The sequence below is a fragment of the Pristiophorus japonicus genome, chromosome 26 (genome assembly GCF_044704955.1).
Source record: "Pristiophorus japonicus isolate sPriJap1 chromosome 26, sPriJap1.hap1, whole genome shotgun sequence".
Lineage (NCBI taxonomy): Eukaryota > Metazoa > Chordata > Chondrichthyes > Pristiophoridae > Pristiophorus > Pristiophorus japonicus.
Window position 1 is genome coordinate 21,276,102 of NC_092002.1, and position 72,089 is coordinate 21,348,190.

The 72,089-nt window shown below is 45.1% G+C and overlaps 1 protein-coding gene across 1 annotated transcript; it reads right to left on the minus strand.

The window, feature by feature from the left end:
• Positions 1-9,893: 9,893 nt before the first annotated feature.
• LOC139239238 (ras-related protein ORAB-1-like) lies at positions 9,894-49,679 on the minus strand. The gene is made up of 6 exons (XM_070867930.1): positions 49,412-49,679; positions 22,928-23,000; positions 19,988-20,083; positions 17,799-17,894; positions 16,209-16,340; positions 9,894-14,816 (listed from the first exon to the last, which is right to left on the minus strand). The coding sequence occupies exons 1-6, from the start codon at positions 49,432-49,434 to the stop codon at positions 14,616-14,618; spliced, it is 621 nt and encodes a 206-aa protein (XP_070724031.1). The 5' UTR covers positions 49,435-49,679; the 3' UTR covers positions 9,894-14,615.
• Positions 49,680-72,089: the final 22,410 nt, after the last annotated feature.

A 72,089-nucleotide genomic window follows, 5' to 3' on the forward strand; every position in this document is an offset into this window, starting at 1 on the left:
CAGCATACTGTTGAACTTTAATACTTCTAAACTGCTAAATAAATAGGTAATTAAACACACCAACTTGTATTTATATAGCAGCTTTAACGTAGTAAAACATCCCGAGGCACTTCATAGGCGTGTTAGCAAACTTTGACACCGAGTCACATAACGAGCTATTAGAACAGGTGCCCAAAGGCTTGGTCAAATAGATAGGTTTTAAGGAGTATTTTAAAGGAGAGGTAGCAAGGCAGGGAGAATTAGGAAGGAAATTCCAGAATTTAGGGCCATGGCCACCAATGGTAGAGCGAATAATATATATTTTTTTTGTTCATTCCTGCACATGGCAAGGCTAATATTTATTGCCCATTCCTATTTGTCCTTAAGGTGGTGAGTTGCCACTTCTTGAACCACTGCAGACTGTATCCTGAAGGTGCTCCTAGAGTGCTGTTATAGAACAAAGTAAGTGCCACGATTTTGACCCAATGACGACGAATAGCAACTTGTATTTATATAGCACCTTTAATATAGTAAAATGTCCCACGGTGTTGTTCACAGGAGCAAGACAAAACAAATCAACATCATAGGCAGTCCCTCAAGTTGAGGATGACTTGCTTCCACATTAAAAAGTTCACAGGTGTTTCAATGAAGGACCTAATATTCCAGATCCCAAACTACATCCTGAAGGGTGGAAGCTGCCAGTGCATGGATTGTTTTAATGTGGGGAAGCTGTTGCACACCAGCCACCACATGGGGAAAGGACGAGTGCCCAACAAAAATTTGACACCGAGCCACAAGAAATTATGGCAGATAACCAAAAGCTTAGTCAAAGAGCTAGGTTTTAAGGAGCGTCTTAAAAGGAGCAACGAGGCAGTGAGGTTAAGGGAAAGAGTTCGAGTTTGGGATCAGGCAGTTGAAGGCACGACCACCAACAGTTAAGCAGTTATAATCAGCGATGCTCACGAGGGCAGAATTAGGAGTGCAGACATCGTGGGGGGTTGTGAGGCTGAAGGAGATTACAGAGATAGGGAGGGGGTGAGATTTTGGAGGGATTTGTAAACAAGGATGTGAATTTTAAAAATCAAGGTGTTGCTTAAGCAGAAGCAAGCACAGGAGTAATGGGTGAGCGTGACTTCGTGCGAATGAGGACACGGACTGCCGAGTTTTGGATGACAAGTTTACGTAGGGAAGAATGTCGGAGGCCATCCAGGAGTGCGCTGTAATCGTCAAGTTTAGAGGTAACAAGGGCATGGATAAGGGCTTCAGCACCAGGTGGGCAACATTACGGAGGTGGAGAAAGGCGGTTTTAGTTATGCCATGGATATGTGGTCAGAAGCTCACTTCAGGGTCAAATATGACAGCAACGATGCAAACAGTCTGGTTCAGCCTCAGACAGACGGGGATCAATTACAATGGCTTTGGTCTTCCCAATATTTAATTGGAGACAGTTTGTGCTCATCTAGTACTGCATGTCAGACAAGCAGTCTGACAATTTAGAGATTGCGGAGGGGGTCGAGAGGTAGAGTCATCGTATAGGTGGAAACAGACACTGTTTTTGAATGATGTCACCAAAGGGCAACATATAGATAAGAAATAGGAGGGAGCCAACGATACAGCCTTGGGGGAACAGCCCAGAGGTAATGATGTGGGAGTGGAAAGAGAAACCAGTGCAGGTGATTTTCTGGTTACGATTATATAGATAAGAATGGAACCAGGCGACTGCAGTCCTAGCCAGCTCAACAACGGTGGAGGAGGATGAAATTGTCAACCGTGTCAAAGGCTGCAGAGAGGGCGAGGAGAGATTGTTTAGCTTGGTCAAAGGATGTCCTTTGTGGCAGGGGTGGAAACCAGATTGAAGGGATTCAAACATGGAGTTCTGGGAAAGATAGATAGGAATTTAGGAGGCGACATCATGTTAAAAAGACTTGAGGAAAAGGAGGTTGGAGGTGGGGAAGTAGCTTACAAGCAAAGTGGGGTCAAGGGTTTTTTTTTGAGGAAAGGGGTGATGACGGCAGATTTGAGGGAAAGGGGGACAGTAGCTGAGGAGATCCGTTAACAATGTCAGCTAACATGGGAGCCAGAAAAGGAAGTTGGGTGGTCAGCAGTTTAGTGGGAATAGGGTCAAGGGAGCAGGAAGTGGGTCTTGTGGACAAGATGAGCATGGAGGTGTCAAGAGGAGAAATGGGAGAAAAACTGGTGGGGGGGTAACCTCAAGTTTAGACTGGTGGGCTTGGGGAAGAAAAGTGGCACAGCTGCTCCAATGGTCTCAATCTTTGACACAAAGAAGTCCATGAGCTCCTCACACATGTTGGAGGGGAGTGGAGGGAAGAGGGGTTTAAGACGGTTAGCAGTAGAGAATAGATGCTGGGGGTAATCTATGCATTACAGATGATGATCCTGGAATAGTGAGCAGTTTTGGCAGATAAGAGTCAGGTGCAACGTGGCCCAGCCAGATCTGGCGGTGAATGGTTTAAGCAGTTGTCTGTCACATCCGTTCAAGTCTGCGGTCCTTAGACTGGAGGGAGCAACGCTGAGGGCCATACCAGGGGGAACAGCTCAGGTGAGAGAGTAATGGTTTTAATTAGGGACTAGGCCATCAAAGGTGATGGTGAGAGTGTGGTTAAGTAGATCGCTAGCTGCAGAAATGTCATGGTAACTAGACGGCCAAAAGCTGGACAGTTGAGTTGATATGCAGAGTTGTAAGCGAGTGGAGAAGTTTACCCCCCCTACCTCCACACAGAAGGAAGTAGGGTTGGGTGAAGGGTAGTGAACGCAAGAGAGCATGAAGAATTGAGATGGAGGTTGAAATCACCGATGAGAAGTCGCTCGGTGCAGAGGGAGGAAAGCGGAGAAGATATCTTGGTGATAAGTGTGTGTTATTGTACTTGGGTGGGTGGTAGAGAACGAGAATTTTAAATGAGGAGGGGGTTGGAATAAGGCGAGATGCTCAAAAGGAGAAGGTTCCCGAGGATTAGGGGGACAGACTAGGTATGATTTGGTGAGGAGAACCACACTGCCATTATGACAGTCTGAACGGGGCAAGTGGTGGAAGGTATAGCCAAGCCGGGAGACTTCATTTAAGGTAAAGTGTCATCACCCCCTCAGCCAAGTTTCCGTCAGGGCTATGATGTCGATGCAATCATCCACGATAAGCTCATGGATGGCAAGGGCCTTGTTTGCAAGCGAATGGGCATTCTGAAAGATGCGGAGAGGATCGGCGATGGTTGATCAGCATACACAGGGTCAGCGCTTAGAGGGATGAATTGGAGAGGGAGGAGATTGCTAAGGTTAGCCCCCCCCCTGTGGGTAAGCTGGACGGTAAGGTCAGTGAGTAGCATGGGATAGTTGGGATTGCTACACACGAGGACAGAGTGACGAGTGCCACGGTGAGCCCATCGGAGGATGCCAAGTGAGGCAGACGGGAAGCTGCAGACTTATCTAAGGGGGAGTCGAGGCTGGGACGGCAGGAGGAGAGTAATGAAGAGTTGGGGGAGGGATTTGGGAGAATAGAGTATGTAGAAGGCATTTGACAAGGTGCCACATCAAATCAAAGGTTACTGCACAAGAGGATTGGCTAACTAACATAAAATAGTCAGGATAAATGATTCATTTTCAGGTTTGCAATCAGTAACTAGTAGGGTGCCATATGAATCTGTCCTGGGACCCCAACTATTTACAATCTATATTAACTTGGACGAAGGGACTGAGTGTAACGTAGCCACATTTGCTGACAATACAAAGATGGGAGGAAAAGCAATGTATGAGGACGACAAAAATTCTGCAAAAGGACATAGGCTCAGTGAGTGGGCAAAAATGTGGCAGGGGGAGTATAATGTTGGAAAGTGTGAGGTTACACACTTTGGCAGAAAATAAATCAGAGCAAGTTATTATTTATAAATGGAGAAAGATTGCAAAGTGCTGCAGTACATCGACCTGGAGCATGAAACACAAAAGGTTAGTATGCAGGTACAGCAAGTGATCAGGAAGGCCAATGGAATCTTGGCCTTTATTGCAAAGGGGATGGAGTATAAAAGCAAGGAAGTCTTGCTACAGTTATACAGGGTATTGGTGAGGCCACATCTGGAATACTGCGTGCAGTTTTGGTTTTCATATTTAAGGATATCCTTGCTTTGGAGGCAGTTCAGAGAAAGTTCTAGGTTGATTCCAGAGATGAGGGAGTTGAGAAGATTGGGCCTCTACTCATTGGAATTCAGAAGAATGAGAGGTGATCTTATTGAAATGTTCAAGATGAGGCTTGACAAGGTGGATGCAGAGAGGATGTTTCCACTGAGGGGAGACTAGAACTAGAGGACATAACCTTGGAATAAGGGGCCACCTATTTAAAACATGAGGAATTTCTTGAGGGTTGTAAATCTGTGGAATTCTTTGCCTGAGCTGTAGAAGCTGGGACATTAAGAAACTATGAATAAATTTAAGACCAAAAAAAAGGGTTATGGTGAGTTGGCAGGGAAGTGGACCCAAGTCCATGATCAGATCAGCCATGTTATTGAATGGCAGAGCAGGCTCGAGGGGCCATAAGGCCAACTCCTATTTATGTTCTTAGAGAGGAGAGATGAAAGGCAACATGACAGTCTGGTCAGGGAGGGAAAAAGCAGCATGAGAAAGTGGAAATAGAAGTGAATTGCTCGAGTCCTCCGCACTCTTCCTGCATTGCCCATCTCTTGCTTTTAGGCTCGAAAGCCCAAACTTCACATCCTACAGTTCAACCACAATGCCTGTAGATGTTGAAGTGGATCACACCACCACTGAATTCTTGGTGATCAAAATCCAGTTGTGTGTGGACTAGGATGTTTGTTTATTGTGGGATAGAGGAAATGAACTTTATACAGGCAACTCTTGATTATCTGGGTCCCTCGAGGATTGGGTTAGGCCAGCTAAATGATTTCTGCGTTAGAGCAATTAACACTTAAAACCAGATACCTTCCCAGGCTGAAATTTTAAATTGTTACAACGGTTTCCCGTTGGATCCATGTGCGGATAATCCCGAGTTGCCTGTACCCTAATAGGCCCCTAAAATGATCTCTAGCTGCAATACGTGCAAGAATACAGATTGCCATGCAGGAAGGCACACCTTGGTCAGTTACAATAGCTGCAGCAGCCTTTTGTTTCTCATCTGTTCCTGTAAAGAATGTTTTAGGAAAGGAATTAAGATTTAATAACCCTGTCCCTATCAGAACTCCACTTTAGTCACCTTGCACAACTGCAGCTCTTCCCTCCAGCAGTCAGCTATATGATGGGTTATCTCTGCCTTCCCATTTATCTGAAATGAACCATCCTTTCACATTCCAAATTACTGCCCATTGGGGGTACAGTCAACTCAGGATTATCCACATGGATCCAACAGGAAACCATTGTAACAGGATTTAAAATTTCGGCCCGGGAAGGTATAGAGTTTTAACAATGTTAATCTTTCTAACGGAAAAATCATTTAGCTGGCCTAACCTAATCCTCGAGGGACCCAGATAATCAAGAGTTGCCTGTATAAAGTTAATTTCCTCTATCCCACAATTAAAACATCTAGTCCACACATGCAAACAAACATTTCCTACTGCTATGCCAGCAAAAAAGGAGCTTTGCATTTATATCAAGAGCATTGGCTATGGTAGAACAGCAAAGAACATTCTACTGGGGGAGAAGCCAGTTCAGGGGTTAATATTGCAAAGAAACTACATGGTATATCCACAATTCACATTAGTGTTAACCTTGCAGAGGAGAAACTTCACCGAGAAATATGTTGAGTCAAGAGCCATAGGCAAGTGGAGGATTACATAATGCTAAGAAATGTCTGAACAGAGCAGCAATAAGGTGGGGTAGCTCTGTTAATAAAGGATGATATCAGGGCAGTTGTGAGATATATTGGCTCTAATGAAAAAAATGTTGAATCAGTGGGAGGAGGTTAGAGATAGTAAGGGGGGGGAAAAAAGTGTCACTGGTGGGCGTAGTTTATAGGCCCCCAAATAATAACTTCACGGTGGGGTGGACAATAAGGGAATAATGGAGGCATGTAAAAATGAATGACAGTAATCATGGGGGATTTTTAACCTACATATCAATTGGTCAAATCAAATTGCATGGGGTAGCCTGGAGGAGGAATTCAAAGAATGCATACGGGATTGTTTCTTAGAACAGTATGTTACAGAACCTACAAGGGAGCAAGCTATCTTAGATCTGGTCCTGTGTAATGAGACAGGAATAATAAACAATCTCCTGGTAAAAGTTACTCTCGGAATGAGTGATCACAGTATGGTTGAATTTGTAATAGATTGAGGGTGAGGAAGTAGTGTCTCAAACGAGCGTACTATGCTTAAACAAAGGGTACTACAGTGGGATGAGGGCAGAGTTAACTAAAGTAGACTGGGAACACAGACTAAATGGTGGTACAATTGAGGAACAGTGGACGACTTTTAAGGAGCTCTTTCATAGTGCTCAACAAAAATATATTCCCGTGAAAAAGGGCAGCAAGAGAAGGGATAACCAGCCATGGATAACCAAGGAAATAAAGGAGTGTATCAAATTAAAAACCAGTGTATAAGGTGGCCAAGGTTAGTGGGGAAACGAGAAGATTGGGAAAATTTTAAATGACAGCAAAGAATGACTAAGAAAGCAATAAAGGAAAGAAAGATTACGAAAGTAAACTTGCACAAAACATTAGATAGTCTCCCCGACCAGTGGAAACAACCTCTCTGCCGATATATAAAATGGAAAAGTGTGACTAAAGTAAATGTTGGTCCCTTAGATGAGAAGGGGGATTTAATAATGGGAAATGTGAAAATGGCTGAGACCTTAAAAAAACAATTATTTTGCTTCGGTCTTCATAGTGGAAGACACAAAAACCATGCCAAAAATTGCTGGTCACAGGAATGTGGGAAGGGAGGACCTTGAGATGATCACTAGGGGCGGGGGGGGGGGGGGGGGGGTGTGCTGGACAGGCTAATGAGACTCAAGGTAGACAAGTCCCCTGGTCCGGATGAAATGCATCCCAGGGTATTAAAAGAGATGGCGGAAGTTATAGCAGATGCATTAGTTATAATCTACCAAAATGCTCTGGACTCTGGGGAGGTACCAGCAGATTGGAAAGCAGCTAATGTAACGCCCATTTATAAAAGGGGCAGACAAAAGGCAGGTAACTATAGGCCGGTTAGTTTAACATCTGTAGTGGGGAAAATGCTTGAAGCTATCATTAAGAAATAGCAGGACATCTAGATAGGAATAGTGCAATCAAGCAGACGCAACATGGATTCATGAAGGGGAAATAATGTTTAATTTACTAGAATTCTTTGATATAACAAGCATGGAGAGCTGTACCAATGGATGTGGTGTATTTAGATTTCCAAAAGGCATTCAATAAAGGTGCCACACAAGGTTACTGCAGAAGAAGGTACATGGAGTCAGAGGAAATGTATTAGCATGGATCGAGAATTGGCTGACTAACAAAGCAGAGAGTCGGGATAAATGGGTCCTTTTTGGGTTGGAAATCGGTGGTTAGTAGTGTGCCACAGGGATCGGTGCTGGGACCACAACTGTTTACAATATACATAGATGACCTGGAAGAGGGGGACAGAGTGTAGTGTAACAAAATTTGCAGATGACAAAGATTAGTGGGAAAGCAGGTTGTGTGGAGGACAGAGGCTGCAAAGGGATTTAGATAGGTTAAGCAAATGGGCTAAGGTTTGGCAGATGGAATACAATGTCAGAAAATGCAAGGTCATCCACCTTGAAAAAAAGTAAAAGGGAATATTATTTGAATGGGGAGAAATTACAACATGCTGTGGTGCAGAGGACCTGGGGGTCCTTGTGCATGAATCCCAAAGTTAGTTTGCAGGTATCAGGAAGGCGAATGGAATGTTAGCCTTCATTGCGAGAGGGATGGAGTACAAAAGCAGGGAGGTCCTGCTGCAACTGCACAGGGTATTGGTGAGGCCGCACCTGGAGTACTGCGTGTAGTTTTGGTCACCTTACTTGAAAGTGATACTAGCCTTGGAGGGGGTACAGAGACAATTCACTAGGCTGATTCCAGAGATGAGGGGGTTACCTTATGATGATTGAGTAAAGACCCAGTCTACTCAATCCGAGTTCAGAAGGATGAGGGGTGATCTTATAGAAACATTTAAAATAATGAAAGGGATAGACAGGGGATAGAGGCAGAGAGGCTGTTTCCACTGGTCGGGGAGACTATAACTAGGGGACACAGCCTCAAAATACGGGGGAGCCAATTTAAAACCAAGTTGAGAAGGAATTTCTTCTCCCAGAGGGTTGTGAATCTGTGGAATTCACTGCCCAAGGAAGCAGTTGAGGCTAGCTCATTGAATATATTCAAGTCACAGATAGATTTTTAACCAAGGGAATTAAGGGTTATGGGGAGCGGGCGGGTAAGTGGAGCAGAGTCCACGGCCAGATCAGCCATGATCTTGTTGAATGGCAGAGCAGGCTCGAGGGGCTAGATGGCCTACTCCTGTTCCTAATTCTTATGAGTCACCAGGCTGTTCAACTACATAGCCCAAATAAAAAAATAGATGGTGGTGAACAAACGGAAGTATTTTTGTCAGACAGCATCCAATTCATATTCTCAGGAGACTTTCAAGTAAAGAATGGGATGAGTCAGTCATTAAGGCACAGGAGGCAGCCAGCCAGCATATGCTGGCTCTCTAGAGCAATCCAGTCAGTCCCATTGCCCTGCAAGTTTATTTTCCTCTAGTGCCCATCCAGTTTCCTTTTGAAAATCACTGACCTTCTCTGCTTCCACCACCCTCATTGGCAGAGTGTTCCAGGTCATTACCACGAGTTGAGAAATATTGGAGAAACTTAGATTTGCAGGCTAGAAACAGGTGTCTGGTGTCCAACCCAACTACAGATCAAAGAGTAATTAGCTGCATCAGAACACTTTAACCTGCCTGTTGCAATCACAGGCATTAAATCTTTTGAAGTATTTTACTGCTGTTCAAAAGCCCAAATCCAAGGGGGCTGAATCCCCCCAGTAGGTAATGGCCATTTTTGGTTTCTGGCCAGAGATACACATGTGCTAGAAATATACAACATCTGGTAATAAAAGCAGCTTGCCAGAACTGAAACAGCAAATCCCATTTTAGAAGGGGGGAAGTTATTGATCCTGGTCAATAATTGCAACATCCCTGGGCTTGGAGGTGGTTTTTTTGGGGTTTTTTTGTTTGGGGGGGGGGGGGGAAAAGAAAGAGGAACAGGGCAGAGGGTTGGGAAGCATGCAGGTCTTCCATTTCCAAAGGACCACCCTGTTGGAAAGTAGGATGCCACTTAGCTGGAGTGCCCCCAAGCAATTCATTACACACCATCCAGGTGGTGTTCAAGTATTTTCCAAGAGCTCCCAGGACAACCATAACCAGTTTAAAAGTGAACATGGAGTTCTAAAATTTCAACTGGATTTCTAAATATGAACTCAACCAACTCCAGGTTTTAAGTCTTCCACCCAATGCAAATACTGCCTGCATCCACTTCCCTCCCCCAAATGTTATATCACGTGCCAGAGAGTCATGGGATTTAACAGCTGACTGGAATTGCATGTTATTTGTGGTGGGATCAAGCCAAAAAGACTGGAGGAATTATGTCACATGAATCTAAACACCATTTTACATCTGTCCCCAAATTAGATTTCCACAATCAACTAGAGATCACCATGCTGAACTTGATGCAATATTGTGATAATGCTCTAGTTCAGTAGCAGCTGCCTGAAGAACATGTAGCAAGACAAAGAAAACCCAGGAGTGGAAATAAGTAGATTTACATTACTTTCAAACAGTCCCAGGTCTGTGCTGCCATTTTATATTTACCATGTTTTTCTATCCACTGGTAACTTGGTGCACATTCAGATTAAAAAGAATCCAAGTGGGTTTCTTTGCACAAAACCAAGCCAGACAATGAGAGGAGGGAAGTCGACTTTATTTTTTGATCTCCACAGACAGCAGCATCAACAAGAAATCCAAGAAAGTTGGTCTCCATCTTCTCATTCAAATTTCAGGACAAGTCTATCATTTACAAATCACTCAATAGACAATAGCAACAGACTGGTACCACTTCAGATCAATTACATACCAACTTTTGTTGGTGGGAGACACAAGATGGGGGAAAAGGGCCACAGGTACATGTCCAATGCTAGCCCACTGTAGCTCTGGCATGTTCAATTGTAAGGCTTTGAAAAATCCAGAACTGCTAGAAGGCTTTGGTTAAGCTCAAGTTTGCCAGCAAAAAGTAGTCTGGACAGCTATTGTGAACCAACTAGAAAAACCCAATAGTCAACAACTGGAATTTTATTCTGCATGTTTAAGCTTTGGTAACCTTGGTCATACATTTTTTCCCCCCCAGGTTAGAGGTCAGAACATGCATAAACAATTATTTAGCCACCAGCATTGCAGCAAACATCAGTACAAGGATCCAGTACACAAGAGCTGGGATTGTACAGAAAGGTCCATTTATTCCAAAAAAATCTAAACCGCTATTGGAGCATGGTGGGGATTTTCAATTCAGTGCACATTTAGGAATATGTGTTATAATTACAAGATATTTGGTCCCCTAAATACCAATTTGAACAGATAATGACATCCATTCCTTTTCCAGCTGTTGTGTTCATCACTTAACCTCTGCTATAACTTCAGTTATCAAATTCATTAAGCTCCCACTAAACATCAACATTGCTGTAGTTGGGCTAGGGGATTAAGCAAAATATTGGAGTTCTGCTTTTGCAAAGTCCAGGACTTCAATTCTTGCAATCCTGAATATGAGTTTTAAGAGGGAATGTAATGGTCTATTGTTGGGGCTTTGGATTAGAAGGCTATGCGCTCTGGAAAAGGAGATTGGTGGAAAGTAAATGTAATACCAGGACAGCCAGCATCAGTCAACCCAGGACTGGAGTGTAATTTATGCAAATATTCCACCTCGGTATCATTCCTAATACTGGTTTCCATCAAATATGACTGCTCGGATTATACAGAATGGATATAAAGTGGTCGAATAGTGCAGGATGGCAGGAAACTAATTACAGTGTTAAGTGACCTCTTAACATGGTCTGCCCAATAAAAAGGCATTGCCTATTCAATGGAGTACAGTATATTTAATAGCTTTGTTAAATATTTTTAACGAGTGCATTTGGGATTAAATAGCTATTCATAACGAGACAACAGTAAGTGAAAGCAAGGGTCAAAACTAACAAGGGTTAGAAAGCCAACAGTCCCAAAATACAGGAGCCATTTGTTGCTGTTAATCACTGCAATAAGTAGCCAGAACCACAAATCTGGTCCCCAGTTAACAAGTACACTGGAGGAAGTGTTCCTTCACACTGCAGGAGCAGGCCATTCGAGCCTGTGGTGCAGGCTCAAAGGGCCTGCTCCTGCACCTATTTTCTATGTTTACAAACGAGCAAAAACCACAGGTATAACCTTGGGCTTCTTGAAACTCAAGGGTCTATGGCACCACAAAGTATCACAATGTGCAGTTAAAACCTTAAAACCAAATAAACTAATTCATAAATAGCCAACTGAGGCAGTGTACTCTAGAAATATTTGCATAAAGTCTAGTTTCTAAAATTGGTTCCAAGATAGCTACAGAACATGTGACCGAATAATGAAGTGGCAGATTGACCCTGGGCTGTGGTCATGCACATCTAGAATGGCTGGTTTGGATCTCGAACTATACAAAAAGTTAAATGCATGCACACGAGACCCAAATCTCATTCAAGATTTTGAAGACATCGCATGCACTTACAATTGGGAGTGTTTCAGGATAGACGCCACCACAACAAAACATCCCGGGTTTAAAAATTAGATTATTCAAAGTGTGTGCTCAGTTCTTGTACAAAACCAGTGATGCCACCAGGAGGACTACAGCTAATCTGCTAAAGAAACAAAAAGTGAGGGTTATAATTAGATAAAACTGGAAACTGCAAAGTGAGGGCATTCGATAAGTGAAGGTGAAATGTGTGAATGTGAAAAATACAAAAAGCAAAAGGAATTCCCTATAGCTCAGCATAGGGCACTTGTACAACCATGTCAATGGGCCATTGCTTGCAGCAATGAGAAATGTGACCTCAGGTCGATCAAATTCCCAGTTGCTTTAAAACATGATTTGGAATTGCTGTTTCAGTTTAAATTACCAAAGGCAGGTACATGGGGGAAAAAGCAAAAAAAAAAAGTACCACCAGATTAGTGACTGACCAACCAGACCACTCGTGTTTCCAGTTTACAAAAAAGTTAAGCTTCATTTTACAGTAGACCCTTGGGATTTACCAAGCAAAGCAGCACATTGCTGCGCAAGGGTTTGACTCATCTACCGAAGGAGTTCAGAACTAGAGATTAAGATGGGGAGAAAGAATTAAAACTTAAATGGCTCAACATACCAGACATTCAAGTCAACCAGTTAGTTAGATGTGACACCAATACATGCAGTCATCTTATGGTAGTGTTGGGTATACACAATTATAGCTTAATTTTATCTGGACTAATAGGAACAATGAAAGCTACTTTATACAACAAGCAATGCTCATAACTGAATACTAGATGTACAGGCAGCTGTTGTGCCCAAGGCCACATCTGTAATGTAGATGAACTTGCATGCATCAGGATTTTAAACCTTCAATTTGCATCAAAATGTCTCTGCACTGGCAAGCATAAAAAGTCCCCAGCATCCAGATCTTAAACTAACTAGTTTCTTGCACCATTGGCTCCTGCACAAAAAACAGGTTTTCCGAAGCACAGAGCACATCAGTTCAAAGGATAGTCTATTTTCACAAATACAAGGGGTGCTCATTGCAAGAATTCAAAAGTTGGGAATTTTGACTACAGCATACAGGATGGTGTATAAAAAGGATCACTTCAACCTGTGCAACTTAAGCTGACCTAATCAACTTGAAATTTGGGGCAGAGGAAAGAAATATAGCATTAGAAAAAAGCTCACTAGATCAGCAGCATTATACAGACATAATTGGAGACTATTCCAGTGCTCATCAATTGACTGGGGACATTGGGCTCATTAGACAACAGGTATTTCTTACCATCTTAATTTTACTGTGGTACACCAATTCCATCTCAGACTGTTAATGCTAAGATGGAGGATTACTAGCTCAAATAGAATAGAAGCCTTTGTTAAAAGATTGGCCATGCTAGTGCTACCAATCCGATTACTTTGGAAATCCAATGGCTGAAGCAAATTAAACTATGTAGATTTCCAAAACAAGTGGGGTGCTGCCCATCAATAGCCTTCTTGCAAGAAATTGGATCAACATGGCAGTTTACAGCTTAAGCTTCCCAGCATACAGTCCACCAGCACAGCAAACCCCCACATAGATATCCACTCACCCTCAATACTGCTCACCTTCACAAACTGAACCACAGGTTGTTAAATCAGATCACATTCACCCTGTGGTCACCAAGTGGAACTTATTTTATTCCCGATTCAGGTACACAACACCTGATCCATTTGCCAGTCCAGCCCACATTCCTTTCATCTCATCTGTACTGAAAGTACAGAGAAAAATTGTCAATTGTACTTGGGTCCATGCAACATCCTGCAGCCCAAATTATCTCCAAAATGCAACTTGGACATCCAATGAATAAAGTGAATTATTTCAGTGTATGTTTTAACAGATCTATCAGACTCCAACCCTACAAAGTGGTCAAATCAACAATAGATTAGTGACATCAGGGAATGGGAAGACTAAATGCTATACTTCAAAAGTACTAAGTGCAGTGGACATCTAAATTGTAGTGAGTGAATAGGAGTTACAAGAGAAGGAACATTGGATCAGTAAAGCAATCAACTCAACATAATAGGTCTGTTTGGTCTAGTATACACCTGCTGGCTATTCCATCAATAGATGATGCAAGCATGTTGACAATGCAACCCAGGGGAACTGGATAGCCAACTGACCATGTGGCATGTTAACATTTGATGGCATGCTGGAAAAGACCAAACTGCAGCATTAAAATAGAGTTTCAACAAGTAGAAGATTAGTAATTGAAGTTGGGCAACACTCCAGACTTGAAACTGCAATGCAAATATCTGGAACAGATGGCACAGAGTTTCAAACCAACAGTTTCCATTCTAGATCACAATTAAAACTAAGGTACAATAAAAAGTTACAAAAGATTGAGAATTTTCTAAGATTAAATCAATCTTAAGCCAGCTTTTACAAATTGTAATTTTTCACTTAATTCCACATCTCTGTACCACTCCCAATAAGGGGGGGGGATAGAGTGCTGATGCACCATTGCTAATGCAATATTCTTGGTATAGCTGAAGCTTAAACCTGGCTCTCAGATGCTCTAGTTAGTTTTGACCCCAATGCAACACAAAAACCTGTGGGTGGCAGGGGGGTATGATGGGAGAAATTGACCACTACAAAATGTCTTACAATCCAAGTGTTTCAAAACAGCAGTAGACAAGACCTTTCAAGACAAAAGCTAACCGCAAGAAGACTATTTTTCCTGGAGTTTCCAATTGGTCAAGTCCATTTGGACAGAAAAGATCTGCCAAAAAAATGGGCACAAATCAATGGGCCATTATGTTAAAACCATTACTGGTCAGGAGACAAATGCTGTAGAAGTTTGAATGTACTGTGCAACAGGAATGGATCTGTCTCTGCTGGACTCAGGCCCTTAGCAGCAGCCACCTCCACCACTGCCTTGCTTTAATGGAGTGCTCTGGATTCGCACGTTCGACTTCTCATCGTTGTGTGTCGGACCTGTGCCCATGCGGTTCTTGATCTCTGCAGCCATCGTCACAAATGCCTGTTCGACGTTGGTGGCATTTTTCGCGCTGGTTTCCAAAAATGGAATTTGGAGCGAGTCAGCGTACTCCTATAAATAAAAGCAGGACACATGGGCATTGTGTGGGGGTCATGTTTACAGATTCCAAACAGACTTCATTGAAGAAAAAAAAAATCACAAGTTCCATCTGAAATCTATAACCAGTCATCAATGTAGAGTCAATAAGGCATGGAGCTCTTGGGCATGCATAAGTCAGGGCCTGGATAAGCAGTCAGAACTCTAGATTCTTACCCAGAACCAAATCTAACCTGACTGGATTACACATTGCAAGCAGAAATGTAATCGGCAATCTCATTCTGGATTTTACTTACAAACCCATTGCAATTTATGCTAAACATTGGCAAAGCAGAGCACATGGATGCACTAGGGTCGACACCCTTCCTGGACACATGCCTGCGTGTATTTTATACACTGAGGAGCTACCACACAATTACATTTATAGACACTTCCAGGAAAGAATGAAGTCTCAACACACTGTAGGTCACTGCTTTGAACCTCAACTCTGCTTACCTTAATTGCAGAAGTAATTTAAAATATATCTGCCCATTAAGTTCAGCAGAGCTCCCCTAGAGGCTCATCGACTTTGTTCAGGGAGTGGCAAAGCTGACCTACATAGCAGGAAAGTTGAAGATTTGTCCCAGGTTTGCACAGACTTGGTTAATCTCAGCACCCTCAGGATAGGGACGATTTGCTGGGGGGGGGGGGGGGGGGGGGGGAGAAATGGAAACCAGGATAGAAAGTTGACAAATAGCAAGCATTCAGAAATCTCACTTAAATGGCTTCTTTATTCTGCAATACTGGTAAGAGTTCAGCAACTAATTGCTGCAAAATTTAGCTTTTAGCATATTCAGCTCCAATAAATCAAAGGGATATTAATGATTCTAATCTAGCTTTCTTTGCTGTTCAGCTTGAAACACTCACTATTGTTTCAGCATCTTGGGAGTAACTCATTAATACCTTCACTGTCCCATCTGCAATTTATAACTGGACCTAGAACAGAGCAGGTTATGCTGCACAAGTATCTAGTGTGCAGACACCCAGATATTCCAACTTGCCCTCCCCAATACTATTTACTACTTTTTGTATCCACTCATCTTCAACCTACATGCATCTTTTTTCAGAATTCCCTCTTTGGGAGGAGGGTACACTTGTAGGTTCAGAAAAAACAAGTACTGCTTTTGCTCAACAAGTAGAAAGTGACCTACTGCAGAGAGTGGCCTGAGTATCAGTCTCCACAATTGGATACCAGTATTGGATTGCATGCAAAAAACAGTCTAGTTTGCCATGATTTAAAGAATTTTTCAAATTCAAGTGATTGATCAGATTGGACTGAAAATAACCTTGAAAAAAATAAGTTAATATTCTACAAAGAACCTCTAACTTGCATTAAGCACCAGGCCACGAACAAGACCACAGACATACCTTCGCCGTAGTGTAATCCACCACCTTCTTAGTTGTCAAGTCACATTTATTTCCCACTAGTAATTTGTTGACATTTTCACTGGCATAGCGAGCTATTTCCTCCAGCCACTGCTTCACATTACTGAAGGAATCCTGCAGATGTGGAGAGGGGGAAAAGAGGTTGCAAAAAAATGCTGAAAGTCAAGCCTGGTGGGACCCATGCATCACCACAGCAATACAAGCACACTCAGCTGAAGTGCAAGTCATTGATAACCCTCAGAACACTAGCAAGTTTACCATACTCTTACTCAACCCCAGCACATCACTGCAGTTATTACCCAGTGTCTAGTGAATCTCAGTGGACACTGATCAAAGACAATGCACGGTACCACTGATAGGTGGACAAATGCCTTGGGCAAAGCAAGTGCTGCCAGGGAAACCAAGTCAACAACTTGAAAGCTGTGGTTCTAGCAGGTATGGGCAGTCATCCAAGTGTCTAAATTTTACATGGTCCTTAATAGTAGATAAGTTTTAGGATTGAGGGGTCTAGAGCAAGGGGAAATATAAAAAAGAGCAAAGGATTTAGGACAGAACAGGAGAAAGCTTTAATAAATTAAGGCCTGTGCAACACACGACCAGAGTTAATGATCAATATGATCTCCACTTCAATTTTTAAGAGTTTGCCTCACTGACTGAAGGGAAGGATGATAAAGGGATGTGGGAACATGGAATTAGGATACTGCTTATGTGGAGGACAGACTGGTTTAGCCACACAGCGTCCACACATACTGCCCAGCAATTAGGAATACTTGGCAAGTTGATCTCAGTCTAGAACACAGGCTAACTGGAGTGCCTGGACTCCCATCCTGGCCAAATCCAGCAGAGCAGGGACCTGGGTCATTACCACAGACAAGGCAACCTTTGAAAATCATGCAGATGACTGCAGCCTCCAGTTGCAACATATTTTTTCCACAAGCAGCAAATAATTCACTATGCCTCGTTCAGACTATTATGGAAGAGGTGCAAATCTGCACTGTCCAAAATAAAGTTGTGGACTAAATGCTGGCAGCAACCAAAAGGATCCTTGTCACTGGTTCATTCTTTACATCAATGTAGTATCTTGCAATATAAGGCTATTTCATGAGCCTTCAGGCTAGTGACTGCACATTACTTGTAATCCAAATCAAAAGTTCATATGATAAACTATTCAACTTTAGCTCTGAAAAGTTGGACTTCAGACTATTAACCACCTCGATACCTGTGAGCAAGACCATGCCTTGGAAGGCAGTTGTTACTTGGTCTAGATTTCCTAGTGAGGTCTCATTCATTGAATTGCAGGACTTTGTTACAATGCCTTCAGTGACTTGCTAAGTCTTCCTACTTTAAATGAAGACCAGCTTTCCATCCCTCCTACTTTCACAAAATAAAAATCTTCATATACATCCATCATAAACCAAAGGGTAGTGAGATATTTACCACATCAGAATAGCAGTATATGCTATTGCTCATAACAGGATGAGAGCAGTCAACTGTTCCATTCATATTAACAATGCCCTTCCATCCTCACCAATCTCCCTCAAAGGAGTGTTTCAGGCCACGTGCCCATCCTACCTGGTCTGTAACATCATACACAATGATAATCCCATGCGCTCCTCTGTAGTAACTGGAAGTGATGGTCCTGAATCGCTCCTGTCCTGCTGTATCCCACTGGAGAGAGATTATATTTCACAGGTTAACTCGTGCACCAAGCTCCCAAACTGAACTGCCCTAGTTCTTGACATTGCAGTCAGCATCTACCCAGTCAATCCCACTCAATATCTTATGTTTCAATGAGATCACACCTCATTCTTCTAAACTCCGAGAGTACAGGTTGCGTGCCCACAAAACATTACTACTAGTCCTCCAATTTGAAAAGCATCAATGCGATATGCAATTGAGGAATTTCTTGTAGTTAATGTATTCATGTAGCTGAACAACTGGCCCAAGCAACTATAGGGGCTGTTTCTCCAAACAGTCACTGGAGGACTGTATATTTTGCATTTTAGTGCCTGGTTCACCCCCCATACACCTTTATCTGGCCCAGGAATAGTCCTGGCCAGAGGCTCCTTTGTTACCTCCCCCATTCGAGAGAATCCCAATCATCCTGGGGAAATTCAACCTCCCAAGCACCAAGTGTAAAATGGAGATGTCAACTTTTTAGTTTGAATAATCAACATTAGCATTATTACTTCTTGCAACACAACTTCTGAATTGAAGTTACGAACAGAGTTGTCACAAGGACAGAACCGTTTTATTTACTGACCCAAATGCAATGACTTCTGTTGCTGTATACCAAAATGTTTGCTGCAGTGACACTGGCTTTTGGGCAGTGGATAGTCTCAACTTGGGAGTGATGATATTTGCTGAGAAATTGCTCCACTATAATGTGCATCAATAGATATGCTAACTTGTATTAGATACTCTAAATACATCTTGAACACTCCAACTGCGCCTGGTTTTAAATCTCCCAATTAACCCCAATACACGAGGAACCCCAGTGTAGTGTTGCCACCTCTGGTTGGACATATTCCTGGAGGTGTCATCCAACCACCTCCCAGACCAAAAAACAGCATTTCTCCCCCTTCCCATCTCCAATTATTTTTACAGATGAAAAAAGGAAGGAAAACAAATTCAAATGCTGCTTTGATTTGTCCCCTGGATGTGCTCACAGCAGTGTCAGAGAATAATCCTGAATTCCAAGACTCCAGGACAATGCTGGAGTTGGTGACCCTAAACTAGTGTGCAAGAAAATTAACTTCTCAGTTGATCAATGTTTCCCCCAAGGACAATTCATACAACAGATGCTGCTCAAATACTAAGTGATGCATTTCACTTTATTTAGGTGAAGTGGCCAGAAATATTTCCAGTAGCTACAGGAGGGCAGCAGATAGCACTGCTGCAGCACAGATCAGAACCAGAGGATTTCTTGGGAGATTGGGAGCAAAAAAGCATTTTAAATATACGCTTTCCCCACAAGGACAGAACCGTTTTATTTACTGACCCAAATGCAATGACTTCTGTTGCTGTATACCAAAATGTTTGCTGCAGTGACACTGGCTTTTGGGCAGTGGATAGTCTCAACTTGGGAGTGATGATATTTGCTGAGAAATTGCTCCACTATAATGTGCATCAATAGATATGCTAACTTGTATTAGATACTCTAAATACATCTTGAACACTCCAACTGCGCCTGGTTTTAAATCTCCCAATTATTCTCTGCAGCAGCCACGAGGCACGTGTATTGGCCCTCGAAGTTCATTTCCAATCAGGATAAAGAGTCCTCATTCTTCCTCTTGTGTACACACCATCGGCACTCCAAGCCACTGTGCAGGAGTTTGTGCAGCGAGTACTACCTAACCCACAAATGTAAACGCACCGAGTCAGCAACCAAGTCCCACACCTCACTAGACAGGTTCTCAAGTGCACAAATACTCTTGTGCCTCCAGCCAAGATAACCCCACCCACATTAAGTCTTTGAGCAGAAATTGGCCATTTAGGAATTTAAAAGCAGAACTTGCAAGACAATCCATGACCTAGTTCCTTCCAGCTGTATGAAGGGGTCACTTAGAGTACTTGAAGTCTTGCATTGCTTTGATCAATCTGATGAGCACAATTGTCAGCTGAAATCAAGTCAGAAAATTTAAATACAAATATAACTAAAGTTAGTAACTTTTTCTTTAAATTGTAATTACAATCAAATATTCACATCAGTTTGGATCCAGACAAACTTTAAAAGGGAATATATTGCAAGTCATACTTACAATCTGTAGCTTAATGGTTTTACCCTCTAGTTCGATGGTCCGGATTTTGAAGTCAACACCAATGGTACTGATATAGCTTTCTGTGTATGTGTCATCCTGGTTTAAAAAAGACAAAAACTGGTAAGGGAAAGAGGGACATGGACAGTGCTGACATCAGATTATCGACTGCCCAACAGGTGGTGAAAGACCAGGCAGGGTCAGACTGCTTGACTAGTATTTCAACTTTTGGTACATGGCACTGGCTCAAAGCTTTTCATAACCAGCGGGCACCATTCAATTATTGGGTTCCATAAATAGAACAGCACCTCTGCCCCGAGAGTATGCCTATTACAAAGAGAAAGCAGCACTAGAGAAACTTCTAAAACTTTGCACCATCAGAACAGGGAGGGTACAACTATCAGAAGGATAAAGTCTGGGTCTTAATTATGTAAGGGTTCTCAGGTAGATGTAGAGACAATGTTTCTACATAGGGTGGGGTCCAAAAGTAGGGACCAACTGCAAGGGTCATTAATAAATCCAAGGAGGAATTCAGGAGAATCTATCCAGTGGTGAGAATGTAGAATTCACTATCATGGAGTGATTGAGGTAAATAGCAGAGATACATTTAAGAGGAAGCCAGATATGCATGAGAAAGGAGTAAAAGCAGAGGGTCTATTATAGGAGGAATAGTTGCATCACAATAGCAAATGTTTTAGGTAATTAAATGGAAGGGAGAGAATCCTTAGAAAGTAACCTCGTTACTGTATGGCTCAAACCTTTGGCTGTAGCCAAAGTGTCTGGTGAGGAGCTAAAAACTGCAGGAGCACAAATGTATTGAGCTGCCACAGTTGCAGAATCAAAGCTGTGAAATCTACACAAGGAAGGAAAGTCCCCAGGCGGAGGTGGCCATTTTATAAAATCTGCAAAGTTCCTAGCAAGTCTCCAATTAGATAGGTTAGGGGTCATAAATTTACACAAGGCCAGATTTCAGGAGGTGGTTCATTTCCCAAAGAGTGGATCAGACTGCCGTTTTGTGCAGTGGCTGCTAATTTGCTGCATTCCTTCAATGGAGAGATGGACCCATCTCTGGCTGGAATGGAGATCACCTCTTAAAGTTAGGTACTGCAGGGAATTCAGGGTCAGAGTGATCTGGACTAGTTTCAATCACCTAGGTGGGTCGGAGGGGAATTTCCCAGATTCCTCCCTCGCCCCCCCCCCCCCCACCCCAAATACTTGGACAAGTGTAGATTAATTAAGAGGAAAGCCGACTCAGATTTGTTAAAGGCAAAGTGTTTATTTAACTTGATTGAGTTTTTTTGACAAGGTAACAGGGCAAAGTAGTTGATTTGGCATACATGGACTTGCAAAAAAGGAGTTTTATAACGTGCCACATAATAAGCTTGCCAGACTAGTTAAAGCTCTGGGAAACAGTGACAACATGGATACAAAATTGGTCAACAGGAAACTAGTGGCAAATGGTTGTTTTATGGACTGGAGGAGGAAGGGGTGTTCCTAGGACCACTTAATTACCAGGGCACAATGTCAAAATTTTCAGACAAAACCTGGACATAGTGAACAGTGAGGAGTAGTGTGATAAACTTCATGACAACATACAGACTGGTGAAATGGGTAGACATGTAGCAGATGAAATTTAACACATTAGTGCAGTGATTTTAAATTGTCCCTGGGATGTGGGAGTCACTGGTAAGGCCATCATTTATTGACTTAGAGAAGGGAGCGGTGATCCATTTTCTTGAACCACTGCAGTCCTTGTGGTGAGGAAGGAGGTATTCATGGAGCCCTCTCCTCCCATCAGTAGTCACGACTGGATGTGGCAGAAATGCAGAGCTTGGATTAATTGACTGGTATCACTTAGTTTGGTTTATAGCATGCTGCTTCCATTGTTTAGCATGCATGCAGTCCTGTGTTGCAGCTACTTCAGGTTGGCACCTCTTGAGTACACCTGGTACTGCTCCTGGCATGCTCTCCTGCACTCATTGAACCAGGGTTGGTCCCCTGGCCTGATGGTAATGGTAGAGAGGGATATGCCAGGCCAGGAAGTTACAGATTGTGGTGGAATACAATTCTGCTGCTGATGGCACACAGCACCTCATGGGTGCTCAGTTGAGCTGCTAGATCTGTTCACAACACATTAGCTAGTCATCACCACATGGCTGTTTGCAGGAGCTTGCTGTGTGAAAATTGGCTGCTGCATTTCCAACATTGCAAGTTACTATACTTCCAAAGGACTTTGTTGGCTGTAAAGTGCTTTGGGACATAGGAGGTTGTGAAAGGAGCTATAGAAATGCAAGTTCTTTCTAGGTATACCCATGTTTTGGAATTCCATCCTTAAACCTCTCCACCTTAAAATTCACCTCTGACCAAGCTGGTCACCTCTCCCATTTACTTAAACTCTGGTTTGGCATCCATTTTTGTATGTTTTTAAAGACCCTTGGGGTGTCCAACATTAACAGTGATATGAACGGTGATATACAATTGCTTGTTGCAGCAGACTGGGGCCTTCGTGGAGCACTTCTGGAGCCACTTGGTACTTTCATTCAGCTGACTTGTACTGCTGAGCACAGCTACTTCAAGCCAGTCATGCTAGCAAATAATAGGGCAGGCAGAAGAAAGAACTGCATAAAAGGGATGTTAAAGTTAACGTGACTATCTCAAGAGAGATGGTGTAGAGGAAGGTTTAGCTTTCATTTGATTTCCCAGTATTGGGAAATAAAGACCTGCACCGTTATTCACTAGCAATGTTCCCGCTAAGGTGTGCACGCAGTCGTGCACCAATCTGAAAAGGTCCCACAGACCGCTCACCAGCTTTTATTGCGAATACCACAAGTGTGCAGAAATTTTAAAAGGGACCATGCATGAAAAGAAACAGGCTACACAGCACAACTTCCTGGGAATATTACTCACGAGTGCATCCAAAAAATTGTACTAAGGGGAACTTACAGCAAACCGGAGCAGCAGACAAGACTTGCCGACACCAGAGTCACCAATGAGAAGCAGCTTGAACAAGTAGTCACTGTGGATTAAGAGAAGAAATTGTAGGAGAAATGGTTAGAGACAATAGCAAAAAAGTGGCCAAGAAAGTGTATATCCAATGCAAGGATCAACAATTGACAGTTAAACCTCCCGTACACTTGCCTGGTTTCTCCCCATCTCACTAGCTGAGAATTTCCCAAAACTTTCAGTTAGAGGCCATCGATGAAAGATCACTTTTGTATTTAGAGACTTCACAAATTTAGCAGATTGAGGCAAGTGATCAGCAAATCCTACCACCAACAGGTTAAGTGCTCAAGGTCTGTGGCTTCCAACAGTTGTTGGTGAACAGCAGAATATTTTCCTCTTCCCATCCATTCTTACCTCTGCAGATTTACATTGACCAATTGGGTGCCCCACCCCACATGACCATGCATGCAACAGTGAAGGTCAGCAGGTGATGAGTTAGTGGAGCATAGCAGCAGAGTCCAACACCACTCAGACCAGTGGTCACACCTAATTGCTGGCCCAGAGATGTGCTAGTTTGGCATAGGCTGCAGAAATTGGGGTCTGTATAGCTAAGTAACCATGCTATTACCCCAGATAGATCAGGCAATTGGAGAAAAGGGGCTGATTTGGACTATGCACCTGACAGCCAGAAATCTATTTCTCAACACCTAACTTAAGAGCCTTGTAAAAATCAGATCCTTTCAAAAGCAAAGAGTTACTCAGGATGTACAGACTTGAACATTAATCAATCTCCAGACAGCTTCATACAATCTTCTGTATGAATTTACTTGTGCTTGCATTCACTAGAGAATGTAAATATTGGTGTAGTGAACTAGCCAAGCTCCAATCTATCACTGCTATGGAGTGGTAAAGATTAGCTTTATCTCAGCTCTCCCATGTCGAAAGCTCCAGCATTAAAAAGGATACGAAACCAACACTAAGCACTTTCACGAGGAGACACAGATGGGATGAGTCACTACAGATTGCACTAGAGTTCTAATCAGTACATCGCCTGCCTGAATGCAAATTGGACAAGGACAAGGAACAATTTGTACATCTGAAAGCAGTAGAATTAGCAACGGTTGAATAGCGTACGTTATTTTGACTGGTGTGTTCAGTGCAACACATGAAAGCTGTGCACCTACACTTGTACCAATATCAATTAAGCTCCCACAAGGAGTCAATTCGGAGGACCCAAAAAACTGCAGACATCTTAAACAATGGCCCAGAATTTGCAGTCAGCAACAAAGCAAAGGCATTCACTGCTGCCCCAAGATTTCTGGCAAGGGATTCAGCTTTTCCCATTCAGTTGAAATCAGCGCAAGTTAATGGGGACTCCCAATGCCAGCGGCTGTGACAAGCTGTCTAAGCAGCCAATCAATGCAGAGTTCAGACCAGGAACTGGGAAGTGAATAAGCTCCTTTGATTTTAAAGTTACAATGTTAGAGCAAGGTAACGAGCATGGTGGATAGAGGTGTACCGATGGATGTGGTGGGTTTAGATTTTCAAAAGGCATTCGATAAGGTGCCACACAAAAGGTTACTGCAGAAGATAAAGGTTCACGGAGTCAGAGGAAATGTATTAGCATGAATAGAGAATTGGCTGGCGAACAGAAAGCAGAGAGTCGGGATAAATGGGTCCTTTTCCGGTTGGAAATCAGTGGTTAGTGGTGTGCCACAGGGATCAGTGCTGGGACCACAACTGTTTACAATATACATAGATGACCTAGAAGAGGGGACAGAGTGTAGTGCAACAAAATTTGCAGATGACACTAAGATTAGTGGGAAAGCGGGTTGTGTAGAGGACTCGGAGACTGCAAGGAGATTTGGATAGATTAAGCAAACGGGCTAAGGTTTGGCAGATGGAATACAATGTCAGAAAGAGAGAGGTCATCCACCTTGGGGGAAAAAAAAACAGTAAAAGGGAATGTTATTTGAATGGGGAGAAATTACAACATGCTGTGGTGCAAAGGGACCTGGGGGTCCTTGTGCATGAAACTGAGTTTATCTGTAAAACAAAACATTAAACCGTGCCACCCGAACTGGGTGACACACCAGACATTTACAAGGCCCTTTTTTTCCTTTTTTTGGGGTTTTTTTTGGGCACTAAAATCACAATTTTTCCCCAGTGCCCCCTATAAAGGGAAGGGGGACACTAAAAGCACCGGCAATTAAAACAAATTAAACTTTAAAACGTAAAATCAAATTAAAATTTGGTTGCCAGACGTGATGATGCACTCCAGTCCCTCCGGTGCCCACCTCGCGGAAGGCCGCGAGCGTACCGGTGGACACCGCGTGCTCCATCTCCAAGGACACCCTGGACCGGATGCAAGAGCGGAAAGAGGCAGGCAGTCAGGTTGAACGACCCCCTCGACCGCCCGCTGCCTGGACCGGCTGATGGCACCCTTGGCCGTGCCCAGGAGCAGTCCTACGAGGAGGCCTTCGGACCTACCCGCTCCCCTCCGCACAGGGTGCCCAAAGATCAGGAGAGTGGGACTGAAGTGCAGCCAGAATTTCAGGAGCAGCCCCTTCAAATAATAAAACAGGGGCTGCAACCTTGTGCATTCCATAAAAACATGGAACACGGACTCTTCCAGACCGCAGAAATTGCAGGCGGCCTGGGAGTCCGTGAACCGGCGTAAAAATTTGTTGCACGGCACTGCTCCGTGCACCACCCTCCAGGCCAAGTCCCCGATGAATAGTGGGAGGACCCCTGCGTAGTGCCCTCCATCGGGGACCCCCGCCTCCTCCGGACGGCAAGATGGTACGCCATGGCGTGTCCGGACGGCCGGCGAGAATGGCAAAGTTGAGAGTGTGCAGGAGCAGCCCGTACAGGAAACCCCTCCGCGCGGAACTGAAAGGCACGGAGGGGATTTCCCCGAGACGGCTCAAGTTGTGAGGCGCCGGCCCCCGAGGGAGGTTCCGGGGTTTGGCGCCGATGAGGAATTCCGTCCGGACGGGGGTCAGTTCGGACGGGATCTCCCCACATGCTTGAGCCTCCTCGATGCACCTAACGGAGTCAGGGCCCAGAGCTGTTTTTAGCGACTCAATGGCATCGGCCACGTGACGGACGTTGGCAGAATTTAGGCGCCGCGCCAGCGTGTCTGGCGCCATCCAGCCCGCCCCTGGTCATCTCACCAGCCACAGCCCTCTCTTCCGACCGCCACATAAAATCTCAGTCGTGAAGGTACGGATTCCCGAGCAGCGGCTCCTGCAGGACGGCCGCCACTCCAGCCGGCGGAGAGCTGCGTTTGGTGGAGACTTTGTTCCAGACCCTGATGAGTTCCTTGTAAAAGACAGGCAGCGCCCGGAGGGCGGTCCCGACACCCCCCAAGTTCACAAACAGGAGCTGCGTGTCGTAATTGAGGTCACGCTGCTGGCGGAAGAAATACGTCGCCAGAGCACACCTAGGAGGGGGCTCGACGTAAAAGTTTCTCTGCAGGGTCTGAAGACGGAATCCCAAAAGGTTAGTTTGCAGGTGCAGCAGGTAATCAGGAAGGCAAATGGAATATTGGCCTTCATTGCGAAAGGGATGGAGTACAAAAGCAGGGAGGTCTTGCTGCAACTGTATAAGGTATTGGTAAGGCTGCACCTGGAGTACTGCAGTTTTGCTCACCTTACTTAAGGATATACTAGCTTTGGAAGGGGTACAGAGACAATTCACTAGGCTGATTCCAGAAATGAGGGGGGTTACCTTATGATGATAGATTGAGTAGACTGGGTCTTTACTCCTTGGAGTTCAGAAGGATGAGGGGTGATCTTATAGAAACATTTAAAATCATGAAAGGGATAGACAAGATAGAGGCAGAGAGGTTGTTTCCATTGGTGGGAGACTAGAACTAGGGGGCACAGACTCAAAATACAGAGGAGCCAATTTAAAACAGAGTTGAGAAAAAAATTTCTTCTCCAAGAGTTGTGAATCTGTGGAATTCTCTGCCCAAGGAAGCAGTTGAGGCTAGCTCATTGAATGTTTTCAAGTCAAAGATAGATAGATTTTTAACCAATAAGGGAATTAAGGATTACAGGGAGAGGGCAGGTAAGTGGAGCTGAGTCCACGACTAGATCAGCCATGATCTTATTGAATGGCGGGGCAGGCTCGAGGGGCTAGATGGCCTACTCCTGTTCCTAATTCTTATGTTCTTATGTAAACCTGAAGTAAACAGACTTAAATTGTTCTTCCCATTTCCTAATTTATTAAAATGGATACATTTGACATAACAAGTTTAAATTGGTTTCAGGGGGAGACCATTCATTTAGCAGTCAATAAGCAGTTAAAAGCCCAGTTACACCTCATCCAAAAAGGGTCTAATTAAAAAAATAAATAAAACCATAATAAAGCCAGTTTATCAGGTTCACCAATTACTGGCTAATGGGAGGTGTGTGGGGGTGGGAGGAAGAGAGAAAGTCTCGGAGCACTGGATGACTGACCACAACTTCAGGATTTCCACGTTGGAAACTGACTGCACATCTTAAGGGCCAATTCCAGACCAGTAAGTTGGGTGTTTTGGGACCAACACGTATTTGAGGGAACCAGTTAGTGATGTGCTCTTTTGGCCATACCCAGGAAAAATGATTGGTGCGCTTATTTTCCCACAAGTATTACACCACTTGCTGCAGTTTCAACTTTTGTAGACTGGGTTTAAAAAAAAAACTAGCAAATCAGCAGTAGTTAGCCCACACTATTTTCATGGGTTGAATATTTTCTGCAACACACCAGGTGTTAACTCTTAAACCCAACTGTACACATCTAGCGAGTGGTGTGACCAAAGTAGCAATCCAGGCACATTCTAGTACTGTTTCTATGGAACAGGTTCATGACAAGTCTTTCTGGTTAAGGAACAATCTGTGGAAGTATGGCCAAGAAAAAAAAAGACAATGTCACATAATGGATGGGTCTTCAAATGACAGGAAACAGCAACTGTGGTCAGCAGGCATGACCAATAGCAACCAATTTACTTTGGACAAATGGCATGCAATGTAAATTTATTTTTATTTGTTCATGGGATTGAGTGGTCAGCATTTACTGACCATGCCCAATTGTATTCAAGGTGGTGGTGGTGGACTGCCTTCGTGGACTGCTGCAGTCCATGTGGTGAAGGTGCTCCCACAGTACTGTTAGCGAGGAGTTCCAGGATTTTGACCCAGCAACAAAGGAACATGACATGTTTCCAAGTCAGGATGGAGGGGAACGTGGAGCTGATGCTGCTCCCCTCCACCTGCTGCCCTTGTTCTTCTAGGTGGTAGAGGTCATCGGTTTGGGAGGTGCTGCCAAAGAAGCCTTGATGAGTTGCTGCAATGAATCTTGTAGATGGTGCACACTGCAGCCAGTGGTGGAGGGAGTGGATGTTTAAGATGGTGGATGAGCTAATGTTGGTAGAGATCACCAATGTCAATACCTTATTGACCCAAGTTTTGGGGCCAATCTAGTGCTATCAAACTTTAGTGGCAGATCCTCTTTAAACAAAGGAGAAAAAACAGGGAATTATAGACCAGTTAGCCTGACATCAGTAGTGGGGAAAATGTTGGAATAAATTATGTAATAGCAACACATTTGGAAAGCAGTGACAGGATCGGTCCAAGTCAGCATGGATTTATGAAAGGGAAATCATGCTTGACAAATCAAAAATTTGAGGATGTAACTAGCAGAGTGGACAAGGGAGAACCAGTGGGTGTGGTGTATTTGGACTTTCAAAAGGCTTTTGACAAGGCTCCACATGAGATTGGTGTGCAAAATTAAAGCATTGATAGAGAACTGGCTGACAGAAAGCAAAGAGTAGGAATAAACAGGTCTTTTTCAGAATGACAGGCAGTGACTAATGGGGTACTGCAAAGTTCAGTGCTGGGACCCCAGCTATTTACAAAATACATGAATGATTTAGATGAAGGAATTGAATGCAATATCTCCAAGTTTGCAGATGACACTAAGCTGGGTGGCAGTGTGAGCTGTGAGGAGGATGCTAAGAGGCTGCAGGGTGACTTGGACAGGTTAGGAGAGTGGGCAAATGCATGGCAGATGCAGTATAATAGATAAATGTGAGGTTATCCACTGGTGTCAAAAACAGGAAGGCAGATTATCTGAATGGTGACAGATTAGGAAAAGGAGGGGTGCAACAAGACCTGGGTGTCATGGTACATCAGTCATTGAAAGTTGGCATGCAGGTACAGCAGGTGGTGAAGGTAAATTGGCCTTCATAGCAAGAGGATTTGAGTATAGGAGCAGGGAGGTCTTACTGCAGTTGTACAGGGCCTTGGTGAGGCCACACTTTGAATATTGTGTACAGTTTTGGTCTCCTAATCTGAGGAAGGACATTCTTGCTATTGAGGAGTACAGCAAAGGTTCACCAGATTGATTCCTGGGATGGCAGGACTGGAATGACTAGGCTTATATTCACTGGAATTTAGCTGAATGAGGGGGGATCTCAAACATAAAATTGACAGGATTGGACAGGTTAGATGCAGGAAGAATGTTCCAGAACCAGGGGGTCACAGTCTAAGGATAAGGGGTAAGCCATTTAGGACAGAGATGAGAAGAAACTTCAAGAATTGTGAACCTGTGGAATTCTTTACCAAAGTAGTTGAGGCCAGTTCGTTAGATATATTCAAAAAGGGAGTTAGATGTGGCCCTTACAGCTAAAGGGATCAAGGGGTATGGAGAGAAATCAGGAATGGGGTGCTGAAGTTACATAATCAGCCATGATCATTTTGGCCCCAAGTTTCCACATGATTTCCTCCTGATTTTTTTTTTTTTGGAGCAACTGGTGTAGAATGGAGTATCTTAGAAATCGGAATTCTCGTCATTTAGTTTGCTCCAGTTCTAGTCAGTTAGAACAGAATTTTTTCTTCAAAAGGGGGCGTGTTCGGCCACTTGCGCCTGTTTTCAAAGTTTCGTCAGTGAAAACTTACTCCAAACTAACTTAGAATGGAGTAAGTGAAGATTTTTGTACGCTCGAAAAAACCTTGTCTACACTTTAGAAAATCAAACGTAGGTTACAAATCAGGCGTAGGGAATTGGGGGGGGTGTTTAAAGGGAAGCTTACAAACATTAAACACTTCAGTTTTACAAATAAAGAGCCATAAATAATAAATGATAAATACATCAATAAATCAATCAAAAAAAAAATATATTTTTTTAAATCAATAAAACATTTTCTACTTAGCGACTGCAGCACCGGGAGCCCTCCAACAGCGTGCTGGGATTTCCCCCCCCCCCCCCCCCCCCCCCGGTGTCTCTCTCATTGTCTGTCAGTGTTTGACAGCGAGGTGGGGGGGGGGGGGGGGGAGGAGAAGGAGAAGGAGGAGGAGGAGGTGATGGGGGGGGGGGGGAGGAGAAGGAGGAGATTTGGGGGGGGAAGGGAGGGGAGAAGAAGGAGATTGTAGCGCACATATGCAGAGGTCCCGGCACTGTTTTCAGCGCAGGGACCTGGCTCCGCCCCCTACAGCTCCTGCTGCGCTGCGCCGAGGGCCAGAGGACCTGCAGGGAGCTGGAGAATCTGGAGGGTTTTTTTTAGGCGCACTTTGTGGCACGAAAAACAGGCGTCCAGGTCAGGACTGCGCCGTTCTAGGCGCGGCTCGAAACTTGGGCCCATTGAATGGTGGTGCAGGCTGAATGGCCTACTCCTGCACCTATTTTTCTCTTTCTATATCTGGCAACAGTACAACTGCAATGTGTTCTATGGTCAGAGCCATTAATCTTTGTAGCTCCTCAATCACAAGTTAGACTTCAATGACTGGACAATGCAAGTATTCCATTTCACAACAAAAAAAAACTTAATCTCCTGTAGCATCACAGCCAAAGATAGCTATTATATTACACAAGGGTTATGCCATATAATACAATGCATTATTCTGCTCCTAAATGATGTTTTAAGATGCATTAGCCCTTCAAGTACAGTGAATAGCTGGAGGTTAAAGTAGAATTGCTGTTCAATGAGGGAAGTTAGATTAGTTTGCAAATTTCTAGTCAGAAAATGAATAATCTTCCATTTATACAGATTTGCCCAGACTGAACAGATGAGAACAAACCATTCCCAATAATATTTTATGTTTAAATCACTTCAAAACAGTCACTACCACCCCACAAAAAAAAAGTGAACAATTTGAATAGCAACTTCACAACCTGAAGGCATCCCAAAGTGCTTTATATTCCTACATTACAAGTGTGACTGCACTTCAAAAAGTACTTCAGCTGTAAAGCACTTTGGGCTGTCTTGGTTGTGAAAAGTGCTATTTAAATGTCTTTAGCCAATGAAGTACTGTCATATGTTGTAATGTAGGAATTGCCAAACAACAATTAGATTACCAGTTCTAGTAGCATTAGAGGAATAAATATTGGCCAGGATACCAGGAAAGCTCCCCATTCTACAAACCGTGCCATAGGAGCTCAGTCACTGGAGGGTAGATGGAGTCCCTGTTTAATCTCTCATCGGAAAGACATCACTAGACAGACATCAGCTACTACAGCACAGCACTCCCTCAGTACATCACTGGAGTGTCATTCTAGCTTGTGCTCATGGGGCTTGAACCCATGACCTTGACTTGAGTGTGCTACCTACTGAGCAAAGGCCAACATTTAAACCCAATTGCAACAATCTCGTGATGAACCCTGATGTAGAGCTTCAAACCCCCAACTTTTGGTATATTGCTGAGACGGCTGACTTCAGCAATACTGCCCCACTTTATTCACGCGGCCATTAAAAAACATCCATACCATTGTTAATGCCAAGCTAGACTTCAACACCAGCCTGCCAAACTCCATCTTGCATAGAATTTCACCCAAACTCCATCAAGTCTTGCTCGCAAGCAGATTTCAAAATTCTTGTTCTAACCTGCAAGTCTATCAATGGGCTTGCCTCTCCCTTGGCAATGTAGATATATATCCCAGCTTGCACCTGCTCACTCTGGCCTTCTGTCCTTGCACCTTGCCCTCCATCAATAGCAAGTGCCTCCATGCTCAAGCATTTGGAGCTCCCTTCCCAAAGCCCTCAGCCTCACCATCTCCACTTTCAAAAAGCTTCCTCAAAACCTCAACAATTCAGCCATGCTTTCAGTAATCTCCCTTAACCCATCCCTCAACGTTGAATAAGTGTGGCTACTTGTGAAGTAGCTGGTGACCCATCTCACCGTGTAAAGACACCAAATACTTGCAAGTTATGGAAAACAAAAATGGAGCAATTCAATTTCAATTATTGACCTCCAATATCTAATCAATGCTGCATGTCCTGGGGGATTCAAAGAGAAAGACTTACATTTGGTAAAGAATCCAAACAGTCCATCAGCTGCCATCTTAGCTCAATGGGTGGCACTTATCTCCAAGCAAGATGGTGTTCAAGCTACACTAGGATTTTCATATAATCCAGGTTTTATTCACAATCAAGATTAACATGTGCTGCACTCAGATGTGATGTTGACCAAGGCTGTCAGCCAGCCCATTCTTGGATGAGGGGCTTAGAAAAGGTCCTATGGCACTATTAAAAGCAGGGAGAGTCCCCTCTTGCCCCAGCCAGCATGCCTCTTTCATGGAGAGCTTATTCATTCATCTCACTGCTGCTTGCAAAATTTTGCAAGTCTTCTGCACTGGTTTATACAATTGAAAGTAATTCAGTGTGAAAAAGGAGACACGAGAGAAAAAGCACTATATAAAATGTAATTATGGCACCTGGTTTAAAGTTACATTCTTAATCAGGACACAACTTGATTTGTTCTAGCCACACTGTATACATATTTCACAAAAAAGGCAGCATGGAAATCGAGCGAATGGAATTAGAAGTCACTACTTGAAGCAGGTTATCCACTCAAGTCTCAAATGATGGCAATGAGTGGTTCAGGTCAGCCTGCAAATTTCAAACCTTAGTACTGAGACCCCATTTTTAATTCATGAATGACACAAGTAACCCAAGTACCAATGAAACATCAGGGTCAGGGCAGTGTTGCTGTGCATTAAAAGCAGATTCCTAGTTCACCATGCATGCTTTCATAGAAGAGAGCAGCTTAGAGAAAGCAATATCTTCCTTCATATTGGAGAGGTGGTGAAGCAGCAATATTCAACCCCCACAGCTCATTACAGACAGACACAAGTGGCCAAAGAGAAGGACATGCACATTTAAAACTGGCCCAGTACAATTAATTTATACAAATTGAACTTTGGTTGGGGGGGGGGGGGGGAAGGAGGAGGAGGAGGAGGAGAAGAGAAACTCATCTTTAGAAAGTTCAGAAGGAACATCTGTAGGCAGGAGTAGTGATTGATGTCCCAGCACACTATTTCCAAATAAAGACTATGAGTGCCAAACATCTCCCATCAGGTCATGGCCTCTTGACCCCACCCAGTCACAACTGCCAACCCACATGGGCTTCCCTACACCTGAAGGTCTGAAGCCTACGACAGACCCCTGACCACTAGCCCACACACAACCCTGGTATCCAGAAGTATACAATGGCCCCACTTCCAAGAAATGAAGATCCCAAGGTGCAGCTGGTCACATTTCTAATGCCAATGGTCCACAGATGCAGTTTTATTCACCTCAACATGCATTGACAAATGGAAGCATCAATTTTGGAACTAGTTTAATGAACATCTGTTTGAAGAAATCTTCATTAAGGGCATGATTGTAGATAGCACATGTTTGAGTGTAATCAGATCAGCTGATAAAGCACAGAGACTAGGTTTGAAGAGCTATTTCTATTGTGTATGCAGAAAGTTTATTTGGATGATTTGATTGTATAAGGATTGCAGGGTTTGATTTAAGGGTTAGGACATCAATCTATTGGTTTCTTTCAAATCCCTTCATGGCCAGCAGTACAATTCCCACCATTCACTTCTACCCTGAAATCTCCATTCCTCAAACATTGGCCTTTATGCATGCTCTTTCTCTACTACTACCCCCCGGCCTCTATTTTTCTATCACTTTAAGACCCTCCTTAAGACACTTTTGAGCCTAGACATCCATCTTTCGGATTGTGTCTGAAGTGCCCTGGGATGTTCTCATGTTAAACAAGGGCAAGATGTTGCCTGTGATGAGTTCCAGCTTGAAACAGCTGATTTCCAGTAGCCTGGGGGGGGGGGGGGGGGGGGTGCACACAGTGGAGAGAAAATATTCCTGCAAGTCCTGATATTACATAGCACTTCTTGGGGATCCAAGAACAAAGTCATGGAGAGACCATCCAGTTTGCAGCTTTCAGCTCTCAAAGGATGTGCAAATTTATGCAATAGGGATGTTACCATCCAAAAACACAATGTACTCCATTTTAAAGTTCTCATCTCCATGGCATTCCCATTTCTGTAACCTCCTCCAACCTTACAACCCTCAGATCGCTGCGCTCCTCCAATTCTGGTCTTGCACATCTGATTTTTATTGGCTGGAGTGCCATCAGCTGCCTTAACCCTAAACTTTAATTTCCTCCCCATCTCCTTGAAGACTTTTGGCCAAGCCTTTGGTTACCTGTTCTAATATCCTCGTGTAGCTCAGAGCCAAATGTTGTCAGAACACTTGAGGGGCATCTTGGGAAAGTGCAATTGTTAGCTCCATGCACAAATCCCAACCAAAACCTTACATAAATGTGTATATTTAAAATGCGGTATGTGATATGCATATGGAGTTAAACATCCCTATTGCAGGACAGTTTGCAATTTAATCATTTCTAAACTCAGCACAAGAATTCAGCTGGAGCGGCAGGGAATAGTCAAGCAAACATCACCGTTACTCAGTACACAGCTCAAATCATTTCTTGAAGCATTAGCTTTAGCAACTCGCAAGATGGATGATCATACGGACGGATGCTCATTCCCCTTTCCTTCTGTTGCTCCGCAGCTGGTTTCTCCCAGTCAGCCTCAGGACAGCACCAAGCTCATCGCCACCTACACATACAAAACTTGCATTTCTGGTTCCGGATTGACACTGGTACTAAAGGGCAAACAGCTCTGAAAACTAATCAAGGTAGGAATGCATCTCCAGGTAATCAGCTTTAGCTCTACTTCATTTCAATGACAAGCACTATACTGGCAATAAGTCTGGGGAGCCGATTCAAAAGCAGGCCAATTAATTACCTCCCATTGAACCAAAAATTCACTAATACTCTGCAAGATTAAAATTCCCATTTCCCCCTGCCCCCACACACTCAAATAGATGGACATTTGCCACTCTAATATAAAGTGTACAGTACAGAAACAGGCCATTTGGTCCAACTGGTCTTTGCTGGCATTTATGCTCCACGTGAGCCCCCAGCCACCTAATCCATTCTTTCTCCCTCATGTGGTTATCTAGCTTTAGAAATGCTTAATGCTATTCACGGCTATTGAATGAGCAAACAAGCAGGGGCCCCCAATAAATAAAATTTTAGCCTTTGAACAGACACTTAGAAGTGTGAAGCTAAACTTGGAAGTCAGCTCTAATCAGGAGTCATGACCCAACTTAACTCAGGAAGCTGTCAGTACTTCCAAGGAGACTTGTGCCACTTTGCTCTGGGTGTCTTGGGTCAAGCTCAGTTTCAAGTCAGGCTGCATTTATACTACAAAGTGCAAAGTAGAATCACTACACAGACACCATGGTTAAACTCCCTTTTGTTGGATGACCTCAACAGAAAAACTCTGGCATAAAATTCAATTCAGCAGTGATAAGAACCCAGGTTTAGGAGTATTCAGATCTTGCCCTGAAGCCAAGAGAATTTAAAAAAGTAATTTTTCCCCTTAAACCATCACCTATTGTCAGCACTCGAGCTCAGCCCTTCCTCCAAGCTGTAAATAAGTCATGTGCACTTCCGCTTCCTTGCATCCGGAGTTGAAGTTAAGACTCACCACACTAATCACTCACTTCAGCGCATTCCATGCCTTCTCCCCAGGAAGACGACAAATTTAAATTTATTTGCTCTTCAGGACGAACAACTTGCATTTGTAGTGCCTCAAATGTGGATAATCATCCCAAAGCGTTTCAGGAGGCGCAAAGAATAAACTGAACACAGCTATTAGATGGGGTGTCCAAAAGCTTGGCCAGAGGGGGTCCTTCAAAAAAAAGTGTTGGCAGTGGAGGCATAATTGACCTCTTCTACTTTAACCTTTGCTGCATCCTGCTCTAAAGGCCTCAACACTTCATGTAGGTTTCCAGCCCAGCCTCCATACCCCAAAATAACAGGCCACTGTGCAGTCACCCTCCCCCACTGCCCTAGCACAGCCACCTCACCCCTCCCCCCAGCCACTGCACTAGTGCAGCCTGCAGTCATCCCACACATCACAAATCACAGGCCACCCTGCAGTCACCCTCCCCTGGCCGCTGCACCATCACAGCCTGCAGTCACCCCATTTTGTGATCTCCTTTATGTGAGCCAGGAGGAAATAGTGGCCACTTCTTGGCATAACTCCTCTTAGAGCAGTTTATAGGCATCCTCCGAGCCCAATTTTTGGCATTAGTACATTGTGCTAGTCAAATCACAAGTCAGAACTGAAGACTTAATCCTTCTGCCAATCAGCTTTTAAAATAAGAGGAAATAAAAGATCTGAGGAAAAACCCCTGCAGTACAGCAGGACCTGGTGCATGAAACAAAAGGTTAGTATGCAGGTGCAGCAAGTGATCAGGAAAGCCAATGGAATCTTGGCCTTTATTGCAAAGGGGATGGTGTATAAAAGCAGGGCAGTCTCGCTACAGCTATTCAGGGTATTGGTGAGGCCACACCTGGAATACTGCGTGCAGTTTTGGTTTCCATTTTTAAAAAGGATACACTTGCTTTGGAGGCAGTGCAGAGAAGGTTCACCAGGTTGATTTTGGAGATGAGGGGTTTGACTTGAGGAAAGGTTGAGCCTCTGCTCATTGGAATTCAGATGAATGAGAGGTGATCTTATTAAAACATACAAGTTTGAGGGGGCTTGACAAGGTGGATGCAGAGGATATTTCCACTGATGAGAGACTAGAACTAGAGGGCATAATCTTAGAATATGGGGCCGCCCATTTAGAACCAAGATGAGGAGGAATTTCTTCAGTGGGTTGTAAAGCTGTGGAAGCTGGGTCATTGATAGTTTCTTAACCGATAAGGGAATAAGGGGTTATGAGGAGCAGGCAGGGAAGTGGAGCTGAGTCCATGATCGGATCAGCCATGATCGTATTAAATGGCTGTGCAGGCTTGAGGGGCCGTATGGTCTACTCCATGTTCTTATTACTCCCATTGGTGCTATCCTGTCTGATGAAAGCTCACTAAAAGACATCAAGAGCCAATTTGCTGAGATGTATTAATAAACCAAACTGGGGTCATTACTTGAGGGAGGATTATTTATATAGCGCTTGAGCTCAGGACACTGCAAGTACGAGTGCTTTGAAGTGTAGACACAAGTTAGGCAAATAAAACAGCTCATTTGCTCACAGCAAGCTCTCACAAAACTACAAGGTGATAAATTACTGGTTAATATGCTCTGGAATAGATAGTCGATGGATAAAATGTAGTGAGGTCACAACAGCACTCCCATCTCCTTGAATGACATGGGATCTTTCACATCCACCTAAACAGACGGGGGCCTGGGGGGGGGGGGGGGGGGGGGGAAGAAAGAGAAAGAGTCCCTTTGTTTAACATCTCATCTAAAGTCAACATTCAGACAGTGCAGCATGCACGCAGTAGCATCAGCAAAGATTGTGAAGTCCCTGGACTGGAGACTGAACACATTTGACTCAAAAGGCAAAGCTAAACTTTCAAATTTCCCATGATAGCCCACATTTAGGACAGAATTTAAATTACCCCAAGGCCATTCATGGAGTGAAACATTAGAGTCATTCCTCCAGTATCTAAGCAGGTACGCAGATCCTAGCCAATATTTATCCCTCAACTAGCAGCACTGAAAGTAGAGATTATCTGGTCATTATCACATTGCTGTTTGTGAGCTTGCTGTGCATAAATTAGGTGCTGCATTTCCTACATTACAAGTGACTACTTCATTGGCTGTAAAGCACTGTGGGATGTCCAGAGGTCATGAAAGGTGCAATGTTAATGCAAGTCTTTCCTTTCCCTCCCCCATCCACCCCCACAGATAGAGAGCCAAGTGGAGGAAGGAAAACCTTTACAGCTTCAGTGCTTTCCATTCCATTTGCAGGTCAATAAAAGCCATTTCAGTGCTAAAAGTACACCCAAATGGTGGTCCAGCTAAGATACTAGCAACCATCAGTGAGATATGGGCATTCAAAACTTGCCAATTTTCTGATAGCTGCAATGAAGGAGTCCAGGGGGGCGGAGGAGAAAAGATAAAATTAACTTAATGCAAAGCAGAAACTTGGCAGTTAGTCCAAACAGTTGAGAGTGCTGGAAAAGCCCCTTAATAAAAAAAGTGTGTGCTGGAAATACCCCCTTTCCAATGAGCATTATTGCTGCTGCAAGATAATCTAAAATTAGTTTCTCAACAACTTGTATTTATATAGCACCTTTAACGCAGTGAAACATCAAGGCACTTCACAGGAGTATTATGCAATAAACATTTGACACCAAGCCACACAAGTAGAATTTAGGGCAGGAAAGAGGTAAGTTTTAAGGAGCATTTTAAAAAGAGAGAGAGAGAGAGAGAGAGAGAGAGAGAGGTTTAGGCAAGGAGTTCCAGAGCTTGGGGGTCTAGGCAACAGAAGGCACAGCCACCAATGGTGGAGCAATCAGGAATGCACAAGAGGACAGAATTAGAGGAGTGCAGACATCTCTGGAGGGGGTGGGATGGGATGTGGGGCTGGAGACGAGAAGAGGGGAGGGGCAAGGCCATGGAGGGATTTGAAAACAAGGATGAGAATTCTGAAGAAAAAAAATCAATGCTTTGCTCAACTGGAAGCCAATGTAGGTCAGAGAGCACAGGGATGATGGGTGAGCAGGACTTGGAGTGTTAGGACACAGGCAGCTGGATTTTGGATCACCTAGTTTACATAGGGTAGAATACGAGGGGCCAGCCAGGAGTGCATTGGTGTAGTCAAGTCTAGAGGTAACAAAGGCATGGATGAGGGCTTCAGCAGAAGATGAGCTGAGACAAGGACAGAGACATGCAATGTTAGAGATGGAAATAGGCAGTCTTTATGTTGCAAATGTGGTCGACAGCTCATTTCAGGGTCAAATATGACACCAAGGTTGCGAACAGTCTGGTTCAGCCTCAACAGGAGTTGGAGGGATGGAGTCAGTGGCTAGGGAATGGAGTTTGTGGCGGGGACCAAAAACAATGGATTTGGTCTTCCAAATATTCAACTGGAGAAAATCACAAGAAATTGTCCCAACAGACCACAAAAGGTTCAGAAGCAGCAGTAAAGGACGCCACTTCAAGCAGGAGTGGCTTTCCCCTTCTACAGTCGAGACTGCCAACCCGCCACAAGTCAGCCTTTCTCCCACCACATTGAAAATTAACCCCTGTATGCCAAGAAAATGAATACAAACAGCAGAGCTGCCATAGGGAATATCCATGGATAGCATGTCCCTTCATCGCCTCATCATTTACCTTCACTAACCTCTTCCAGGTCTACATTACCAAAGCCCCTGGTCCTCCCACACCAGTCTTGTGCATTTTTCCCCCCTTTCATCACCCATTCATTGCAGCCCTTAAGCAGGCTCATAGGGTAGATATGAGAGGCCAGTCAGGAGTGCTTTGGAGTAGTCAAGTCTAGAGGTAACAAAGGCATGGTAAAGGGCTTCAGCAGATGAGTTGAGGTAGGGGCGGAGACAAGCGATGTTAGAGGTGGAAATAGGCTTTGCCTCCTCCCGAAGGCCACTGATTTACGTGGGGTAAGGGCTCCCACAAGTCAAGGGTCTGTGTCTGGCCCTATGAAATCAAAAATTAAAATGCTATTGTATCGACAATTCATGGGTTGCACCAGACACTGCCCTTGCCTAAACCCCACTGCTTTCCTTTAAGGCCCTTTTAACCTACCTCTGGAACATAGGGACAGGAAGCCATTCAGCCTCTTGAGCCAGTTCCGTCATTCAACTAAATCTTTATCCTAACTCCATCTACCCATCTTTGCTCCATAAATCGCTTAAACAAAAATCTATTGATCTCAAGTTTTGAAATCAATTTACACCCCCCCCCCCAAACCACCCTCATCCCAGCTTTTAGAGAGAGTGGGGGGAAAAGAGAGAAAGTGCACCAGATTTCCACTACCCTTTGATGTATAAACTACATAGCATTTAATCCAAACTGTGGGAGTGTCGGAAAAGTTGAAGTGTCGTGGGTGTTAAATAGGTACTACTTCCCACTGGACCAAGATCTAGCTCAGTCAAGCCCGTGTGGTGGCGGGTGTACAACAATCACACGTTAAAAAAAATCCACAAAGACATCTTCCACCCTTCAGGATGTAGTTCGGGACTTGGAATAGAAACGTAGAATATAGGTGCAGAGTAGGCCATTCAGCCCTTTGAGCCTGCACCACCATTTAATAGGATCATGGCTGATCATTCACCTCAGTGCCCCTTTCCAGCTTTCTCTCCATACCTCTTGATCCCTTTAGCCACAAGGGCCATATCCAACACCCTCTTGAATATATCTAACGAACTGGCAGCAACAACTCTGCAGTAGAGAATTCCACAGGTTCACAATTCTGAGTGAAGCAGTTTCTCCTCATCTCGGTCCTAAATGACTTACCCCTTAGACTGTGACCCCTGGTTCTGGACTTTCAACATCAGAACATTCTTCCTCCATCTAACCTGTCCAGTCCTAAGAGATTTTTATATGTTTCTATGAGATTCTCCCCTCATTCTTCTAAACTCCAGTGAATACAGGCCCAGTCGATCCAGTCTCATGTCAGTCCTGCCATCCCGGGAATCAGTCTGGTGAACCTTCGCCGCACTACCTCAATAGCAAGAACATCCTTCCTCAGATTAGGAGACCAAAACTGAACACAATAATCCAGGTGAGGCTTCACCAAGAACCTGTACAATGACAGTAAGATCTCCCTGCTCCAACTCTAACCCCTAGCTATGAAGGCCAACAAGCCTTCACTGCCTGCTGTACCTGCATGCCAAATTTAAATGACAGATGTACCATGACACCAGGTCTCATTGTACCTCCCCTTTTCCTAATCTGCCACCATTCAGATTATATTCTGCCTTCATGTTTTTGCCACCAAAGTGGATAACCTCACATTTATCCACATTATACAGCATGCGCCATGCATTTGCCCATTCACCCATCCTGTCCAAGTCACCCTGCAGCCTCTTGGCATTCTCACCGCTCACCACCCAGCTTAGTGTCATCTGCAAACTTGGATATATTACATTCAATTCCTCCATCTAAATTATTAATGTCTATTGTAAATAGCTGGGGTCCCAACACTGAGCCCTGCAGTACCCCACTAGTCACTGCCTGCCATTCTGAAAAGAACCCATTTATCCCAACTCTGCTTCCTGTCTGCCAACCAGTTCTCTAATCACTGGAATAAATTACCCCCAATGTGCTTTAATTTTGCACACCAATCTCTTGTGGGACCTTGTCAAAAGCTTTTTGAAAGTCCAAATACACCACATCCACTGGTTCTCCCCACATGTCCACTCTAGTTACATCCTCAAAATTCTAGAAGATTTGTCAAGCATGATTTCCCTTTCATAAATCCATGCTGACTTGAACTGATTCTGTCACTGCTTTCCAAATGAGCTGCTATTTCATCTTTAATAATTGATTCCAACATTTTCCCCACCACCACCAATGACAGGCTAACTGTTCTTTAATGCCCGTTTTCTCTCCCTCTTAAAAATAAAGTGTTACATTAGCTACCCTCTAGTACATAAAAACTGATTGAGTCAATAACACTGTTGGAAAATGATCACCAATACATCCACTATTTCTAGGGCCACTTCCTCAAGTACTCTGGGATGCTGACCATCATGCCCTGGGGATTTATCAGCCTTCAATCCTATAAATTTCCCAACTAATAAGAATTTCCTTCAGTTCCTCCTTCTTGCTAGATCCTTGATCCTAGTACTTCCAGAAGGTTATTCATGTCTTCCTTCGTGAAGACAGAACCAAAGTATTGGTTCAATTGGTCTGCCATTTCTCTGTTCCCCATTATAAATTCACCTGATCCTGACTGCAAGGGACCCATGTTCGTCTTCACTAATCTTTTTACATATCTATAGAAGCTTTTGCAGTCAGTTTTTATGTTCCCAGCAAGCTTCCTCACTCTCTATTTTCCCCCTCCTAATTAAACACTTTGTCGTCCTCTGCTGGATTCTCAATTTCTCCATCCTCAAGTTTGCTGCTTTTTCTGGCCAATTTATATGCCTCTTCCTTGGATTTAACACTATTCCCTAATTTCCTGTTACCCACAGTTGAGCCACCTTCCTGGTTTTATTTTTACTCCAGACAGGGATGTACAATTGAAGTTTATCCACGTGATATTTAAATATCTGCCATTGCCTATCCATCAACCCTTTAAGCATCATTCGCCAGTCTATTCTAGCCAATTCACATCTCATACCATCAAAGTTACCTTTAAGTTCAAGACCCTAGTCTCTATCAAGATGGAGTGACAATTAAGAATTCTACCATATTATGGTCACTCTTCCCCAAGGGGCCTCACACAACAAGATTGCTAATTAGTCCTTTCTCATTACTCGTGACCCAATATTTCAGTCCTTCATTGAACTCATCCCTTTTTGGCATGGAAGCAAGTCATCCTCGATACAAGGGACCACCTTAAGAGATCGTGGAGTGTGCACACCCACTGTAGACTACAGTCTAGTCAGCAAAATGGGTACTTGGAAATGTAACCTTTTTCAAAAGGTTGTGACAACCAACTCACAACTGAAGAAGTTTAAACAATTAATAAATCAGCATCTGAATCTTCAGATTAAATTACTTAATGTTCAAATCATTCCTTAACAATATTCAATTTGCCAACACTATTAGTACAAGAGTGAAATACTGCAGATGCTATTAGTACTGTCCATGGCAGCAGTGCAAGGGCACTCCCTACAAGACTGATAATTGGAGTCACTGCAGCAAGTTTTAGAATTACTGGGATATTAAGTCAGAGCTCAATACTGCAAAAATGGTGTCAATGGGTAGCTATTCTGTGCAGTGTACTTTGCCCCAAGCATAAATATTTAAACCAGTCACCAGAGAATTGCATCGCTACAACAAGAGATTAGCTAGATAAGTATGGGAATTTGCTCCAGCAACATGATCTTGGGCAATGACATTTAAAATGTGGGGCAAGAGAACCATTTTAAAACCACACTCGTGTCAGCATTATTGCATAAAAACCAGATAGCTTTAATCTAGGTTTGATCAGTTGACATCCACTAGTTTATTAACAGATATGAAGAGGAGGAAAGAAGGGTCACTACCTGGATTTTTTTCTTCCATCCCACATTAACCATTTTTGTCTCCTAGGCAGCAGAGTTTTAAAAACTTAAAATGAATATGATGTTGCCACATCATTTTGTTCACATCCATTTTAAACTGTTGGATCAAGTCTGGCAAGAAGCCAACAATGGAATGCAAACACTTGCTATTACAGCACTGCAAGAATGCCATGCCAAGTTGTTATTGATGTGTTGGCCATTTGCTTCATTGATAGTGCTGCTCAATAAATGGTTCTTGGTGACGTTTCGTTACTCAGAGTTTCAGCCAGTCTGTTGCCAAAGGTTGTGCGCGCCACTTAGAAACAGCCATTTATAAACAGCACAATGCACCCAAATGTCACTAATTGCCATCAACCAATGAGGTGAAAGACTCAAATCTCTGACAAAGGTTAACTGCATCTCTCTCCACAGATGCTGCCCGATCTGCTGACTGTTTCCAGCATTTTTCTGTTTTTATTTCAAACCTCACTGAATTGATTACTAGGTGGATGTGGAAAGAACTCACTGACATAAAAAAGGATTTAACACATCAGCTTTAGGTAGGCAGTGAACACCTAAATTAATAAATCCAGACATTTGTTATTCATTTTACCATTATTTGTTTAACAGGGAAAGCCATTATTGGAAAGATTAGAAAGGGGATTTATACAGATTTTAAACATTTTATTCTTTTTGTCAGCTATCTATTTAAAATGAACTCTACTGTATATACACACTTCATTATAAATCCTAATCTACCTTTAGCAAGCAGTTTCCACCAACAGCACATTAGGAAAAAACCTAGGAAACAGATTTGAAACCAACAATGAAAGTGAACACAACCACTGCTTTTGGTCAGGTCAGAGAGTTATCCCTCCCTCCCCCAATCACACTAAACCCAGCTATCTGCTTATGTTTGAGCCACATTGTCTGTTTATAAATTCTGTTTGGTAGCTCTGGGAGATGGCCGTTCTTGGCAATATCAAAGAGGATCTCTGGATTATTTGTGGAACAGCCTGTTAATTTGAAGACAATTTGTCTTATTGAACAAGGTCTTGATTCTTGCATTCATTCAGTGCACCTCAATAAAGTGCAGACTATAAGCACAGTACATGGGGCCCAAATTTCCCCAACCTGTTTTTCTGGCACCCTCACTCAAGATGCGCTGCTTTTGTCTGCCTAAGCATGCCGGAAAAAAAGACCTCTATTCTGGCCGCTCCCCAGCCTCTCCTCCGTTGTGGCGCCGCGTGGCCCTATGGATTGGGGGCAGACCCAGGTCCCGCGCTGAAAACAGTGCCAGGACCTCTGCACATGCAAGCTAGAATCTGCACGCATATGCAGTAGCTCCTAGCAGGCTATTTCTGCAAATGCGTGCTGCAGGCTGTGTGGGAGGGAGCCGAAGCACACCGTCCCTAGCCCTGGCCAAATGGGTTACCTCATCGGCGGCCCACTGCATTCCCCAAGATAGGACTTTTTTTTTTTTATTTACTGACTAATTTTGGTGCTTTAGGGGCAGGTTCCTTCTATTTTGTTTTATTTATTGATTGCTCATTACTTTGCACTTTGTTTGGTGCTTTAAATGTAGCTACTTGCACCAATTCCTTAATTGTAAGTAAGGTCTTTGTGCAGACAAAATTGGACACATACGATACCCCAAGTTAGTTTAGTACAACTTTTTTCTGGCCAAATTGGCATAAATGGTGTAAGTGGCTGGGAACACCTCCTTTTGATAAAAAAAACTGACCTAACCCAATAAAAAACTTACGCTGCGCAAATTAAATGGCCATATTTGCAACGAAGATACACCAGAAAAATCAAGTTATATCAAAAACACTGCAACTCACAGGGAAATTTGGGCCCAGGGTTTCTACCCAAGATAAGCACGGTACTTAAAACACCAGGAGTTGCAACTTTGAAAGTGACATTAATACAAATGGAAAAGCAACTGCCAGTTTTAAATGTGGATGTTTCACATGTTGGGGACTGGACTTGGAAAGTCTCCTCTCTCCTGGCCATCATCCTTGATAGGGCCCTGCATCATTCCCAATTAGTGAATCTTGTGGAAATTGAGAATCTTGCAGGAATTAATCCAGGGGGGGGCAGCAGCTATTCTCAGCAAGTGGGAACAAGCACAACCACCACTCCCTCAGGTGTCCCAGTCCTCCATGTAGGTGTAAAACCCCCAAGGTGCCACTTAGAGACAACCCTAGATTATAGTACATCAAATGCTTTTATTCAAAAAGTGAAAAATCTAAATTTTCCTGGGGAAGATATGTTTTTAAATCTAGTCCCATTACAAGGATATCAAACAATGGTGGGCATGAAATGGTGGCACTCAGCCCACATGGACTGAAACGGCCCTGCCAAATCCTGGTTGTCCCCAAGCTATACATCACTTTTGGAAAGTACCACCGCATGTTTGGTAATTACACCAATTTAAGCGATGCAAGAAGATTGTGCAAGAAACATACTGGTACTACTGTGAGCCCAGTCTGGTGACCACATTCAACACAGGCAAGGTAATACTTGGGCACAATTCAATAAAGCCCTAGATTTTAGCACATTTGGTATTGGAAGAGAAACACTACACAACTGCAAACTTCACCAGTAATGGAATCAGAATGGTTACAGCACAGGAGGCCGCCATTCTAGCCCTTCCCCCATAGCCCTGCAATTTCTCACTTATTCAACTCCCTTTTGAAAGCCACAATGGAGGCAGATTCCACCACCGTCTCTGGCAGCACATTACAGATCCCAACCACTTGGTGTAAAAAAGTTTTCCCTCATATCACCTTAGGTTCTGCCAATCACCTTAAATCCATGTCCCCTGGTTCTCAACTCTTCCGCCAATGGGAACAGTTTCTCAATCTACTGCCCAGACCCCTCATGATTTTAAACTCCCATCAAATCTCATCAACATTCTCTGCTCCAAGGAGAACAACCCCAGCTTCTCCAGTCTATCCACATAACTAAAGTCCCTCATCCCTAGAACCAACCATTCTTGAAAATGTTTTCTGAATCCTCTCTAAAGCCTTCACATCCTTCCCAAGTGCATTGCCCAGAATTGGACACAATACTCCAGTTGTGGCCAAGTGTGTTTTATAAAGATTCATCATAACTTCCTTGCTTTTGTACTAAAACTCAGGATCCCAAATGCTTTCTCAACCTGCCCTGCCAGCTTCAACAATTTGTGCACATATAATCCCAGTCTCTTCATGCAACCCTTTGTTTATATTGCCTCTTCTGCTACCAAAATATATCACTTCACACTTTTCTGCATTAAACTTCATCAGCCACATATTTGACCATTCCACCAGCCTATGTCTTGAAGTCAATCACTATCCTGCCAAATTTTGTATTATCTGCAAATTCTGAAATAGTGCCCTATACACCAAAGTCATTAATGTGTATCAAGAAAATCAATGGCCCCAATACCAACCAACCCCTGGGGAACACCAGTGTACCTTCCTCCATCCAAAAAACCACTAACTATTACTATGTTTCCTGTCACTTAGCCAATGTCATAATCCATGCTGCCACTGTCCTTTATTCCATGGGCTTCAATTTCTCTGGCAAGCCTATTATGTGGCACTTTATCAAACACCTTTTGGAAGTCCTTGTACACCACATCAATTGCACTGAATCAATCAAGTTAGTTAAACAAGACTTGCCTTTAACAAATCCGTGCTGGCTTTCCTTAATTAATCCGTACCTGTCAAAGTTCTGGATTATAGTTTCTAAAAGCTCCACCACTACCGAGGTTAACTGACTGGCCTGTAGTTACTGGGTTTATCCTTGCATTTTTTTGAACAAGGATTTAACATTTTCAGTTCTCCAGTCCTGACACCACCTCTGTATCTAGGGAGGATTGGAAGATTATGGCAAGTATCTCCACAATTTCTACCTCAGCATTCAAGGATTCATCCCTGGGTGACATCTATTTTAAGTAGAGCCAGCATCCTCCTGGAATTTTTTTTTTAATCCCATTCAATATCTCAACTAGCTCCTCTTTCACTATGACTGAGCAAAATCTGTTCATCCATAGCACCAGCAACCCATGCTCCCCCCACTGACAACATTTAGCCACCTCCCCCGAAGGGGGGGGGGGGGGGGGGGGAAGGGGAAGGGAGGAAGAGCAGATTGTCACCACTGCAACAAACAAACCCCTCCCAGGACCATGGCAGAGAAAACTTGGACCACCTTAATTGGAAGTTTAGCATCAGCAATGAGTTCACCTGGAAGAGGTGCCACTGATGCTGCACAATGATAGTTAGAAATAACTCAAATTGACCTGTTTCAAATTCTTCAGCCCTTTTCTAAGCTTCATTTCACCAACAGTCACTTTTTGCTGTAATTGGGACATAACACTTTGTATTTTGCACTGTTCTCAGGGACCAAGGCAATCCTTTCCTGCAACTATCCTGTTACACAAGAACACAATAAGAGTAGGCCATGTGTCCCCTCAAGCCTGATCTGCCATTAACAACATGGTTGATCTTCAACCTCAACTCCACTTTCCCCACAATCCTTCAATTGCCTGGAGTCCCAAAATCTATGCACCTCCATCTTGAATAATCTCAACAGCTCAGCATCCATAACCCATTTGGGTAGAGAATTGTAAAGATTCACAACCTTCCAAGTGAAGAAATTTCAGTCCTAAATGGCCAACCATTTACCTTGAGAAATTTCCTCTCATTCTAGACTCTCCAAATCAGGGGAAAGCAGCCTCTCAGCACCCCATCAATCCCCACAGAACCTTCTGTTTCAATTAGATCACATTCTTCTAACCAGAGAATATCAGCTCAAACACACTTGTAATGGGACAACCCTTCACTCCAGGAATCAAATGAACCTTCCTTACACCCCCTCCAACACATGTATATCCTTCCTCAGGTAAGGAGACCAAAACTGTACACAGTATTCCAGGAAGACACCCTTACTCCCTAACCCTCTTTTGACACCCATTTCTAAAATATTGTTGACAAAATTGTATTGTAAACTACTACATTCAAACAGTTGCTATTTCCCCATATCCAGTGTAAAAACATGTTGAACTGATCTAGGATAAGCAATTTATAGGCAGCATTTACAAAATTGAAACCACAGGCCAAGGGCTTGTGCCAAAGTTTTTTTCACACCTAAAACAAATCTAGAATATACTCAGCAAGTCACAAGATTACACAGGAATGCAAAGTGGATAACATCTCAATACTATATAGCCACATCAATGTTTCCTATGAAAGCATTATTTTATTCTAATTTTAAAAAGTACCCAACTATTTGTATAGACAATTATTGTAGCTCCTAAATAAATTGGTCTATAGAAAACAGACACTCAAAAATCACACTGAACCCAATGCACATGTGATTAATTGTCAGATCACATCCATCAAGATTAGCTGGTATGCACCTTGGATCACCAGGCCATTGCCACAAGTCAATCTATACACCCATTCTTTCCCTGTGAATCCCAAAGCAACATTAAAAAAAACACAAAACTAAAAGGTTTTCCTTTTAAATAAACACAGGAGTAAATTCTGTGCATCAAAATGATTTAAAGTGGGGGCAATCTTGTACTAAATATCATGGAATACTTTATATGCAGATACCAAAATTCCTCAATACACAAACCACACCAACCTTAGACACTTATTGATGTGTGTATTCACACAATCAAATCTCATCCCCCAACCATCTCCTTCACAGAAGCTAGACATTATCTCAGTCCAGATCATTTCAGAAACAAGATATTAAAACCAGGTGTAGTTTCAAGTGAACAAATGTTAATCTGTGCAAACGTTTTAAAACTTTTTTAATGTTATCACATTTCCCTGCAATATAAAGTGGAATTGAAGCATTTTAAATGCAGATTTTAATTTCATTGACATCCCCTGCTATATAAAATTGGAATTGAAGCATTTTAATGGAGATTTGACATTAGCTGCAATATAAATGGGGCACTTTAGTTTAATAGAGATGTTATTTTTTCCTGCAATATAAATAAAAGGAAGCACTTTAGTGCAGGGGTTTTAAATCAGTTTTGCTGCAATATAAATTGGAATTTATAAGAGGGAACACTTTAGTGGCGGGATTAGAAGTCCTATTCCTGCAATAAATTGCCTTTATGGAGGGAGTCTGCAGCCACCCAGCAGCACCTGTTCTTGCCCCCAATACTCACTATTCCGGATTCATGGCTGACATTTCACAGGCGGCTCACAGGGAGGAAGCTTCCTTTGTCCCCGGGGGTTGAGCTGAGGCTGAGGCGGGGGTGCGGTGCCTGGGGCCTCGGTGGGCTGGGAAGGGGCTGACACTGAGGCGCTGAGGCTCCGAGCTGCGACGGTTTTCCCCCTGCCCCAAGATGGCGGCTGCGGCACTCCAGCTGATTCTCGCTCACTGACGGACTGCTGGCCCACCCCGCCTGCGCGCTCAGCTTTGTCCGCCTCGCGCGCCTGACAGACAGGTGCCGCCGCCCAATCGCCTGCTCGGTCGCCGCACGGCCCGCCCACCCGCGCGTCTGACAGACAGGCGCCGCCGCCCAATCGCCTGCTCGGCCGCCGCCAGGCGCGCCCACCCTCCCTGCGGCTGACAGGCAACGCCGCCGCCCAATCGTCACGCCAGGCCCGCCCCTGACAGGCAGCGCCGCCGCCCAATCGGCACGTCAGGCCCGCCCACCCGCGCACTTGACAGACAGCGCCGTCGTCCAATCGCCACGCCAGGCCCGCCCCCATCTCCCCGCGCACTTGACAGGCAGCGCTGTCGCCCAATCAGCGGGCTCGCCGCTGCCCGCCGCTGCCCGCCCCCCCCGCGCGCCTAACAGACAGCGCCGTCGTCCAATCGCCTGTCTTCTTCGCTGCCCGCCCAGCCCGGTCCTGGCCAATCCCATGGCGCCGAAGGGGGCGGCGCCGCTGCAGCAGCACGTTCCTCTGAGGCGCGGCCGGACCCCTGACGTCATGTTCGAACGTGGCAGAGCGATCACGAGGGCAGCGGGGAGTCACGTGGGCCCCGGCTTTTAAAGCTGAACGCTCTTAAAGCAAAATGCCTCCTTAAAGCTGCCTCCTTAAAGCAGCTGCTTGAAATTTAGAAGAAGGAAAGACTTGCATTTCTGTAGCGCCTTTCACCACTTCAAGACGATCCAAAGTACTTTACAGTCAATGAAGTCTCTTCTTCTTAGGCAGTCCCCGGAGTCGAACATAAGAACATAAGAAATCGGAGCAGGAGTCGGCCATTCGGCCCCTCGAGCCTGCTCCGCCATTCAATACGATCATGGCTGATCTGATCATGGACTCAGCTCCACTTCCCCACCCACTCCCCATAACCCCTTACTCCCTTATTGCTCTAAAATCCATCTATCTCCGCCTTAAATATATTCAATGACCCAGCCTCCACAGCTCTCTGGGGCAGAGAATTCCACAGATTTACAACCGTCTGAGAGAAGAAATTTCTCATTTCAGTTTTAAATGGGCGGCCCCTTATTCTGAGATTACGTCTCCTGGCTCTAGTCTCCCCTATGAGTGGAAATATCCTCCCTGCATCCAACTTGTTGAGCCCCCTCATTATCTTATAAGTTTTGATAAGATCACCTCTCATTCTTCTGAACTCCAATGAGTAGAGGCCCAATCTGCTCAACCTCTCTTCATATGTCAACCACTTCATCTGCAGAATCAACCTAGTGAACCTTCCCTGAACTGCCTCCAATGCAAGTATATCCTTCCTTAAATACGGAGACCAAAACTGTATGCAGTACTCCAGGTGTGGCCTCACCAATACCCTGTACAGTTGTAGAAGGACTTCTCTGCTTTTATACTCTATCCCACTTGCAATAAAGAAGCCTTCCTGATTATTTGCTGTACCTGCATACTAACTTTTTGTGTTTCTTGCACAAGGACCCCCAGGTCTCTCTGTACTGCAGCACTTTGCAATGTTTCTCCTTTTAATTATAATTTGCTTTTCTATTATTTCTGCCAAAGTGGATAACCTCATATTTTCCCACATTATACTCCATCTGCAGATTTTTTGTGTCCTCCTCACAATTTGCTTTCCCACCCATCTTTGTATCATCAGAAAACTTGGCTACATTACACTCGGTCTCTTCATCCAAGTCATTAATATAGATTGTTTATAGTTGAGGACCCAGCACCGATCCCTGCAGCACCCCACTAGTCAATGTCAACTGGAAAATGACCCATTTATCCCGACTCTCTGTTTTCTGTTAGTTAGCCAGTCCTCTATCCATGCTAATATATTATCCCCAACCCCTTGAACTTTTATCTTGCGCAGTAACCTCTTACGTGGCACTTTATCGAATGCATTCTGGAAATCCAAATACACCACATCCACTGGTTCTCGCTTATCCACCCTGCTCAAGAACAACTTGCTTCCACACTAAAATGAGTTCTCAGGTGGCTGATGAGTCCATTGCGGGACCTACAGACCCTGTCACAGGTGGGGCAGACGATGGTTGGAGGGACGGGTGGGTGGGGTGCTTGATTTGTCGTGCGCTCCTTCCACTGTTTGTACTTGGCTTCCGCGTGCTCCCGACGAAGAGACTCGAGGTTTTCGGAGCCTTCCCGGATGCTTCTCCTCCACTTTGAGCGGTCTTGGGCCGGGGATTCCCAAGAGTCGGTGAGGGTGCTACATTTTTTCAAGGAGGCTCTGAGAGTGTCCTTGAAGCATTTTTTCACTTTTGCAGTGTTGTCATTGCTGTAATGTAGGAAACGCAGCAACCAGTTTGCACAGAGCAAGTTCCTACAAATAGCAATGTGATAATGACTGGATAATCTGCTTTTGTTATGTTGATTGAGGGATAAATATTAGCCAGGACACGGGGAAGAACGCCCCTAATCTTCTTCGAAATAGTGCCATGGGATCATTTACGTCCACATTGAATTTTTGCATTGAATTAGATTGACTTTCAGATATTCAGGGTTGCTAATAAAGAGTGCTGGTGAAAGTTACCAAGAGTCCTGTGACATAATGTTTTTATAAAGTAAAAGCTACTCTCCAAGGTTTATTATTTCCTCATTTTTCAACGTGCTTAGAGTAGTGTACCCTTAATTACAAAGATCACTAAAGTGTAACCTCAAATAGAATGTCAGATATGGCAATATCATTATCAATCAATTTAAAATGGTCACTAAAAAAATGAGGAAAGAGGTTATGAAATATTTCTTTACACACAGAGTTAGTGCATGGGCATGCTTTGTCACAGGGAGTAAATAAGAATTAGGAGCAGGAGTAGGCCATTCGGCCTCTTGCCATTCAATGAGATCATGGCTGATGATCTACCTCAACTCCACTTTACCACTATCCATCATCATAGGCAGTCCATTGGAATCGAGGAAGACTTGTTTCCACTCCCAAAGTGAGTTCTTTGATGGCTGAACAGTCCGATACGAGAGCCACAGACTCTGTTACAGACATTCGTCGAGGGAAAGTGTCGGTGGGGCTGGTTTGCCGCGCGCTCCTTCCACTGCCTGCGCTTGGCCTCTTCATGCTCTTTGCGTTGAGACTCAAAGAGCTCAACGCCCTCCCGGGTATACTTTCTCCACCTCGGGCGGTCTTCGGCCAGGGTCTCCCAGGTGTCAGTGGTGATGTCGCACTTTACCAGGGAGGCTTTGAGGGTGTCCTTATAACGTTTCCACTGTCCTCCTTTGGCTCGTTTACCATGAAGGAGCTCCGCATAAAGCATTTGCTTAGGGAGTCTCGTATCTGGCATGTGTACTATGTGGCCTGCCCAGCGAAGCTGATCGAGTATGGTCAGTGCTTCAATACTGGGGATTTAAGTCTGGACGAGGACACTGACGTTGATGCGCCTGTGCTCCCAGGGGATTTGCAGGATCTTGCGGAGACATCGTTGGTGATATATCTCCAGCGACTTGAGGTGCCTTCTATACATCGTCCATGCCTCAGATCCATACTGGAGGGCAGGTATTACTACAGCCCTGGAGACCATGAGCCTGGTGGTAGATTTGAGGGCCTGGTCTTCAAACACTCTTTTCCTCAGACGGCCGAAGGCTGCACTGGCCACTATCACCATATCCCTTGATTCCCTTAATATCCAAAAATCTAGCAATCTCTGTCCTGAATATACTCAATGACTGAGCCTCCACAGCCCTCTGGGGCAGAGAATTTCAAAGATTCACCACCCTCTGAGTGAAGAAGTTTCTCCTCATCTCAGTCCTAAATGGCCAACCCCTTATTCTGAGATAATTAGGCAGACCTTTGTAGGATATAGAGTCACTGAAGAAGGTGCAAAAAAGATTTACAAGAATGATACAAGAAATGTAAGGTTATACCCATCAGGAAAGGATGAACAGGCTGGGAGGTGACCTATTAGAGTTCTTTAAAATCATAAAAGATTTTGATAGAGTAGACACAGAGAGAGTGTTTCCATTTGTAGGGAAGAGCAAAACTAGAGGTCATCAATATGAGTCATCAAGAAACTGAATAGGGAATTCGGAAGAAACTTCATTACACAGAGAGTGGGGAGGATGTGGAACCCGCTACCACAGTTGAAGTGAATAATATAGATGAATTTAAGGGGAGGCTAGACACGCATATGAGGGAGAAGGGAATAGAGGGTTATGCTGATAGATTTAGATGGGAAAAGACGGGAGGAGGCTCGAGTGGAGCATAAACGCCGGCATGGACTGGTTGGGCTGAATGGCCTGTTCCCGTGCCGTATATCCGATGTAATCCTATGGACGTACAGAGGAAGATGGGGAGAGATCAGAGCAGTGTATGTAGAGCCAGCAGACACAAGGGACCAAATGGCCTCCTTCTGTACTACAAATTCCAGTGGAGCATAAAACAATTCCTGGAAGGGAGCGTGAGACTAATTACTCAAAAGCTGATGATGTGATGGTACGGGATGCTGCCCCAATGAGTTCTTCTTTAAATGCTACGACTATCACTCTCATTCACCCGGGATCCTATTAATAGAATTACTCATATACTTTGCAGCACTGTATCATGCGCATGAATCATTTTATTACATTCTACCATAAATAATTTTTCCTTCCGCATCACCTTTTAAACAACAACAACTTACTTTTATATAGCACCAATTAAAAAAAAGAAAGACTTGCATATAACGCGGCAGCCAATTCCACACAGTAAGCTCCCACAAACAGCAATGCAATAATGACCATGTAATCTGATTTTGAGTTCTGGCTGAGGGATAAATATTGACCAGAACATTGGGGAGTAGTCCCCTGTTCTTCTTCAAAATAGTGGCCGTGGGATATTGTACATCCACCTGACAGGGGCCTGGCTTTAATGTCTCATCCAAATGACGGCACCTCTGACAATGCAGCATTTGCTCAGCATTACACTGGGTGTGTCCATCTAGATTATCGGCTCAAGTCTCTGAAATAGGAATATGAACCCACAGTCTACTGACTCAGAGGCAAGTGTGCCACCCACTGAGCCACGGAATCACAGTGTTGAATTACACATCCAATATATAGAACATAAAAAATAGGAGCAGGAGTAGGCCATACGGCCCCTCGAGTCTGCTCCGCCATTTAATACGATCATGGCTGATCCGATCATGGACTCAGGTACAATTCGCTGCCTGCTCCCCATAACCCCTTATCCCCTTATCGGTTAAGAAACTGTCTTAAATTTATTCAATGACCCAGCTTCCACAGCTCTCTGAGGCAGTAAATTCCGCAGATTTACAACCCGCTGAGAGAAGAAATTCCTCCTCATCTCAGTTTTATTTTAAGATTATGCCCCCTAGTTCTAGTCTCCCCTATCAGTGGAAACATCCTCTCTGCATCCACCCTGTCAAGCCCCCTCATAATCTTATATGTTTCGATAAGATCACCTCTCATTCTTCTGAATTCCAATGAGTAGAGACCCAACCTACTCAACCTTTCCTCATAAGGCAACCCTCTCATCTCTGGATTTAACCTAGTGAACCTTCTCTGAACTACCTCCAAAGCAAGTATATCCTTTCTCAAATATGGAAACCAAAATTGTACACAGTATTCTAGGTGTGGCCTCATCAATACCCTATATAACTGCAGCAAGACTTCCCTGCTTTATACTCCATCCCCTTTGCAATAAAGACCAAGATTCCATTGGCCTACCTGATCACTTGCTGTACCTGCATACTATCCTTTTGTGTTTCATGCACCAGGACCTCTAGGTCCCGCTGTACTGCAGGACTTTGCAATTTTTATCCATTTAAATAATAACTTGCTCTTCAATTTTTTTCTGCTAAAATGCATAACCTCACACTTTCCAACACTATACTCCATCTACCAAATTTTTGCCCACTCACCTAGTCTGTCTCTGTCTTTCTGCAGATTTTTTGTGTCCTCCTCACACATTGCTTTTCCTCCCATCTTTGTATCATCAGCAAATTTGACTACGTTACACTCAGTCCCTTCTTCCAAGTCATTAATATAGATTGTGAATAGTTGGGGTCCCAGCACTGATCCCTGCAGCACCCCACTAGTTACTGGTTGCCAACCTGAGAATGAAATTTATCCCGACTCTCTGTTTTCTGTTAGTTAGCCAATCCTCTATCCATGCTAATATATTACCCCAATCCGTGAACTTTTATCTTGTGCAGTAAGCTTTTATGTGGAAGTCCAAATATACCACATCCACTGGTTCCCCTTTATCCACACAGTTTGTTACATCCTCAAAGAATTCCAGCAAATTTGTCAAACATGACTTCCCCTTCATAAATCCATGCTGACTCTGCCGAACTGAATTTTGCTTTTCCAAATGTCCTGCTACTGCTTCTTTAATAATGGACTCCAACATTTTCCCAACCACAGATGTTAGGCTAACTGATCTATAGTTTCCTGCTTTTTGTCTACCTCCTTTTTTAAATAGGGGCGTTACATGCAGTTTTCCAATCTGCTGGGACCTCCCGAGAATCCAGGGAATTTTGGTAAATTACAACCAATGCATCCACTATCCCTGCCGCTACTTCTCTTAAGACCCTAGGATGCAAGCCATCAGGTCCAGGGGATTTATCTGCCTTTAGTCCCATTATCTTACTGAGTACCACCTCCTTAGTGATTGTGATTGTGATTGTGTTAAGTTCCTCCCCCCCTATAGCCCCGTGACTATCCACTGTTGGGATATTTTTAGTGTTCGCTACCGTAAAGACTAATACAAAATATTTGTTCAGAGTTTCTGCCATCTCCATGTTTCCCATCACTAATTCCCCGGTCTCGTCCTCTAAGGGACCAACATTTACTTTAGCCACTCTTTTCCTTTTTATATACCTCTGGAAACTCTTGCTATCTGTTTTTATATTATATTTAGTTTACTTTCATAGTCTAGATCTTCCTTTAATCCTTTTTTTAGTCATTCTTTGCTGGCTTTTAAAAGCTTCCCAGTCTTCTGTCCTCCTCCTAGTTTTGGCCACTTTGTATGCCCTTGTTTTTAACTGGATACCGTCCTTTATTTCTTTAGTTAGCCACGGATGGCTATCTTTTCTTTTACACCCTTTCCTCCTCACTGGAATATATTTTTCTTGAGAGTTATGAAATATCTCCTTAAATGTACACCACTGTTCATCAACCGTCCTACACTTTAACCTATTTTCCCAGTCCACTTTACCCAACTCTGCCCTCATACCTTTGTAGTCTTCTTTATTTAAGCTTAGTACGCTGGTTAGAGATCCAACTTTCTCGCCCTCCATCTGAATTTTATATTCAACCATGTTGTGGTCTCTCATTCCAAGGAGATCCTTTACTAGGAGATTGTTTATTAATCTTGTCTCATTACACAGGACCAGATCTAAGGTAGCCTGCCCCCTGGTTAGTTCCGTTACATACTGCTCAAGGAACCTGTCCCTTATGCAAGGAACCCGTCCCTAGGAACTCTTCCTCAAGGCTACCCTGACCAATTTGATTTGTCCAATAAATATGGAGATTAAAATCATCCATGATTATATCTGTTCCCTTTTTACAAGCCCCCACTAGTCCTTGGTTTATTTTCTGACCAACAGAGTTGCTACTGCCTATAGACTACGCCCACCAGTGACTTTTTTCCCCTTATTATTCCTTATCTCCACCCAAACTGTTTCAACATCCTGATCATTTGAGCCAATTTCTCACTATTGCAGTGATTCCATCCTTTAACAATAGAGCTACCCCACCTCCTTTTCCTTTTTGTCTGTCCTTCTGGATTGTCAAGTACCCCTGAATATTTAGTTCCCAGTCTTGGTCACCTTGCAACCACGTCTCTGTTATGGCTACCAGATCATACCCATTTGTAACTATTTGTGCCAACAGTTCATCTAATTTGTTACGAATGCTGCATGCATTCCGATAAAGAGCTTTTAAATGTGTTTTCTTACCATTTTCTCCTGCTATGGCCCCAGTTTCTGATACACTCTTATGTTTATAGATCCTGTCCCTTCCTGTCACGCTCTGTTTTCCTTTCCCCCAATGCTACCCGGCTCTATCGCCTTCACCTTGTTCTTTGAGCTTTTAGGTTTCTGCCCACCTGAACTGCCCCACTGCCTCCGCCCCCCCACCCCCCCACTAAATAGTTTAAAGCTCTCTCTGCAGCGATTGTTATTCGGTTCGCCAGGACCCTAGCCCCGACGGAACAGCTCCCTCTTACCCCAGTACTGGTGCCAGTGCCCCAGGAACCAAAACCCATGTCTCCCACACCAGTCTTTGAGCCACGAGTTTAGCGCTCTGATCTTATTTAACCGATGTAAATTTGCTCGTGGCTCAGGTAGTAATCCAGAGATTATTACTGCTATGCTCATAATAAAGGATGAAACTGAGTACTGTGTACAATGAGCAGTGTGACCTTAGCTCCTTTATTAAGACTCCAGAGTGCAGGTACCTCGTGGGTGGCCTGCTTATATACCGTGCTCCCATGGGATGCTGGGATCCCTTGGGACTCCAATAGGTAGGCCCTCTGGTGGTGGTGTAATACAGGTTACAAGGGGTTAAATACATAACAATTACCTTTGTGGTTCTGCTTTTTAATTTGGCCCCTAGCTGCTCATAATCCCTCATAATCCAGATTGGTCTCATTATATCCCCCGCTGTCACAGTCTGAGGAGAGGTGTAGTTAGACGCATGGTTGTCTCTCATACTGTCCACCACCTGTAGCGGGAAAATTACATTAACACCAATGTACCCGCAGTGAGACCTGTACCTCAATAAGTGGCACTCCCTCCACCGCTGCCCCCACCCCCCCCTACCCTCTCCAAACCTCTTCTCCCTAGACTGTAGATCCAGTGTTTCTCTGATCTTTCCCCATAGCACATTCTCTGGGGTAGGGTTGCCTGCCACTTGCCAACCAGGTGTCTCCAGGAATTAAAGTTTAATCTCCAGGACGCTGCTGCCAGCAACATCCAGTAGAAAAATCACAGGGGGCATTAAACAAATTGTGTTTTTTTTTTAATCTGCTTTGAACGCTTTTGTTTACTTGTTGTAAAGATGTTCGACATGGGAAAGCAAAGTTGTTTGACTGACAGTCAGGAATCATCCAATCAGGTAATGAAGGGGCTATTCGCTTTCCGATTGGCCGTGCAAAGGCGGGGCGCCGTGTGGACGGGCGAGTTAGGCGACCAATGGCGAGGGGGTGTGCCATCTGTGATGGTGAGGACCTCAGGAGGAGGCCGAGATCAATCATCCACTCGGAACTTCTGGCTGAAGGTGGTTGCAAACGCTTCAGCCTTGTCTTTTGCACTCACATGCTGGGCTCCGCTCTCTTTGAGGATTGAGATGCTCAACATAAGAATTAGGAGCAGGAGTCGGCCATTCGGCTCCTCGAGCCTGCTCCGCCATTCAATAAGATCATGGCTAATCTTCGACCTCAACTGCACTTTCCTGCACTGTCTCCATATCCCTTGATTCCCTTAATATCCAAAAATCTATCGATCTCTGTCTTGAATATACTCAAAGACTGAGCCTCCACAGCCCTCTGGGGTAGAGAATTCCAAAGATTCACCACCCTCCTCATCTCAGTCCTAAATGGCCGACCCCTTATTCTGAGACTGTGACCCTTGGTTCTAGACTCCCCAGCCCGGGGAAACATCTCTCCTGCATCTACCCTGTCAAGCCCTGTAAGAATTTTGTGTGTTTTAATGAGATCACCTCATTATTCCTCATGGAGCCTCCTCCTCCCGTTAGTTGTTTAATGGGACACCACCGTTCACAGCTGGATGTGGCAGGGCTGCAGAGCTTTGGTCTGATCCGCTGGTTGTGGGATCGCTTAGTTCTGTCTGTGGGGGGGGGGTTGGGGCAGGAGGTCATGTGATGACACCTCCAGGAATGTGTCCAAGCAGGGTTGGCAACCCGACTCTGGGGTGAGAGGGACCGGGTCTTGTTCTGATCGGACGTTATTTAAAAACAGACACAGTCATCGTGGACAGGACACTTGCAGGTTAAGGGATCAAGGGATATGGAGCCAACCCAAGGCGGGTAAATGGGGTAACTTAAGGCACAGATCAGCCATGGAAGAAGAACCAAAGACGACACGAGGAAAAGCTTTTTTACGCAGCGAGTGGTTAGGATCTGGAATGCGCTGCCTGAGAGGGTGGTGGAGGCAGACTCAACCGTGGCTCTCAAAAGGGAATTGGATAAGTACCTGAAGGAATAAAAATTGCAGGGCTACAGGGAAAGGGCGGGGGAGTGGGACTGGCTGACGTGTTCTTGTAGAGAGCCAGCATGGGCTCAACGGGCCGAATGGTCTCCTTCTGTGCTGTAACCATTCGATTCTATTCTACATGTTTGAATTGAATGGCGGAGCAGGCTTGAGGGGCTGAATGAGTTCTAAGGTGACTGATGAGACTGATGTGGGACCTACAGTCTCTGTCACAGGTCGGGGCAGGCGGTGGTTGGAGGGATGGGTGGGTGGGGGGCTTGATTTGTCGTGCGCTCCTTCCACTGCCTGCATTTGGCTTCTGCGTGCTCCCAGTGCAGAGACTCATAAGAACATAAGAAACAGGAGCAGGAGTAGGCCATATGGCCCCTCGAGCCTGCTCCGCCATTTAATACGATCATGGCTGATCCGATCATGGACTCAGGTCCATTTCCCTGCCCGATCCCCAAAACCCCTTATTCCCTTATTGGTTAAGAAACTGTCTATTTCTGTCTTAAATATAATCAATGTCCTAGCTCCCACCTCTCTGAGGCAGCGAATTCCACAAATTTACAACCCTGAGAGAAGAAATTCCTCCTCATCTCAGTTTTAAATGGGCAGCCCCTTATTCTAAGATCATGCCCTCTAGTTCTAGTCTCCTCTACCAATGGAAACATCCTCTCTGCAACCACCTTGTCAAGTCCCCTCATAATCTTATACGTTTCAATAAGATCACCTCTCATTCTTCTGAATTCCAATGAGTAGAGACCCAACCTACTCAACCTTTCCTCATAAGTCAACCCCCTCATCTCCGGAATCAACCGAGTGAACCTTCTCTGAGCTGCCTTGAAAGCAAGTATATCCTTTCTTAAAAATGGAAACCAAAACTGCACGCAGTATTCCAGGTGTGGCCTCACCAATTCCCTGTATAGCTGTAGCAAGACTTCCCTGCTTTTATACTCCATGCCCTTTGCAATAAAGGCCAAGATTCCAAGTGTTCGGCGCTTTCCTGAATGCTTCTCCTCCATTTGAGCGGTCTTGGGCTAGGGATTCCCAGGTGTCAGCGGGGATGTTACATTTTTTCAAGGAGGTTTTGAGGGTGTGCTTGAAGCATGTTCTCTGCCCTCCTGGGATTCACCTGGCATGACGGAACCTGGATTAAAGTGCTTGTTACTCCTATGTAACTGGATCAGTTTCTATAGACCTGAGGGTAGCTAATGTAACACCACTTTTTAAAAAAGGAGGGAGAAACAAAACAGGGAATTATAGACCTGTTAGCCTGGTATCGGTGGTGGGGAAAATGTTGGATTCAATTATTAAGGATGAAATAGCAGTGCATTTGGAAAGCAGTGACAGGATTGGTCCAAGTCAGCATGGATTTATGAAAGGGAAATCATCCTTGAAAAATCTTCTAGAATTTTTTGAGGATGTAACTAGTAGAGTGGACAAGGGAGAACCAGTGGATGTGGTGTATTTGGACTTTCAAAAGGCTTTTGACAAGGTCCCACACAAGAGATTAGTGTGCAACATTAATGCACATGATATTGGGGGTAATGTATTGATGTGGATAGAGAACTGGTTGGCAGACAGGGAGCAGAGAGTCAGAATAAACGGGTCCTTTTCAGAATGACAGGTAGTGACCAGTGGGGTGCCGCAGGGTTCTGTGCTGGGACCCCAGCTATTAACAATATACATCAATGATTTAGATGAAGGAATTGAATGTGATATCTCCAAGTTTGCAGATGACACTAAGCTGGGTGGCGGTGTGAGCTGTGAGGAGGATGCTAAGAGACTGCAGGCTAACTTGGACAGGTTAGATGAGTGGGCAAATGCATGGCAGATGCAGTATAATGTGAATAAATGTGAGGTTATCCATTTTGGTGGCAAAAACAGGAAGACAGAATATTATCTGAATGGTGACAGATTACAAAAAGGGGAGGTGCAACGAGACCTGGGTATCATGGTACATCAGTCATTGAAGTTTGGCTTGCAGGTTCAGCAGGCAGTGAAGAAGGCAAATGGCATGTTCACCTTCATAGCTAGAGGATTTGAATGTAAGAGCAGGGACGTCATACTGCAGTTATACAGGGCCTTAGTGAGGCCTCACCTGGAATATTGTGTTCAGTTTTGCTCCCCTAATCTGAGGAAGGACGTTCTTGCTATTGAGGGAGTACAGCGAAGTATCACCAGATTGAATCCCGGGTTGGCTGGACTGACATATGAGGAGAGACTGGATCGACTGGGCCTGTATCCACTGGGCCCGGAGCAAGTCCCTGCTGCCCAAACTTGCAAAACAGGCGTAAGTGGCCGGAAGAATGTTCCCGATGTTGGGGAAGTCCAGAACCAGGGGACACAGTCTTAAGGATAAGGGGTAAGCCATTTAGGACTGAGATGAGGAGAAACGTCTTCACTCAGAGATTATTAACCTGTGGAATTCCCTACCGCAGAGAGTTGTTGATGCCAGTTTCGTTGGATATATTTAAGAGGGAGTTAGATATGGCCCTTACGGCTAAAGGGATCAAGGGGTATGGAGAGAAAGCAGGAAAGGGGTACTGAGGGAATGATCAGCCATGATCTTATTGAATGGCGGTGCAGGCTCGAAGGGCCGAATGGCCTACTCCTGCACCTATTTTCTATGTTTCTATGTAGTGACAGGTGAAGGGCCTCTGATTCACATTACTTTAACTGTGGTGTAGCTGTACCACGTGATCTGTACTTTGCTGGTGCCAGATTTTATTTCACTGCACCTAACAGAGTGGGAGGCCGTGTATATATTACAGCGTCGCCTCGTGTTACACTGTGAACACAAAGCTGTTCAGGTGAAGCTTCACATCTTCGGACATCGGTGACTGGAACAATCAGATTTTAGCTTCGAGGGCCCTGCAAGTCTTCAATTTCTGTCCCGTTGGAAATCAAACCTGTTCTCGGGCACAGAAGGGGAAGTAAGCAAAATTCTGCACACTCGCTGTCAGATATTTGTGTCATGTATTCAACCAGCATTGTAGCCCATGTATAATCTGACCTAAGTTGTACACTGTGAGAACACTGACCACTAGGTGGGAGACACTCCTAACCTGGACCTTCAGTTATAAAAGGGGAAGCACCACCCACCTTCATCAATTTGAGTGCGAAGGAATAAAGGACAGGTCACAGACTGACCTTCTCTCAAGCATGGGCCTCGTGTGCATTTATACTGTGTAGTAAGGACGTATCAATGGCGACGAGAAACTGGGATTTAAACCACGCGAGCATGGCCACTAGCAGAACAGACGAGAGGTACTGTGGTAAGGAATGGTTGGGACAGAGATTCAACATTGTTGAAGCAGCACACAGTTCTCCAGGCAGACAAGGGCAATCGGGCATGCCCCAACATGTAGTCGAACCCAGAGGGGGAGTTCGACAGAGACAATGGCAAGCTGAACGGCGATTCACGCCATTGCAAGGGACAATGCGGCCAGTAATGGGGCCATCAACACCTGTTAATGGTGCACTCAAGGACAATCACAGGGGCAGTCAGGGACGATCGACTGGCAAGGGACCTGTTGTTTCAAACAACAGCTCATGTTGGAGGCGTGGAGGCACACACTCAGCCGGAGTTTGCAGAGATGAGCAAAATACCTGCAGAAATTGCACAAGTGAACGTTGGGGGAAATCGCTGGAAGCTGAAGTTCAGCGAGTTCATGTGGAGCACGTATACAGTTCATACACCAGGACGCCACCGATAATGATGAAAGTGTTCCTCAATGGCATCCCAGTATCAATGGAGTCCCTGATGGGTATCAAACAGTTCGAAAAGTTGTGGGCGTCCAAGGCCAGGAGGCCAAAATTATCGTTGATTGATGCATAGCTACGGACTTACACAAAGGAGATCATTCTGGTGCTAGGCAGCGCCACGGTAGTCATGACCCATAAAGATTCGGAGAACAGGTTGCCGCTCTGGATTGTCCCAGGGGACGGTCCCGCACTACTGGGGAGGAGTTGGCTTGCTGTCATGAACTGGAAATGGGGCGATGTCAATGCAATTTCCTCTGTGGAGCGAGTTTCATGCTCTCAGATCCTGGACAAATTTGACTCATTATTTCAACCCAGTATCGGCACTTTCATGGGGCCAAGGTAGTGATTCACATAAACCCGGACGCCAGGCCAGTACACCACAAGGCCAGAGCGGTGCCGTACGTGATGCGGGAAAAGATAGAAGGCGAATTGGACCGCCTTCTGAGGGAAGGCATCATCTCGCCAGTCGAATTCAGTGACTGAGCGAGCCCGATTGTGCCGGTACTCAAGGCGGATGGGTTGGTCAGGATATGTGGTGATTACAAGGCCACCATCAATTGGGTGTCACTCCAAGACCAGTACCCGCTACCGAGAGCGGAGGATCTCTTTGCGACGCTATCCGGTGGCAAACTTTTTTCAAAATTGGACCTGATCTCAGCTTACATGACCCAGGAGCTGGCGAGTGAGTCGAAGAAGCTGACCACCATCACGACACACAAGGGATTGTTTGAGTACAACAGATGTCCGTTCGGGATTCGCTCGGCCGCCGCGATCTTCCAACGAAATATTGAAAGCCTCCTCAAGTCGCTTCCAGGGACAGTGGTTTTTCAGGACGACATCCTCATCACGGGTTACGATACTGAAGAACACCTCCACAACCTGGAGGAGGTGCTTCGCAGACTGGACCGGGTAGGGCTGCGACTGAAAAAGGCGAAGTGCATCTTCCTAGCTCCAGAGAATTCCTGGGGATGAGGGTAGCAGCAGATGGGATCAGCCCTACTGCGTCCAAGACGGAAGCGATCCAGAGAGCACCCAGACCCCGTAACACGACGGAGCTGCGTTCGTTCCTGGGGCTCCTGAACTATTTTGGTAACTTTCTTCCCAAATTGAGCACGCTGCTAGAGCCGCTACACGTGCTCCTATGCAAAGGTCGCGAATGTGTCTGGGGGGACAGCCAGGAAAGGGCTTTTAATAGAGCACGCAATTTGTTATGTTCCAACACCCTGTTAACACTATACGACCCATGTAAGAAACTTGTGTTAACGTGCGATGCGTCGTCCTATAGTGTCAGGTGTGTGTTGCAGCATGTCAATGTCAAGGGTCAGTTACAGCCGGTAGCTTATGCCTCCAGGAGTCTGCCCCAGGCAGAAAGGGGTTACGGGATGGTAGAAAAGGAGGCGCTCGCATGTGTATGTGCTGTAAAGAAAATTCATCAGTACCTGTTTGGCAGGAAATTTGAGCTGGAGACAGATCACAAACCCCTAACATCCCTTTTGGCCGACAACAAGGCCATAAATGCAAACGCATCGGCCCGCATACAGAGGTGGGCACTCACGTTAGCCGCCTATGACTATACAATTCGGCACAGACCGGGCACTGAAAACTGCGCCGATGCACTCAGCAGGCTCCCACTAGCCACCACTTAAGGGCTACCGAGCATGCTGCTGAGATGGTCATGGCTGTTGAAGCTTTCGGAAGCGAAGGCTCACCCGTGACAGCCCGTCAGATTAAGATCTGGACAAATAGAGACCCACTATTGTCTCTAGTCAAGAAATGTGTCCTGAATGGGGACTGGGCAGCCACGTACAGGGCATGCCCTGAGGAATTTAAACCATTTCACAGGTGCAGGGATGAACTCTCGATTCAGGCCGATTGCCTACTGTGTGGAAACCGCGTAGTCGTGCCTCAGATGGGCAGAGAGGTGTTCATCAGGGAACTCCACAATGAGCACCCGGGCATTGTCATGATAAAGGGATAGACGCAGATCTGGAACTTTGTGTCCGCAGGTGCAACACGTGTGCCCAGCTGGGCAATGCGCCCAGGGAAGCCCCCCTTAGCCCCTGGCCATGGCCCGCCAAGCCTTGGTCACGCATCCATGTTGACTACGCAGGTCCTTTCATGGGGAAAATGTTTTTGGTTGCAGTAGACGCCTACTCCAAATGGATCGAGTGTGTCATTTTAAATTCAAGCACAGCCTCTGCCACGGTAGAAAGTCTACGGGCAATGTTCGCCGCCCATGGTCTACCGGATGTCTTGGTCAGTGACAATGGCCCGTGCTTCACAAGCACTGAATTCCAGGACTTCATGGCAGGCAATGGAATTAACCATGTCAGAACGGCACCGTTCAAGCCGGCCTCAAACGGCCAGGCAGAACGAGCAGTGCAGATAATCAAACAGGGGATGCTCAGAATCCAAGGGGGGTTACCTACAAACCCGCTTATCACGCCTCCTGTTGACCTATAGATCCCAACCACACTCGCTCACAGGGTTTCTACCCGCAGAGCTGCTAATGAAAAGGACGCTCAAAACCCGGTTATCCCTTATACACCCCACCATGAAAGAAATTGTCGAGAGCAGGCGCCAGCCACAATATGACTACCATGACAGGAATGCGAGGGCGCGATGTATTGATGTAAATGATCCTGTTTTTGTCCTCAACTATGCTGCAGGGCCCAAATGGCTCGCAGGCACTGTGATTGCCAAAGAGGGAAATAGGATTCTGGTAGTTAAACTTACCAATGGACACATCTGCCACAAACACGTGGATCAAACAAAAAGGAGGTTCAGCAACCCCATAGAAGAAGCAGAGGAAGAACACGATGTAGAGTTCACTCCACCAGAGGTGACCGAACACCGGAACCAAAGGGAGAAGAGCCCAGTCACTGTGGGCAGTCCGGACAGGCCTGAGGCACCTCAAACAGCAGACACTCAGGCCAGCGCCCAACAACCGGAGCCCCAACTCAGGCACTCTACAAGGGAGCGTAAACCACCAGAGAGACTCAACCTGTGATCCCAATAAGACTTTGGGGGCAGGTGATGTCATGTATTCAACCAGCATTGTAACCCATGTATAATCTGACCTAAGTTGTACACCTTGAGAACACTGACCACTAGGTTGGAGACACTCCTAACCTGGACCTTCAGGTATAAAAGGGGAAGCTCCATCCACCTTCATCACTTGAGTGCTAAGGAATAAAGGACAGGTTACAGACTGACCTTCTCTCAAACATGGGCCTGGTGTGCATTTATACTGTATATTAAGGACGTATCAATCTGCTCTGACCTCTATCATAAGCCTTTGTTTAAACAGAAAGCTGACACCAGGCTAATTAAAAACTCCTTTCTTACAGAGGGTGAGAGAGTCAGAGATAAACAGACAAAAAAGCATGGGCTTTCCTTTTGACCCTGCCACAGTATTCCAGTGGGACAGGGTGGGACAGAGATCCATTGTGCCAGATCGCTGCTCGTATATTGGCCTTCCCACTATCACTTCCCACTGTCATTTCCTGCTGTATTTTCCCAAGGTGCCAGAAGTCCTTGCCCTAAAATTGTCAGGCGTATCTAACTGATGAGGTAATGATGAGAGTGCAGTCACACATTAGCACATTAAGGGTAGACCTTGACATCGAGCGACGGTGTGGTACAGGTGCCTGCTCCGCCATCCAATTTGAACATATAGAATAGCATAGAATAAATTACCCAAAACGACTGGAGACCTGCTCTGCTGCACGGGCCTAGTGCGCACACACATCGCAGTGTGGGCTGGGCCCGTGCTGCCCCTGGGCCCTCACCTCTTCTGGGCCCTGAACTCACGCATCTCCTGGGACCCGATCACATCGCGCTCCTTCGCCCCGACCTCGCCGCTCCTGCTGTATCTGCCCACGCTCCAATCACCGACCTGGACCTTGATGACGTCCCTCTTCGATGCCGTCGCCCTCCTGCACCAGCTCGCGCTGTAGCTTGCCGTGGTACACCGCCACGCTGCCCATGGCCGCCGCTCGCCGCTCCTGTTATGGCCCCGACCTGCCGCTGATGGTTCCTCAGAGGTCGGGGCTGCCACTGGACGAAGACCTAGCTCTGTCAAGCCCGTGTGGTGGCATGTGTGCAACGGTCACCACACGTTAAAAAAATCCACCCACAGTCATCTTCCACCCTTCAGGATGTAGTTCAGGATCTGGAATATTAGATCCTTCATTGAAACACCTGTGAACTCATCCCTTTTTGGCGTGGAAGCAAGTTTCAAGGGACTGCCTATGATGATTATGGGTACAGGTGATAGCTAAACTGCGGCCTGATTTATATCGTCCCGATCGACATCAGCATAAATAAAACTCGGGAGAGATGTAAAACGGGCGCTGACTCACTGTTGAAGTTTTTTTGAGTCTAGAATCATAGAAATTTACAGCACGGAAGGAGGCCATTCGGCCCATCGTGTCCGTGCCGGCCGACAAAGAGCTACCCAGCCTAATTTCCCAGACCGTTACTGACCTCACCTCCTCTGGAGATCTTCCCTCTACCTCATAGTTCCCCAACCCCGCACAGCCCGCTTCTACCTCCTTCCCAAGATCCACAAACAGGACTGCCCCGGTAGACCCATCGTTTCAGCCTGTTCTTGCCCCACAGAACTTATTTTCTCCTAGCTCGACTCGATTTTTTATCCCCTTGTCCAGTCTCTTCCCACCTACATCCGCGACTCCTCCGACGCCCTCCATCACTTTAACAGTTTCCAGTTTCCCGTCCTCAGCCGTCGCCTTTTCGCCATGGACGTCCAAACCCTCTACACTTCCATCCCCCACCAGGATGGCCTGAGAGCGCTCCGCTTCTTCCTCGAGCAGAGGCCCAGCCAGTCCCCATCCATCACCACTCTCCTCCGCCTGGCTGAACTTGTTCTCACATTGAACAACTTCTCCTTTAACTCCACTCACTTCCTCCAAATTAAGGTGTTGCTATGGGAACCCACATGGGTCCGAGCCAAAGCTGCCAATCTTTGGCTCCTTTTCTCCCCACCCCAGCCTATCCAATCCTTCCTCATAGATAACATTTTCCAATCCAGGCAACATCCTCGTAAATCTCCTCTCTACCCTTTCTCGTGCAGTCACATCTCATGATATTTGAAATCTTTTCCCACAGACAGAACAGACAAACATTTCTCCTTCCACACTCAAAGACCAGATTCAGATTCTGATGACTCGAGTGACTCTGTCAGATCTTGACATGATATTTGGTTTGAGTTTCTCGTTTGCAGATTGTCCCGTTCATATTCTCTATAAAAGGAGTTTACAAAAATCATCACTGTAAGGACAAGATAGATATTCAGAACAGACAATTTTAGTTTCTATGGAACATTCTTTCCTCTCTTGTTCTCCCATTGTTATGTATGTATGTAACCCTCACCAATATGTAAGACATGCCACCAGGGGGCACACCTGTGGGAGATCTAAGGGTCACCTGTGCACCCTGGAGCAAGCAGGTATAAAAGGTGATCCACCATGCTGCTCCCCCACTCTGGAGTCTGAATAAAGAGACCAAGGTCACAACAGTTTGAGCTTACAACACAGTCCTGTGGATTTATTCTGAACATAACAAATTGGCGGCGAGTAACGGATCATGAACTTTCACGCGGTAATGGCTGCCGTTGAGAGATTTGTTGAGAGTGATGATTGGGAAGCCTTCATTGAGCACCGCGACCAGTACTTCGTGGCCAATGAGCTGGACACGGCTGAGATGGCGGTCAAGCGCAGGGCGATTCTCCTCACCGTATGTGGGTCTTCGATATATGGCCTCCTCAAAAATCTGCTGGCACCAGTCAAACCAACGGACAAGACTTACACAGAGCTGTGTAAGCTGCTACCTCAAGCCGAAGGAGAGCATCTTAATGGCCAGGTATAGCTTTTACACGCACCATCGCTCCGAGGGCCAGAACGTGCCGAGTTTTGTCACCGACCTAAGACGCCTTGCGGGACAGTGCAAATTTGTAGGATCTTTGGGGGAAATGTTGCGGGACTTTTTCATGCTCGGAATTGGCCACGAGATCATTCTTCGCAAACTGCTGTCTGCCAAATCCCTATATCTGAGCAAGGCCATTACGATAGCCCAGGCCTTCATATCCATGAGCGATAACATAAAACAGATATCTTCACAGAATTGAAGCTCACCGGCAAGTACTGTGCATAAAATAATGTTTTCAGCAGGCAGATGTGTACAGGGCAGGGCCCACACGACCGCAGAGACCAGACCTGGGCCTAGCGTGACTCAGAGTCCACCGTGGGGCATGAATGCATATCCATTAGCACCATGTTGGCACTGCGGGGGCATCAATGTCAATTCAAGCCTTATGTGGAACAATGGGGCACCTCCAGCGAATATGCAAATGATCTCTGACTCACCACGTGGCAGAGTCTGGAGGGGACCACCGATCCAGCGAGGATCACGCTGAAGGAGCAGGAGAGGCAACTCAACCTGAGGATGAAGAGGAAGTGTATGGGATACACACCTTCACCACCAAAAGCCCTCCGATAATGTTAAAAGTTGAACTCAACGGCACTCCAGTCTCCATGGAATTGGACACGGGGGGGGGGCGAGTCAATCAATAATGAGCCAGAAGGCATTCGAGAGGCTGTGGGGCGACAGAGCACAACGACCCAAGCTGATCCCGATTCAGGCAAAGCTGCGCACCTACACCAAGGAACTGATACCAGTTATTGGTTGTGCAGACATAAGAGTATCACATGAGGGAGTGCTGCATGATTTACCACTGTGGGTTGTTTCAGGTGATGGGCCAACGCTGCTTGGTAGAAGGTGGATGGGGAAGATTCGATGGAACTGAGAAGACCTCTTGTACCTTCTCCGGCGAACGACGTCTCCATGCTCAAAGGCTGAGCAAAGCCCCACCTTCAGCTGAACCAGGCATCGAAGTGCAGCTCCATTTACAGATTCTCGAAGCACAGGCTGCTCAACACGACCACGAGGAGGTGAAGATCAACCAAGCAGCGGTACAGGTGCGGTGCCCACCACCCAAAGCCGACGACCTCTTCGCGACGATGGAAGAGGCTCCAGGTCGACCAAGCAGAGTGGGACTCAGGCCGAAATGATCCGAATGCGTCTTCCCGACGCCCGAGGCAAAATCCCTGGAGAGGAAGATCGCGGCAATCGGCATCATGGACACGGACGAGAGTGCGTCCAGACCACGGGACGAAAGTGCGTCCAGACCACGGGACAAAAGTACGTCCAGACCACGGGATGAGAGAGCGTCCAGACCACAGGATGTCGCTGCAACAAACAGAGGCATGTGTTGCCCAGCAAGGAAGATGACTGGGTTTGGGGCAAAGATAAAGGGCCAGTCGCTGAGAAGGCCAGGAACCCACTACGTTCCAATAAGTTGTTTGCACTGCATAACCCATGTGAGCGTTCTTTCGCGGCCAATGATGTACTATCATATGGGGTCGTGGGTACCTTACAACAAGCCAAAGTAGCGGGTGAACACCAACCGGTCGTATATGTATCTGACAAAGTACTTGTAGCAAGTGATGTGTTATCACACGGGGTTGGGCGTGTTGTACAGCAAGCCAAAGTAGCGGGCGAGCCCCAACCGGTTGTACATGTATCTAATAAGTAGCCTGCATTCACAGGACAAAAGAGATGTACCAAAGAGTGTCCCAATATTTGCTCGAGTCAGACAAGCTGCCCATCCCACAGTTTTGGGGGAGCAGAGGCACCATTATCGATGCGTTGTTTCGAGAATGTCTAACACTGTCTGTGCACTGTAACATGATCCGCCACGGGCCAGGCACTGAGAATGGCGCTGATGCCCTCAGTTGGCTACCGTTGCCCACCACCAGGGTAGAAACGGCACAGCCTGCAGACCTGCTCGTTGTTATGAAAGTGCTAGAAAGCGAGGGGTCAACTGTAAGGCTCCCCAGAGTAGGACCTGGACCAGCCAGGATCCCATGTTACTGCCTGCCAACGGCGAACCGCTAAACGGGATGTTGCAGCTTATCCGTCGCAAAGACGAAAGGCTCATCCCATCAAATTGCCCCCCTATGGGGCAACCCTGCGACATTGCAAAGCAAGGCAGGGAAGCTACATACAGTCGGTGGTCCGGGGGCCTCCATACCATGGCCCAGGATCCAAGGGGACCACGCGGCCTTCCGCCACCACTGACAGTCTCAAAGCCATATTGACCATCTGTGGCTTGCCAGACCTTAGGGTTAGTGACAATAGTCTGGAACAGGCAGCCCAAGTCATAAAGCCAAGCTCCACACGTGTCATGGTAGACTCCCGACAGACCGGCTAGGTGCTACGCAGTCACCAGACAGAATCACTCGGAACCGAGCCTTCCGTATGCTATCAGGAGAGAATGTACCATGATCTCACGGCTCCTCCACGCGACATCAGAATAAATGATGGAGACCATGTTCAGGGTCCCATATGGGCTGCTAGCACTGTATTAGCCAAAGAGGGGAATGGAGTGTTTGTGATGAAAATGGAGCGTTTGTTGTGAAACC

What these genes read in the sequence shown, in the direction of transcription:
- LOC139239238 (XM_070867930.1), bottom strand. Translation starts at nt 49,434, where the DNA reads ATGTCAGCCATGAATCCGGAATA. An exon ending in GTCTGCTGCTCCGGTTTGCT is followed by an intron (nt 20,084 to 22,927) that starts GTAAGTTCCCCT and finishes TTTTTAAACCAG; the next exon opens with GATGACACATACACAGAAAG. An exon ending in TGGATTACACTACGGCGAAG is followed by an intron (nt 14,817 to 16,208) that starts GTATGTCTGTGG and finishes TTTTATTTATAG; the next exon opens with GAGTACGCTGACTCGCTCCA.